The sequence below is a fragment of the Capricornis sumatraensis genome, chromosome 12 (assembly GCF_032405125.1).
Source record: "Capricornis sumatraensis isolate serow.1 chromosome 12, serow.2, whole genome shotgun sequence".
NCBI lineage: Eukaryota > Metazoa > Chordata > Mammalia > Artiodactyla > Bovidae > Capricornis > Capricornis sumatraensis.
In genome coordinates, this window is record NC_091080.1 from 39,916,659 (window position 1) to 39,988,747 (window position 72,089).

At 40.2% G+C, this 72,089-nt stretch overlaps 1 protein-coding gene across 1 annotated transcript; it reads right to left on the reverse strand.

Annotated features, from left to right (window-relative positions):
- Positions 1 to 594: 594 nt before the first annotated feature.
- USPL1 (ubiquitin specific peptidase like 1) lies at positions 595 to 27,817 on the reverse strand. The gene is made up of 9 exons (XM_068984471.1): positions 27,760 to 27,817; positions 24,133 to 24,298; positions 23,490 to 23,618; positions 20,470 to 21,115; positions 16,972 to 17,085; positions 12,941 to 13,070; positions 9,579 to 9,704; positions 5,318 to 5,475; positions 595 to 4,031 (listed from the first exon to the last, which is right to left on the reverse strand). Exons 2-9 carry the CDS (start codon positions 24,229 to 24,231, stop codon positions 2,149 to 2,151), a joined length of 3,285 nt encoding a protein of 1,094 aa, XP_068840572.1. The 5' UTR covers positions 24,232 to 24,298; positions 27,760 to 27,817; the 3' UTR covers positions 595 to 2,148.
- Between the last annotated feature and the right edge of the window lie 44,272 nt (positions 27,818 to 72,089).

Below are 72,089 nucleotides of genomic sequence, written 5' to 3' on the forward strand. Positions count from 1 at the left end.
CAACATCTCATGGACATTTTTCGTGCTTTTTGTTGGTTATTTTGTGGTTTAAAATAGCCCTGAAGCGTGGTGCTCAAGTCCTATCTCCTGTTCCCAAGCTGAAGGAAGATGTGATGTGTCTTATGGAAGAAAACATGTGTGTGGGACAAGCTCCATTCAGGCATGAGTTACAGCACTGTTGGCCTTGTGTTCAACGTTAGTGAAGCAATAATATCTATTACATAAGGTATCTTTAAACAGAAAGACACAAAAAACATCATTTGTTGATCAAATGATGATGTTGTAAGCAGAGGTTCACAGGAAGCTATCTGTATTCCCACCAGGAGCAGTGGTTCAGTAATTGCTAATGTAGTGTTCACAGCAACTTTACAGAACTACAAAACAACATGAGTCAACCCCATCTATTTCCTATTACCACCTAACATTATAGATTTACCTTGTTTAAAAGGCAAATGACTGAAAGGCAAGAATTTCCTTTTATTATTTTTTTATTGCCTTATATCAGCTTTACAACAATGCTTGACATTCAGCAGAAACCTAGAAATATTTGAATGAATAATTAATAACAAGTAAAGGATGGATAAGTAATGCCTCAAAGACTCAAATAGCTAAGAGAGTTATAGTAAATATTCAGCCTCACTAGTCATCATGGAAATGTAACCAAAATGAGCCAAGGTTCTCCCTCCCCCAACCAATGCTACTTCCTAGTGCTGATGAGGATTCAGCAAAATGACTCAAGACCAAAAATAAAAGTGCATATTCTTCAACCCAGCAATTCCACTCCCAGAAAATAAAACCTGGATCTGGGAAAATTTTTGTCAGTAAGTATAATTAACAATAACAAAACAGTACAAATCACTTCGAAATATAAACTGATGAAGCAGTGGTAATACAATGTAACATTACACAGCTATCCGAAAGGTGTCAAAAAACGAAAGATGGAAAAAATGCTCATGAAACATGAACACAGATCATTAACAAACAGGTACAAGAGAAGCTTTTATTTCTTCAAAGTCTAAATGCATAAAAACATGAAAATGTCTGCAGTAGTTATTATCACTAAACGTTAAGATGAATACTCTGAAATCTTGGTGTTTTCTTGTATTTTCCCAGTTTTTCCTTATAATAAACGTGTCACTTTTGTAATCAGAAAAAAGGGAAGGGAGGGAGGTTTGGAAGTAAATCTAACGAATTAATTCTGAAGTTGAGTCCCTAGCAAAGTATTCTTTCCCCAAGATGGCCACCCTTAAACCTTAGTAACTCTGCTGCTAATTCAAATTAATACAGCAGGAGGTGCTGTTTGGGCACCTGAAGTTTAAATGAAGCTACAGGTTCATATAAGGAAACTATTTCTGCCAAAACATCACTGTTAGATGGTGTGTTCCACTTTGGCTACAGAAATAAGTGTCTTAGGGGAGAAAGATGATACTTACAATCTCTTAGCACATCAACACAAAAATGCATTACTTTTTCCTTTTATAGATCATTTTTTGATCACAACATTATGCAACATTCTACTTATGAGTTTCCTGCCATCTTTTTTAAGGAGAGAAAGAGGAGACAAATTACATTGGGGGGGAAGTTTACATTCTATACCACTCTACTGGTACAAGACACATGCTTAGGCTCTTATCTAAGACCACAGCACCACTAGTAAAAGCAGTCACATGCTCACATACCATATACAGTCACTTAAGTTTGTATCAACTAGTGTTTCTCCTGAACCAACAAAACTAAAATTTGAAATGTAGAAATTGAGTGTACCCAACTGTACAAATTGCTAGAAACTATACACTACTTTTCATTTTTAACATTTTCAAATCCTCATTCATCTACCACAAAATGAAGCCAAAAAGGAGAACACATTCATCATTATTTAAACTTATGAAACAGATCACAGGCTTCATGGGCATGCTGCTGCTACTGCTAAGTTGCTTCAGTCATGTCCGACTCTCTGCAACCCCATGACTGTAGCCCGCCAGACGCCTCTGTCCATGGGATTCTCCAGGTAAGAAAACTGGAGAGGCAAAACTTTCAGTAGCTTACATTTTATTCATGACAAGGCCAGTGTGTCAAACACTACCTAGAAATACAGTAAATTTTTCCAAGAGTAGTAATAAATATTAAACTAAAAAGAGCCAAAAGCACTCAACAATTCTCAAACAGATATTCATCAAAATGAGGTAAGTCTAATGTGTCATTTGCTAAAGAATTTAATGCTGAAGCAGAAAAAAACTCATCAAAAATATCAGTCTTCATGGGACTTTCCGAGTTCAATGTTCTAATAAAAGCATTATTTGTGAGTGAATCTGGCTGAAGTTCACTCTGGTTTTTCTTGGGGCTGCAGTAATTATGCTCCTGCCTCAGATGTGTGTTGTGGGGAATACTGTTGAATTCATTGGGAACTGGTGCCGGGATGTGACTATCTCCCATTTCTAAATACCTGAAGTCAGCCTCCCGGTTTTCTGAGAGCTCTGCTGAAACCACACTGGTCGGGGACAGTAATTCTGCTAGAATTTCTTCATGCGTCTGACCACCGTACGGGGAAACACCGGGAACTGTGGCACACCCTGATTTATTATCGGCAATGTCAATTTGACGCTGCAGTTCTTGTAGCAAACCTTCTATTGACTCACCATCATTTGGAGACCCACAATGGGACACCTGTTCTGAAGGTTCACTTGGAAGTGTTCCGTTTTGGGGGGAAGACATCAGAGCGGCTAATTTCTTCTTTTTTGCCCTAAGTTTTTTAAGAAGTTTTAGACGGAGTTTATGAATCTGACCCTCAATTGTGTCTCCATGGTTTGGTGACAAAACACCATTTTCATTTCCATGAGAACTGTGGTTGAGGTGAGCTCCACAGGAGGCACTTTCACATCTCTTCCAAACTTCCGAATCACCAGTGCCATCAGCACGGGGAGGGGAAGCTGTGCTGGCTGGTGACTGATGGCTTGGAGGAGAGTTACTCACCAGAGGCAGCTTAGCTGCCCTCCTGTGAGCTTTCCTGGAGGCCTGGCTGGCCTTTTGTCTTGAACCTTTAGTTTGAAAGCCACCAAAATTACTTGCCCCCTTAACTGAAGGCTGCAAATCAGTCACAGTGTTTCTGTTATGAGCTGAAACACAAGAGGGCATAAAAGAAACACCCTTGCTTAATAAGCCTTTTACCCAACTTCCCACAAATGGTTTCTTCTCTTTCAGAGGTGGATTCTGTAACGGCTTAGCTGTTACAGTTTGAGAAAATGCTGTGGTTTCTTCTTCCTTCCAATCAGATACCTGAGATGTAACATGTTGTTCTGGATTTAACTTCTCAGTTTCTGGTACAAGAAATTGTTTCAATGAAGCATTCCTCTCTAGCGCGACTGTACCCTCAGTGTCTACTGACTTTACTTGCTGTGTAAGGTCCCCAGCACGAGTGTCATTCACAGGCTGAGTAACTACAGTATCTTCTGTAGTCACCTGTACTGACGGCATAGCTAAGAGTTGGGATGAAAAGCTTAAATCCATAGACTGGTTGTGGGTAAGCTTGTCCTCGCATGGGGCCACTAAAGCAGCTATGAGTGGCTTCTCTGACTGCAAAGTGTTTGCTTCAACAACCCCTACATTTTCTGCCACAGGTTTGTGTTCTAATAAAAAACCTTCAGAGTTGGACTGTACTTCTTCAAGTGTCAAAGGTAAGATACTGCTGTCAACTGAACCTTTCAGATCTGGAAGAGAATGATGTCCAGGAGCTATGGCTTCATCCTGTGAGAGGGTATTAGGAACCATGGACACATCTGTGGGGTGCGTTCCTGAAGATGGTTCAGCTGAGGCAGCTCTGCCTGTAGAACATGCTGCTGGAGACGCTTGCTTCTCGTTGCCAAAAGCGTACTGGTCACTAGTCTTTTTAAGTTGACGGCAGGCAGGTGCTTTATCTGTCATCTGGGATGTTTTTCTTTCCCAAATAACAATATGTATCTCCGAAGCGGGAACCTGAAATGTCTCATGCCTTTCAGAACACAGGCCTTTTAAGTCATCACATTCTAGCCAACTTCCTGGGGAATGGGGAGTGAAAGTGAGAGGTTAGATATTCAAACAGACCACTATCCTAGGTAACTTTCTTCTGGCCTTTTTAACTGCTATTATTACTGAATACCCACCAAAAGAGAACTTGAAAACATGGCCTTATCCTTATGTCACCATTTTCCTCTGCCGAATGTCAAGTCCTTGGATTTGGATAACGAAAGTTATGGACTCACATCCAGAAATGTGAAAAACTGAGGCAGTGTTTACTCTTTTCTAAAACGCTCATAAAAATCAAGACAGAAGTATCTTTAACTTATGGAACTGAGAGTACAGTATCACCTGATATATCTAACAATATCAGAAAATAGATTAGGTTTTTCATATATATGAATTTTCAAGATAAGTGAAGCTTGTTACCTCAAGGACCAACATTTAATTTGATTATTTTATTGGTGGGGGTGGTGGTTAGATGATCAATGACAGGGAAAGACATTAAATACCCCCTCTAAAACACCAAAAACTCCCAAACAAAACTATCTGCTAAATAAGTTTATGTCGATACAGTCTTATAAACAATCCGAACCCACTACTTCTTATCCTATACCCATTAAAACTTTGAGAATATTTTCTTTGCCTAGGTCAGTGGATCTCCACCACAAACATATGTTAGAACCATCTGATTACTATTTGGGCTGAAGCCTCAGAGATTGATTCACTGCTCTAGAGAAGAGCCAGAATATTGTTTATAAGCTAATCATACAATTTTTATATATTTGTCAAAGTTGGAAAATACCTAACCTCTTCTCTCTGAAGAGGATTTTTCATTCTCTAGAGTGCAATTAGACAACTATAATTTTTTTTCAAAGTTTTTTTTTAAGCTATTGAGAACTAATCCCCCCTAAATTCTGAAGTAGGATAAAACTTTAAAGTAATATCTATATTTATGAGTTTCCATTTGCAAAGTGCTTTTATAAGCATATTGTGATATATATCCAAACTATCCCCAGGAAGAACATTCGGGGAAAAATAGCAAACTATAAACCAACAGTAGTCTCTCACCTCAATCTCTTTTTAAAAAAGCAATATGCATATGCATGTGTATACTCATAAACATGCTGATATAAACAAACAAAGGCAGCCATGAGGAGTGATTCTAAAGCAGGGTGATGGGGTAGAGGAGAAGGGGTGGGGTTGTAACAGGCAAGGACAAGAAGAGAGAAAAGAATGTCAAGGCAACATTTATCTTAAAAGAACAACAAACTAGAGTTCAGTCCCCACGCCTATTATCATAAAAGAAAAATGTTTAAGCACTTACCATCAGCATCTAAAATCCATGTTACAAAATGATTATTTGCTTGGTACTGAATTACAGAAGTTACTTGATAAAGACAGCCTTCAGAATGAAATGAATAGCGCTGCAAGTCATTATGGGGTAAGCCTTCTACAAAGTGTAACATGAATACGAGAGAGACTCTGTAGGGGAGAAAGGCAAGAGAAGTCAAATGAATGTGATGCCATGTGTCTGGCTGCACAAAAGATGGTCTGAGGCAAGTGAGTCACACATAACACTCCCAAGGCCAACTGCACTGCTTTTTCTTGAGAACCTCCAGATGTGTGCCTTAATTAGAAACGGAGAACTCATTTGAAGACGTGTGTAACAGTACACCCTTCTCAGAATGGTGTCACTGACAGTTGGAGGCCGTCATGCAGTAAAGCTCTAACACAGGCCATTAAACAAAACTTGCTCTGTAAGCTGCAACACTGCTTTGGCTTACAGAAGATCTCTTGAAAACTACTTCACAGAATCAAAAGAAAAAAATCTAGACCTTTGAGAATTTTCTTTGGCACCAAGTGCCCAAATTTAACTGCTTTTTTGTTAGATGGGACAGGTAATATGTGAAACAAAATAACAAACCTAAGATATTCAAATAAACATTTAAAAAAATCAAATAAGCTAATAATTTGGCCTATTTCTCTGTTTTCTCAGGAAGTAGACAGACCCATCAAGTTAAAATTCTACTTACAAAAAGTTTATTTCTAAGGAAGTAGAAAAGAAAACATACTGGTTATTATAAATTTCAAAACATCTGCAATTTCAAAAATATGTTATTACAGTAACATGCCAAACCAGAGAACAGAATCCGGAATAGGCCTCAGATAACTAAATTTAACAGAACTTTCAGGATTTACAAAAAAATGTTGAATATCTCTTTTCCCAATATTTAAACAGATGTCAAAACTTACTTAGCTTATCAACATTTATTCAGCTGAAATAAACTTGAATCAGTGTCCAAAAATGTAGATTATCCAAACTGACAAGGGACAATTTGTAAATTATTCCTTGTCAATCTATTAGAGAATAATCCAGTCTTTATGTAACTATAAATAAAAAGTCCTGCAAAACTGTCTATATCAATAAATTCTGTTTTTTTGCCACATATTGATCCACGATGCCAAAAGCGGGAATTTAAAAACTGTGAAGCATTTAAGTGTTTAGAAAATTAATGGGCATTTGAAGAATTTGGAGAAAATTCACAATGCATATATCACAAAGCAAATGAAAACATAATCAATAACTCTAGGAAAAATAAAGAGCTATGAAAGAGATGAAACGTAACCACTTATACTCCTTGGCAGGAGAAGGGATGTATGTATACTCATAATAAACAATGAAGTACTGATTTAACCAAAAAACGTAGTCATATTGGAAGGACAGGGAGAGGTTAAACACAGGTGGGGCCCAGGTGACGGTGTGAGAGTCCCAGTCCTCAATATTCTAAAAGGTGCAAAGGTACACTGCACTGAAATGTCAAAGTGAATGCTACCTTAAAGGTTTAAAGCAGGCGCCTGGAAATGGACTAGGAGGGACGCTGTTCTTCTCTCCTTTTAGGTCTTGGCACCAGTAGATTAACTGAGATTTTGTTACTTGGGTGAAAATAAAACCTTCAGGAAAGGTTCTGAGGGATTTCTTGGCACATCCAAGGCCATCGGGAAACAGGAAGAGAAGGTTAATGTCACTGGTTCTTTACTACATCAAATGAAACCTCAAAACATGTCCTTTAGGTGGGGACAAAGTTACAGAGGAGGTACGTGTGTGAGTGCATTAACAAAAAAGAGAGAGAAACTGCCTAACGTGGAACTGCTGCTGCCGCCGCCAAGTCCCTTCAGTCGTGTCCGACTCTGTGCGGACCCAGAGGTGGTAGCCTACCAGGCTCCCCTGTCCCTGGAATTCTCCAGGCAAGAACACTGGAGCAGGTTGCCATTTCCTTCTCCAATGCATCAGACTCAAAAGTGAAAGTGAAGTCGCTCAGTTGAGTCTGACTCTTCGCGATCCCATGGACTGTAGTCCACCAGGCTCCTCTGTCCATGGATTTTCCAGGCAAGAGTACTGGAGTGGGGTGCCACTGCCTTTTCCAAACATGGAACTGACCTGTGAACTTTTACAGAGATGGGGCTTCTGATAACACTAAAAAAAAAAATTCTGATCAGTCTGTCCACTGAGGAAAAACAGAAGGCTTGCTGATATATAATGAAGATGTATCTGCTCAAGGGCAGCAGAAAGCTTACAGAAGGATGAAGAATTAGCATGCTTAAGTCCGGGAGAAGATGGATACGCAGACAGATGAACCTATGGCTCATTTTGAATCATCTTAGTTCTTGAAACCAGGTTAAGGAAATCCCAGAATTCTAATGACTCTAGGCACTTGATAATTATGATGGTGTGATCACTCATCTAGAGCCAGACATCCTGGAATGTGAAGTCAAGTGGGCCTTGGAAAGCATCACTACGAACAAAGCTAGTGGAGGTGATGGAATTCCAGTTGAGCTATTTCAAATCCTGAAAGATGATGCTGTGAAAGTGCTGCACTCAATATGCCAGCAAATTTGGAAAACTCAGCAGTGGCCACAGGACTGGAAAAGCTCAGTTTTCATTCCAATTCCAAAGAAAGGCAATGCCAAAGAATGCTCAAACTACCGCACAATTGCACTCATCTCACCTGCTAGTAAAGTAATGCTCAAAATTCTCCAAGCCAGGCTTCAGCAATACGTGAACCGTGAACTTCCAGATGTTCAAGCTAGTTTTAGAAAAGGCAGAGGAACCAGAGATCAAATTGCCAACATCCGCTGGATCACTGAAAAAGCCAGAGAGTTCCAGAAAAACATCTATTTCTGCTTTATTGACTATGCCAAAGCCTTTGACTGTGTGGATCACAATAAACTGTGGAAAATTCTTCAGGAGATGGGAATACCAGACCACCTAACCTGCCTCTTGAAAAATCTGTATGCAGGTCAGGAAGCAACAGTTAGAACTGGACATGGAACAACAGACTGGTTCCAAATAGGAAAAGGAGTACGTCAAGGCTGTATATTGTCACCCTGCTTATTTAACTTCTATGCAGAGTACATCATGAGAAACGCTGGGCTGGAAGAAACACAAGCTGGAATCAAGATTGCCGGGAAAAATATCAATAACCTCAGATATGCAGATGACACCACCCTTATGGCAGAAAGTGGAGAGGAACTAAAAAGCCTCTTGATGAAAGTGAAAGTGGAGAGTGAAAAAGTTGGCCTAAAGCTAAACATTCAGAAAACGATGATCATGGCATCTGGTCCCATCACTTAATGGGAAATAGATGGGGAAACAGTGGAAACAGTGTCAGACTTTATTTTGGGGGGGCTCCAAAATCACTGCAGATGGTGACTGCAGCCGTGAAATTAAAAGACGCTTACTCCTTGGAAGAAAAGTTATGACCAACCTAGATAGCATATTCAAAAGCAGAGACATTACTTTGCCAACTAAGGTCCGTCTAGTCAAGGCTATGGTTTTTCCAGTGGTCATGTATGGATGTGAGAGTTGGACTGTGAAGAAGGCTGAGCACCGAAGAGTTGATGCTTTTGAACTGTGGTGTTGGAGAAGACTCTTGAGAGTCCCTTGGACTGCAAGGAGATCCAACCAGTCCATTCTGAAGGAGATCAGCCCTGGGATTTCTTTGGAAGGAATGATGCTGAAGCTGAAACTCCAGTACTTTGGCCACCTCATGCGAAGAGTTGACTCATTGGAAAAGACTCTGATGCTGGGAGGGATTGGGGGCAGGAGGAGAAGGGGACGACAGAGGATGAGATGGCTGGATGGCATCACTGACTCAATGGACTCGAGTCTGAGTGAACTCTGGGAGTTGGTGATGGACAGGGAGGCCTGGCGTTCTGTGACTCATGGGGTCGCAAAGAGTCAGACACGACTGAGTGGCTGAACTGAACTGAACTGAGGCACTTGGGAGAGGTGAGGAAAATGGAAGTTTAATAAGCTTAAAAGAGAGAAGACAAAGAAAAAAAGGAAAGAGAGTAGGTGTGGGGTCAGACAATTACCCTAAGTCAGCTCTGCAGTGGTGTGTCACTTGAACAGCTTACCAGAGCTCCTGACAGAGAGAAGCACTTTGGCAATTCATAAACCTATGCTAACTCAAACTTCTAAAAAGCAAGTTGCAGTCATCACTTTCAATACTACACACTGGGGGAAAAAAAAAGTAAATCCACATTCACTTTGTTCTAAAAATAGTAAGGCAATTTAAACTCACTTTTCTAATACCATTTTTCTTATTTGTGACTTATTGTTGCAATTGTTACATGGACCAAAATGGGCAGCCTTAAGTGGGTGCCACTCAGGGATGACATTTGTAAAGGTGACCAGATTCTTCACACATCTATTAAAAAAAAGAGAGACATAATTTTGATTAAGTTAAATTCATTCATGTTACCTTAAATCAATGACTATAACAGAAGGCACTTTCCTTTATTTATTCATACTTTCCTATTCCCACAAAAGTGTGTCCATGTTCCTTCCTAACCCTACCCTAGTAAAGTTTTCTGTAAGGACTCTCCACGTTAATTATCTATAGTTTCTCAGCTATGAGATGAAAATGTTAAAGGCAGGGTTTCTCAAGGGCAATCCCACTGCTATATATTTTACACTGGGTTATTCTTCGCTGGAGGGCATTTACCTGTGCACTGGAGGATGTTGGGCCTCATTCCTGGCCTCTCTACACATGAGAGGCCGTAACAGCCTCCAGCTGCAGCAACTAGCTATCTCCAGACACTGCCAAATATCCCATGGGGCATGAAAGGGCCCTGAGTGAAGGACCACTGCTTTAAGGCTTTCAAATGTATTAAGAGTTCATCCTTAATCAAAAAATGCACCATCTGGCTATCCATTACTAACAACCAAAAATGAAAAGGGGCACTTACAAAAACATATATTCGGGAATAGCAACAACTTAATTATTTTGATTCTTAAAGTATAAAAATATCAGTTGTGAAAAAATACGGTTTTCACAGTTTACATGAGTTCTAAATTTTGTACTTTAAGTCTGAATATTTGATACCAACAGTATCTGCAAACATGATCTTTACAGATGCACACTATAATTCAACTCGATTAACAGTGTTATTAAAAGAGCAATTACTTATTATCTAAGAGACACCACCTTCTTTTATAAATAACAACAAATACCAGTAACTTATATGTGAGGTAAGCACAGGCTGTTACAAATAGGTCAATTCACAGGGAAGCTAACATTTTAAAGGCAAAGCCACATAAAGGTATCAACAAATGCACTGACTGTTATTTCTGCTACATTCTCAGTTTCCAAAGATAAATATTAAGTAAAAGCTCCTATTTTTCATTAATAAAAGGGAGTTTGTCTCAGCAAATAAGCATTAATGCCCCACATGACATCTCACATTCCTGAGCAGGTATTACATATAAGGCACTAAGCCAAACTCATCTACCAAAACATCCTGTGGCAGGCACTCTTTTCATCCCCATTTTACAGATGAGGAAAATGAGACACATCAGATGATAAACCCGACAGACATGAAATGAGTTCAGGGAGCCCAACTCCAAGGTCTTTAACTGCCTGCAGAAACTATCTTCCAAATCATGTCAAAAGCTCTCAAACTAGCACTAAAAACAGCAGCACACAAATGAACAAGTTTGCGGATATTCTTCCACCAGATTAAATGAAACTAATTTTCAATGAAATGCCACTTCATTTTAAGCTTTTCCCCTCTAACTACTTTTACTTTTAGAGCAAAAAACTCTAACAAAAAAAGAAAAAAAGGGAGGGGGGCAAGTGGTTGGTGGATTCTTTCCCTTGAGCTCTCATAGTTTTTTTATACGGCTCCAAAATGCACTTTTCACTTTGTATTCAAAGCCAACAGATCAAAATAACGGCTAAGTCACTGGCCCTCTGTTATGTTTCCATGTTACTTCCCTAACTGTCTGAATTTGGCCCGAATAAAGATGATTTCTGCTGAGTTCCTGGCACAGAGAACATGCTCAGTGAAAAGCTGTCAAACAACTGAGACACAGATTCCGGAAAAGCTATCATCAAGCTGACTGTTGTCTTCAGGCTTGTTTCTGGTATTTATATTATTTGAGACCCAGGTGGAGATTAGGCAGCATACCTCAGTGAGCAGGCAAGTCTGAGGAGACAGGAAGCCTAAGCCTGAGTTCTTCCACTTACTAGTCTGTCACCTCAGGCGTCAATTTAACCCCTTTCAAGTTTCAGTTTCCACATATGTCGAACGAGGAGAAAGTCAGATAATTTATAGAACTCAATGCCAGAAGACCTAGAAGCAGATGTTTGTTCTAATACTCATACAAAGTTACTTAAGTCCTAGGTATGAGTGAAATGCTAAGTCTTACTCTGTTCCCTGATGGACAGGGAAGCCTGGTGTGCTGCAGTCCACAGGGTCACAGAGTCAGATATGACTGAGCGACTGAACTGAACTCTGTTCTAGTCCTTTTGACTTAACTGATTTGAAAAAAAAACAACAACAAATGCTTCCTGGTTCTACAGCCTGGAATTCCTAGAGCATTCTCTCACACTCAGCTCTCCTTGACTAATCCTTAAATACCTGAAAATAGTCTCAATTAAGATAATGAATATCTGAAGTAGTATTTTTTCATATATATTTATTCAATAATGTGGAGACTCCAAATTTTCTAGGTTATTAACAGGTGAATTCAATAAAAGAGGAAAGGATTTACCTCTATTGTAACAGTTTGAATAAATGACCAACAGAACCAGCGTGGTCATGTTTTAATTGACAGCCAGCCAGTGACTTTCTCATATAAGGACACAGCAAAGGCATCGTGTCTGATAAATTTTCTCTCCCTGACTCCTCTTCCAAAACCTAATTTCTCTATTTTTTAAATATGGCAGGTGTATGGAAGCAAAACAGCTTTGCAGCTTCTTTCTTCTCCATGTTTCGTCCTGAGTACCAATCTCAGGGTCATGTATAACAATCGTGATCTCTCTAATCCTCACCTAGAGGCAGCAGGGAAGTAGAAAGCTGAGACAGTTCACGTGTAGAAGGATTCTGGTGGTGGCTCTTTCATAGGACTAAGGGAAGGAATGGGAGAGCGTAAGTTACCTCTGAGATCTGCTGCCAAGACTCTGGGAGCCTAAAATCAAGTTTCCACAATGTTGAAAACAAGCAAACAAAAGCCCTAGTCTCTAATATAGGAGTAAACAAAACACATATGGCTTTGCAAAGAATTCTAAGAGGTATACTTACTCAGCGGGGAATCCAGCAGAAGCAGGGGAGGCAGGGGACTGTGCTACTTCACCATTAGTCCCCACTTCCCACTAAAGAACTCCTTAACAAAATTCCTTCTAGGAATCTATCGAACCATTTATGTTTATTTATTATTATTATTTTTGGTACTCTTTTAGTATGAAAAAGCAAGTAAATAATACAGCTTCTGGGGCTCAATTTTTTCCTTTTAGCGGTGGAGAAACTTCAATACACAAAAGGAAATTTTATCAAGGGTAAAGACAGCGATGCTACAAGTGGAAGCAAGTTTTCTTCATATTTCATTACTTGGAGACATTTTCAACAGAATGAAGCCACTAAAGAAAATAGAAACACTAACCTGTTTTGATACTTGTGTCCACAGTGTGAACATTCAAAATTCCAAGAAAAAGAGTATGTGAAGAGCTGTTCAATGTGGGGTTCTATTTTTAAGAGCAGGGGAAATGCAAACACAGGGCTTTCCATATCACCTTGAAGAAGAAAAAGAAAAATTATTGCTCATAATAAACTGAAAAAAAAATTACAAATTGTCTTTTCTCACTATATTCACAGTATGAATATATGGGAATACATATGTATGATAGAGTAAGTTATTCACAGTTGGGCAAGAGAAGTTTTCGAAGCACTTTCTAAAAATGCCCATCATTTTAATTAACACTCACTATCTTTCATTTGTCTTGGTGACACTTACGAAAACACCTAAGACAAAGATACAAAAGACTCACACTGTCTCCTCAGATAAGCTTTTCTCTGGGAAAAAAGAAATCCTCATAACTGTGACAGTTCTAAAGCATCATGAAAACAAAGCAAAAATATGTAGATTTGTTTGGTACAGATGCTAAGAATAATATAACTGGAGAAACACTGTAGGATAATAATTTCCAAGTTGGACAAAACCATGAAAAAAAGCTCTCTCTACTCTGACTCTCTTGTTTTACAAAGTGGTGTAGGCGCCAGGCTCACAGAACCAGACTCCTCAGCCACTACTCTTCTTAATCTTTTAACAAATTAAACTTCAACAACTTTAAAACTAAAGAATATCTGAATTTTGTTTTCATTAAAACAAAAGCTGCACTGTGGATTCTATCTTCCAATTTGGAGAGCAGCATGTTAGGAGGATTTAGATTCTCCTCACATTCATCTTCCAATTGCTTTCCCTCCTTTCTATCCTCCGGGGAGCTTAGATGCTGCTTTACTGATTTGGCCCAAGGACTAATCCAAGCCCTGCCATCGTCTACCTCCCCTGGGACAGCCTCACTTCTGACGGTCGCTTTTCTCCAACCCTGGAACTACAGCTGTCTGGAACACAGTTGAGAGAAGTCATTTCGGTCAGCTGTACTGAAAGGCAGAATAGTGGATCTTCCTGCCTAAGCATCAGTGGTCTTAGGCACCACTCTATCAGTATCAGTTGTCACAAAGGTTATTTTATAGTCCCACTGCTATTTTTGTAAAAAAAAAAAACAGAAATCCGAAACAAAATATCTTCATAAACAGAAATAACAAATTAATCTCCTAAAAATGAACATCATATGCATAAAGAGTGTGTAGTATAGCATGAGTTTGTAATTAGCTATCAGCCTTTAATTACTTACTCTGTTGAAACTAATATCAAGTGAAAAAGGAAATAATCTATATTGCATTATGACAACATAATCTTTAGCTCTAAAAAATATATAGTTCTCAACAAATTAAACTATCACAAAAGAGCTCAAAACACAATTGAATAAGTTATATGATTACAGACCATTTTAGGTAATGTACATAGCTCCTAAATTGATCTTAATTATTTTTCCTTTGATTATCAGTTTTAGGTGTCTAAAGCGTCCTATTAGAGAAACATACAATACCAAAGCTTATTTCTAATTTTGTTAACCTCCTATCTAAATTAAGTGGTTTCTCTGTCTCTACTGCCTTAACCCAAACTCCTGCTCAACTATAGATCTTCCTCAACTCAACAGGGTTATGTTCCAATAAACCTATACAGTGTGGAAAATATCATTAAGTTGAAAAGGCATTTAATCCTCCTAACCTACCAAATATCAAAGCTTAGCCGAACTTACCTTCAACATGCTCAAAACACTTAACATTAGCCTACTGTTGGGCAAAATCACTGAATACAATACAATGTCTATTTTATAATAAAGTACTGGATATCTCATGTACTTTACTAAACACTATACTGAAAGTGAAAAGCAGGATGCTAGACTGGATCCAGAATGGTTTTAAGCATATCGGTCGTTTACCCTTGTGATTGCATGGCTGGCTGGGAGCTGCAGCTCACTCCCACTGCCCAGCATCACAAGTGAGTATCATAGGGCTTATCACTAGTCTAGGCAAAGATCACAATTCAAAACTCGGAGCAGTTTCTACTGATTGCATGTATCTCTTCAACACCACTGTAAACTGGAAAAAAATCAAAAGTTGGACCACTGAAAGATGGAGACCATCTGTACCTAGGTTGCATGTTTCCCTGAAGTATCTTGTTCATCAGGATGCAAACTTTTCAGTGACTCCTTGCTGTCTAGCTATTCAGGTTTCCTCTTCTGTTACTGGCTCATTAATGTGTCTGGCCACTTCTCTATCAGGTTTTTTCTTTTTTAAACTGATGTACAAGAATTCTTCATAAGATATCCTAGATATTATTTCTTTGTTCTGTCTTTACACAGAGGTTTTAAACTTTGATGTAACTGCAGTCACCAATTTCTAGTAAAATAGTGACCTATATTTTCTCCCAAAGTTTTACAATTCTGCTTTTCATGTTTGCTACTGCTAAGTCTCTTCAGTTGTGTCCAACTCTGTGCGACCCCATAGATGGCAGCCCACCAGGCTCCCCCGTCCCTGGGATTCTCCAGGCAAGAACACTGGAGTGGGTTGCCATTTCCTTCTCCAATGCATGAAAGTGAAAAGTGAAAAGTGAAAGTGAAGTGTCTCAGTTGTGTCCAACCCTCAGCAACCCCATGGACTGCAGTCTTCCAGGCTCCTCCGTCCATGGGATTTTCCAGGCAAGAGTACTGGAGTGGGGTGCCATTATGTGAATACTGGAAGTTTCTTTCTAATTATGCTGTGAAGAAGGGCTCTAATCCCACCCACACCCCCTCCCCTGCCAATCAGGAACCAACCATCACCATTAGGAAGAAACCAAGTGGGGGTGGGGCAGGGGGAGGTGGGCAGGTTTGGATCTGGACTTTCTATTCTGTTCTATTGGTCTGTCTATCCTGGTACACAACAGTCAAAGACTAAATTACTCTCTACACTGACATAAATAAGTAGATACCATAAAATACTGGCTTTTTTCTTAAAAAAAAAAAAACATATATACAATGAAGCAAAGGAAATATCAAATTGAAGATAGCAGTTATCCTTGTGGTGAGGTAAGGAATAATTGGGAACAGAGTATTAAAAGGGTATTAGCTGTAATATTTCTTAAACTGTGAGTAGGGAGAGCAGAGAGGATAGCTTACAATGTGTTTTTTTAAAAAAACAGTAATGAAAATGATTAAGGGTCTGGCTGATCTTAAAACTGTAACCAATATTCCAAGCCAGTACAGATTCTACTTCTCTTTCTTTAGTGGTTTAGAATACATGTTAATATTCAGAATGAGGACACACACATTGTAAGATTCCAACGTGTTCCCAGAAGCAAATGTTAGGTTTCATTAGTAAGACCTTAAGCACTAACGTAGCCCCTCTCACTGCTGACTGAGTAGTGCAGACACACTGAGAGGATGCTACTGTACAGGAAGAGCTACATGCCTGCCCAATTGCTATGAGTGCACAATTTTCAGACATCCTTTCTCTGTTATACAGAAATCCACATCCAAGGCAGCAGTAGAGCAAGACACAATCTTCCAAACATTTATAATGAGCAGGGATAAGCAGGGTGGTGATTCAGACTGGGGAAGAAACCACTCTTTAAAATTCAACTGGGAACTGAAGTAGGGAACCTGAATAAACATCTCAGGTCACTCTAGGAGGGAACTGATAGCCGCAAAATGCAACATGGGAGCCCCTCAGTTTACACTCTGGCGATCTTACGGACAAGGCTCCTCTGGGATGACTCTCTCACCCAACAGATGAGGCTGGGGTAGTCTACTGGGGGAAAGGACAGGGAAAGAAGCCAATCGTGTAACCCCTGAGTGCTGACGTGGCTCTGAGAACTGCATCCACTCTGAAGTGAAGAAGCACATGCATGCATATTTATATAAAACAACTCCATCCTTGAATGACTTAACCAGTGATACGTTTCTACCCAGATTCTCCCTTCCAAGAATCTGATCATCCCAAGTAATAAAACAGTATTGAATTCCCTTATGATGTCAGTATGTCTTTACAGTAGATGAGTAACACAGTTAAATTCCACAAATTACTTACCTAATGTACATCTAAGCTGAGGTTGAAGTCTAATAAAAATTTCATCTCTTACTTCATTCAGACAGGTCTCTATCTTTGCAAATATTTCTGAAGGAAGCTTTTTACAATCTCCATCTAATAATAAAATATAGAACATTATTGATTTCTCATCAACCTATATCTTTCTATAGACAATTAACACATTATCAAAAATGAAAGTTTCTCAGCCAACAAGTTATCCAGAAACAAAATGGAAAACTACAAAATTCTTAATTCTTCTTCTCTTTGTAGTATATCATGTGTGTATGTGCTTAGTCAACTCACCTGTGTCTGATTCTTTGTGAACCCATGGACTGCAGCCCATCATGGGGTATCCATGGCATTCTCTAGGCAAGAATACTGGAGTGGGTAGCCAATTCCTTCTCCAGGGCATCTTCCCGACTAAGGAATCAAACCCAGGGTCTCCTGCATTGCAGGCAGAGGTTTTAACCATCTGAGCTACCAGGGAAGTCCCGTAGTATACCATAGATTCTCTCAGTCTTTTTTAACAGCACAATATCGTTAGTACTGACTGCCTGGCTCAACATCATTCTGCCGGAGTAAAATCTTAGGGAAAGTTTTTCTCACCCAAATAATCACAGGCCTAGCTAAAGAGCTACATGTTAATATTCTGGCCATCTCTGAAACATCTGAGGCGGTTTCTTTCAATGCAATTGTTCCTTATGCTAAGACAACTTCTAATCAGTTAATCTTATCTTTAAAACTTTTACTGAACTTAACTATATCTCAGGAACAGATAAATTTATAAGGAGTCTTAATATTATGATTACTTCCCAAACAAACATTTGGTATGTTTCCCTCCTTCTACTCTCTTTTTTGGGGGAGGGGGAGGAAGGAGGGCATGAAGGGATCTTCACTGACATCATCGCATTTTGTACAACTCCACATTCTGCTTTTTTTACACAAATGTGCTTCATTAAAAACTTTGCAGGCTAGTTATTACACTCCAAGTGAACCGTAGTTTTATTGGCCATTCCCTATCGCTGGACATTTAAGATTTTTCTCTTTATTTTACTGTTATAAATACTATTATCATGAACATCTTGGGGCACATACCTGATCATGTGTTTGACATTCTTTAGGGCCAAAGTCTTCAAAATTACTGACAGAAAACTAAGATTAGCAAAATTAAGAAACTAAGATTAACTAAAATTATTTTGAGTAAAAGCCTCCATATGCACTTGACTCTGGCTACTAGATCTTTTCACTCAAATCTCTTACAAGTAAATAATTCATATAGCCTGATCACACACTGCTTGTGCGTTTCACTATGAGAACATCTGGAGTCTCCTGTAATAAGAAGTGAGCACTGACCAGAATTTTTGGTATCTGATCACACTGGAAAAAAAGAGAAAACTTACAATCAACAGTAATGCAGCTGGAACAAATGTAATTACAACTATATTATAAAAATGACAATTATCTTGTAAAAGATGAATAAAATACTGAATAACTAAGGTCAAACTGCATAAAAGTAAGGAGTCTCCCCTTCCAGACCGAAAAGGCCATAATAATTTAAACAGCCTGGCACTGGTGCAGCGACAGGAAAATATTCAAAGATGGGGAAACAATGTATAAGATTTATATAAAAGATTGCAAGATCAAAGTCAGGTTGAGTAAAGATGAGGACAGCAAGACCTAGAAAGCCCTAATAATTAATATAGTGTGGTACTGGTGCAGAGACAAAGTGACTAAGAGAACAAAACTGAGCGCTAAGGAACTGCTTACACAGACTGGAATATGACAAAGGGGGCATGGCAGATCACTTGAGGAAAAAGGTGGAGCTAGAAAAACTGGCTATGCAACGGGAAAAAAAATGAACTCTCACCACACACCATACCCAATTACTTCCCATTGAAAGAAGAATTTCAATGTAAAAAGCAAAGCTCTGTGACTTCTCAGTGAAAACACAGGTGAATGACTTTCTCATCTTGGATAAAGGAAACATTTCTGTTTAAAGCCACAAACATTACTAGCTACAAAAAGAAAGATGAACAATTTCTGTACATCAAAAGGGATCTTTAAAAAAGCAAAAGCACAAGATACAAACTGGGAGATGTAGCAAGCTATCTGACATAAATAAACAGAGCAACAAGGACATATAAAAGCTCAAATCAGTAAGCACATGACAACAGAACAAACAGGTATAAGACACAGACAGGCTTCACAGAGGGAACAGACGGTCAATCTATACAGGAAGAGCAGTTCAACCTTTCTAAAATTGGGGAAAAGCAAATCAGGACCATTTTATATCATCCAAATAGCAAAAATCTCCACCTGTGAAAATAGCCAAGGGAGGAAATATGGATGAGGAAGATCTCATCTATATTGCTAATGGGAGTACACACCGATACAACCACTCTGGAAAACCATCAGCCTTTATCCAGTCTGTGTGAACTCAGAGTCTGTCCTAAGGTAGATCCAAGGGAAATTCTTGGGCCCTGAAAGATTGGCCTAAAAACAGTCATGGCAGCAGTATTTATGATGGCAAAAATCAACCCAATGATAGATGAATAAATGCACTGCTATTAAAGCGTCTGCCTTCAATGTGGGAGACCCGGGTTCGATCCCTGGGTCGGGAAGATCTCCTGGAGAAGGAAATGGCAATCCACTCCAGTATTCTTGCCTGGAGAATCCCATGGATTGAGGAGCCTGGTAAGCTGCAGTCCACGGGGTCACAAAGAGTCGGACATGACTGAGTGACTTTACTTTACTTACTTACTTACAAACTGGTATTTTGACAAACTGGAAATATTACACAGCAATTAAAATAGGTGAGCCACAGACACAAGCAGCTTTACAGATAAATCTTGATAGAAAATAAAAAAAGTCCCAGAAAAAATACACTGTTTATCTTTATAAAGTTCAAAACATTAAATTAGGCAATATATTACTTAGCCATATATATGTAGGAAGAACTATTTAAAAAGAAAAAATGATAAAACACATTTTAGGATGATGATTACCTTCGGGGGGAGTAGAGGATGGCATGGGGAGGAACATATAGGTACATGTAAATCACTGCAAATATTTTATCTTGGGTTGGAGGTGGTTCCTGGGTATCCTATTTCATGAAAAAATATATATCCCTCACTGTGAAGTGATTTTTGGAGAATTGTGGGATTATGGGTGATCGACTTACTTCTTTATTGCACTTTACAGCAACTCAAAAACTTACAAAGTTTTACTTTGATGGACTCTATGTTGACCACCATTGACCAACAGATAAGATATAACCACAGACCCCTTACTCTTAGTTTTTGAAAAAGACTGCCTTTTGGGCAGTCATGATAACACAACTAGTATTATCTCAAGCTTCACGATATGGTCCCTTTGGGCTCTGCTCCCAGGTCTCGACACAGAACAATGGGTACGAACAGCATCTTTTTCATGCGCTATGAGACAAGTTCAATATTAGTCTCTCTTAAAATTAAAGAGAAATAACACATTATTACTAACCTTTAACTCCATCCAGCTGACTGGTGTGCAGAAGCTTATTGGCTTCATTATACCTGGTAAACAATCGCCCGAACACGGACTCCTCTTTAGAGCACAGGTCAGTCACAGTGCTTTTCAGCCCTTCCAAGTGCACCAGTGCTGACAGGATACAGTCTAACCAACACAGGGCATGTGCGTTCTTCCACTGGACACATGAAGTCTGGCAAAATGAGGTATGTTTGCTCTCCAGTGGCTTTTCCAGTTCAGATGTGCATCTTTCATTTTGAGGGCGAGTTCCTTCAGTTCCAGAAACATCAACCATGGTAGCATCTTCCTCAGGAGCCATGTCAACAGTATCAGCTTCCAAAGCCTCATTCTGCTCCCAGGAATCAGCTGTCCTAACTGGATTCTGCTGTCCACTGTACAGTGAACCAGGTAAGCCTGGTGAGGTTCCATCATTTTCTCCTCCATTATGGTTACTGTTCAAAACTTGTTCACTGTCAATGCCTCGATGATTTTTAGTCTTTTTGGAATCTGCTAAAAGAGGTAAATCTTCACAGTTGGTTTCCAAGATCTTTCTCTTTTGAGGCTTATTTGGAGTGTGATAATCTTCCAAACCCGGAGAAATTAAGTTATGAAGTGATTTAGAGCCTAAAGGATAGATGCACTAGAAAGAAAAAATAAAAATTCAAATAAGCTCAAGCTTTACTTCACCATTTCTATATCATGAAAAATATGTATAAAATGCTAGCATTAATTTGATATGAAAGGATATATAATATTATCAATCTAAATTTGAAGGAACAAGGATAAACAGTTAATCAAAACTTTAGTCCTCAAAAGATTAGTTTTTTCCTAGTTAATTTGAATAGTCAAGGGTTTAATCTAAGCTACACCAGGGTAAGTTAACAAGGAAAACATACATATTTTTGCTTTAACAAAGAATCCAATGTTGAATGAACTAAAAATTCTAAAATTTTATGATGAGTGTACTATTCTTTTGGGGATAGGTATACTGTGTGGCATTAAAAACTAGAAAAGTAGTTTCAACGTAAAAAGCTCCAAAGAGTAATGTCTGTGTTACACAGTTTTGAAACTGAGTATTAACCCAAGAGCACATCAGTGGACCAATTTCACAACCACACTGGGTCTCAGAATCAAACTGGCTGAATTTTAATGACTTCACCATACATGAACACAATTTCAGCCAAATAGCAAAAGTGTAAACAAGTCACTAAAATAACCAACGAATTTTCCCTAAGCTTGAACACCAGCAAAACATTTTATAAGACAGATGCAAGAAATCCACATCCTGTGTGCCTTCATGTAAAACATGCCTTCTTCTATACAGGTATGGTAGACAGCCAGATCAGTGACCTCTAGTGAACTAAAGAACTGTATCTCCAAGTAGTCAGGCCCTAGAGTCAGCACCCTGCCACAGCCTTGGGCTTGGCCATGTGACTAGCTGTGATGGGACATGAACAACCAGGATGCACACGGAGGCCTGAAGCACTGGCTGACTGGACTTGCCCTCTCGCCGCCCTCTTTCTGGAAGATACTTTCTTAGTTTCAGCTATTGCACTGTAAGGATCCTAATTAGCCTTATGGAGAGACCCTTGTGGAGAAGAAGTGAGATTCTTGCTGACTACCTGAGTTGAGTTCCCAGTTGGGAGCTGGCATTCACAGCCTGCCACGCAGACTAAATTTAGCTGTACCAGCCAACAAAATGGGAAGTGTAAGAACGGCCTTGACAACCCACAGAATCATGAGTGAAGCCATTAAGTCACTTTGTCACTAAGTTTTGAGATAGTTCATTTTACAGCAACAACTGAAATGCACTAAGAAAGAAAGAAAGAAAGATGTCCGACTCTTATGATCCCATGATCCTCCGTTCATGGGATACTCCAGGCAAGAATACTGGAGTGGATTGCCATTTCCCTCTCCAGGGGAACTTCCTGACCCAAGAATTGAACCCAGGTCTCCTGCACTGCAGGCAGATGCTTTACTGACTGAGCTACGAGGGAAACCTGAAATGCACTAAATCCTCCATTTTAAAATATAGCATTTTCTATATAAGTGAACACTATATTCCTAATATTGCACTTGTTTAGAAATTCTTTAGTTTAACAGGACAAGTTCTTCATTTTTCCATTACTAACTAGTTGTGCAGTCACCATTAACAACTTAATCCTCGACTTTTATACCCTGAGATTACTTCCTTAACCCTACCACATGTCAGATGATATAGAACACTTTAAAATCAATAGCGGTGATTGTGTATTCAAAAAGTTGTCCAAAGAAATTGAAAGCAAGACCTTGAAGAGATATTTGCACACCCATACTCACTACAACATTATTCACAATAGCCAAGAAGTAGAAGCAAACCAAATGTCCATGTACAAACAAGTGGATAAAGAAAACGTGGTATACACATATTAACACAATAGAACGTTATGCAGCCTTAAAAAAGGGAACTCCTGTCATATGGTACAATATAGATAAACTTTGAGGTCATTACATTAAGCAAAATTACAAAAAGGCAAATACTGTATGATTCCACTTATATGAGGTACCTAGAGATTAGTCACATTCATAGACAAATTAGAATGGTAGTTGCCAGGGCTACAGGGAGAAGTTGTTATTCAATGGGTACAGAATTTCAGTTTTGTAAGATGAAGAAGTTCTAGAGTTCTTAAGTACATAATATTTAGAGGTTAATAACTTTCTCAGTGAGTCCCAAAGTTAATAAACCAACAGACAAGAGTGACAAAATCTAAAGGACCCCTATAAGGTTAAAAAAAAATCTTGAAATATATTTCCTCCTCTAACAAGTCTTAACATCTTCATGTAATAATTCAGGAAACTGAGTGGAAAAATAACAGAGAATATTTAAAATTGCATACCAGACAGATCTAGAGACTTTGATTATCTACATATTAAAAAACATACAATCTAAAAACTACAAAATGAGCACAAATTTAAACAGTGAAGAAAAAAGCAAAAGGCTAAAACTTTGATACCATCTAAGATTAATACTTTACCTGCAGATCCTCACACAAAAAGACAGATTCTTGAAAACTAATTCGGTAAGTCTTTAAGGCTTTTAACTTTCCCTTCGCCCTACAAGAAGGGCAATATCCATCTGATAAAACTTTAGCTGAATCATAATTCTAAAAGAGAAAAAAAGTAAATTAAAATAGAGACACTCAGAGATTTTATCAAATTACAAAAAGTTAAATGTAAAAGTAACCAGAAAATTTTTTTATAATTTTCACCTAGAAGCATCCTGGCAAGATATCTTAAAAGACAGCAAATAAAAGAAATGCATACAGGCTTTAATACAGCTATTATTCCAAAAAGAATATATTCTAGTTTTAAATATTAAAGCAGGTGTTAAGAATAGCATTAGTTTTATTTGCAAGAAAAAAAGTAACATCAGTTACTACTGAAAATATGTTCGACATTTTCAAACAGTAAACCGTAAGGTCTGTGTTTTCTTTCTACTTTCACGTATCAGTGAAACAGAGAGGTAAACAGAAACAGTCTTTCGCCATTACTGTAAGATTTCCGTGGAAGATACAATTTTTTAGAAATTAATTGGTAAAATTAAAACCAAATTTAAGTCTCAAAAACAGGAGGGAAAAACACCAACTTTGCACTGAGGCAAAAAATAAGTGCACTAACTTTTCCCAAGTACCCCACCATGTGGAGTGAAGATTTCCCTATATCAGCCCCTGGTCCAACCACTGGCAAACCATTTCCACTCTTCGGGGAATCCGTCATTCCGAGTCATTGGCTAATTTATGTCCCTTGAAACATGTCAATAGCACTAAGGATTTCTCAATGAACCCTGGAAAAAAAAAAGTCAATAGACAATTAAACAAAAATCCTATTTACTTTGAAAAAGAGCTATGCTATTTTAGAAGATGGATATACATTAAGTATATTTTGAGAACTATATATCCTACGTTAAACAGATTCTAAAATTGTTATTTTGAAGTGAAAGCAAAATATCTAAATTTATTTATAAATCTAGCAAATTTGTGGGAAGAGGGCACAGACCAGCAATAGGACCAGTCTTCATAGTAGACTCTTTAAAAGCAAACATCAAAACTTGTAATAGAGTTAGCTATTAGTTAACTGTATCGACCAGAGTTTGAAAACCTAAGTTTTTAGTCTATATACAACTTAAAACAAATATATAAACATTATATTAAGAAAGTACTTTACAAAACCCAGATCCATTGTGCTATTACCTGACAAGGAAAAAAGAACCCCCTACGTTCCTATTGCTTTCAATTACCAAGAATACATCACCAGCTGAGAACAGTGTCACTTCTTAAAAGCTGACAATAATGTACTTCATTTAACATTAAATAATTTGTAACAGAACAAAAATATAAACACTGTCATAGTACAAATTACACATGTAACAAGTGTTTTTTGAGTGTAGTCCCCTGGAGTAGAATCACATTCAGTCAAGTCAAAATTATGAGACTGGAGTTCAGTGTAAGGGAAAGTAATTGTTAACAGTAGTTCAGATTTAAAATACAAGGAAAACTAGATAAAGGAGAACTCTGGGCAGAGTGAATCACCACTTCACAGGGATGCTGTAGAATACTTGCAAGAAAAACGTTTTTCCAATATCTAAGAATCCATGATTCTATGACAACCACCTCTTGGAAAACTGGGGCTCACAGATTCACTTTAGTAACTAGTTATGCTCTTCTGTTTCACAGGAATATACTTTACACAGCTTTCAAGCCAAGGAATAATTCCAAAAATAAAAATTCTCTTCAGAAAAGCATCAGTGAATCTCAAGTTGCTATTCCTCAAGAAACATTCATAAGCAGGGTTTCTCAACCACAAGATTACAGACATCATAGACCAGATCAGTTTGTTGTGGAGGCTGTCCTGGGGGTTAAGGGGATGTTCAGCAGCATCACTGACCTCTAACTGCTAGAGGCCAACAACACCCACCCCTCAGTTGTGACTGTATCTCCAGATGTTGCCAAATGTCTGTCAAATGTTGCCAACCTGAGGGGTGGGGTGGGGGTAGGGGGCCAAATTCAGCCCATTGAGTATCACTGCCAAAAGGATAAAAAAACAAGTTTAGTGCTTCCCCTTTTAAGCTCCTCAGGGAGGACACCAATTTGTTAACTCTGGCTGGTTCTGTTTATAACCTACTCACAGAAGGGAACTATACAGGAAGAGTCAAACTTTTAGGATTCAACAGTGGCTAAAAGCACGGGCTTTAGGTTCAAAACTGTATTTGGAAAATTAGATGATTCTAAGAATTAAATCATGTATGGATGTGAGATTTGGACTGTGAAGAAAGCTGAGCGCCGAAGAATGGATGCTTTTGAACTGTGGTGTTGGAGAAGGCTCTTGAGAGTCCCTTGGACTGCAAGGAGATCCAACCAGTTCATTCTGAAGGAGATCAGCCCTGGGATATCTTTGGAAGGAATGATGCTGAAGCTGAAACTCCAGTACTTTGGCCACCTCATGCGAAGAGTTGACTCACTGGAAAAGACTGATGCTGGGAGGGATTGGGGGCAGGAGTAGGGGACAACAGAGGATGAGATGGCTGGATGGCATCACTGACTCAATGGACGTGAGTCTGAGTGAACTCCAGGAGTTGGTAATGGACAGGGAGGCCTGGCGTGCTGTGATTCATGGGGTCACAAAGAGTCGGACTCGACTGAGCGACTGAACTGAACTGAAGAATTAAATGCAATGTGTGTAAAATGTTTAGCACCTGACACATAGCAAATTTTAAGTACTATTTAGTGCTATTTTATACATTATGCAGAAAATAGGCAGCATAGCTTGGATCATTCTGCAGTATTCTCCAAAAAAAAAAAAAAAAAGGGCTGGTAAGCCATGTATCTGGAAAAAATCTTCCTTGTTGAAAATTTCCATCTGCCTGAGGGATTAAGCAAACTTTTCCACTGGTTCTCTCTCTACTAAAGTAGAACATGATAAGAATTCAAATTTGCTCTCCTGATCCTATCACCCAACAATTTCAGTGGAAAAACAGGTAAGCTGGTGGTTGAAATCCTGAATATGCAGAAGCCCCAAAAGAAAATTCATCAAAAAAAAAAAAAGAGGTAGGCTATTCAAGTCTTTCAAATACCACTTACTTGGTCCTAGATAGAAAACCCTGGGGTAGTTCTTACAACTTAATTTATCCCTGAATGACTGCCCTCATTGTCCTCTCTTCAAAAAACCACCTGCTCCTGCTCCTTTTGCTTGCATTTCTCCTAGACTTTGGCACCTCTATGCTTACAAACACACATACTAGAAAATTTGAGTGGTTCTCTAGTCAAAGTCGTCAAATTCTGTGGACAGTTCTTTGGAAGCATCTCAAACCCCCACTTCTGTCTTCATCTCCATCTCCACTCCTTATCACTGCCAAAGTGATGCTTTTATGAAAGAAAAACAAGTCTGAGTCTGTCGCTGCCCAGCTTAAAATCAAGTAATGACTCCAGTCTGATTACAGTAAAGTCCAAACGCTCCATGCGTTTGTGTTCAGTCGTTCAGGGTTACCTGACGGCAATGCTAAGACCTAAATACCATCGCACTGTGAGACCACTGCCTTTCCAGTCTTACCGTCTGCTCCACTTCACCCTCCCCGTTTTTTGTTTTTTTGAGCCGCTCCCCACCCCCACCCTTTTCATTACTTTTGTGAACCACTGACGCTCCAGAAGCCCAAATGTCAAGTACTAACCCAGCACGGACCCAGTAACAGCAACAAAGCGTCAAGTTGGTCCTGGGGCTAGCGAAAGCAGCAATTAAGCTGAAGTCACAGCCCAGAGCAAAATGGGGAAACCCAGAGAACCAACTGCTCGAATAAGGCCTTACACCCGTTTAAGCTTTCCCTCCAAGGAAGGGGGCTCGGCACGCGAGCTGTCAAAGGTGAGGCCACAACAGACTTGAAGCCGAGGGCTAAGTCTGGCTTTCGGCGCCCAGCCCTGTATGGTACCCAAGCCAGCCGTCCTGAATCACAGACCAGGAGACATGAGTTTCAAAACCCAACCTTGGAAACCAGAGGAGACGCAGGGTTCCGTTAATTCACGGTCCTTATGAAGGGGGGGGGGGGGTTAAGGGGACCTCTGGTTTCTCTTCAGCATTTACCTCTCTGAGTCCAAGCGAATGAATCTGTGACTCTAACACCTTATTCACCAAGCCTTTCTCCCAACCAGCCTAGCCCCTCCTTTCAACCAGCGTAGTACCCCCACAGATCACCCCAGCTCCATCCGCTTTTCCTATTTCAGAAGCTGAAGGAAGCTACTCCGTCTTTTCTCTTACCTGCCGCCGGCTCGGCCCTTCCTCGCGTCCGGGTCGCTCGGAACTCCCGTTCCAACTGGAGCTCCCACGCCAGTGCGCGACGTTCAACCCACGTTCTCTTCGGCCCGCTCCTCCCCCCGAGCCCCTCCGCTAGGAAAGCAGCTTCCGGTTTGAGTCCTCGGCGAAACACTTCCCCTTCCGGCTCTGCGTGGGGGCCCTGAAAGGGCGTGAGCCGGGCAGGGAAGGCGAAGACGGGAGCACTTCCGGTGGGCCTCCGCAGAGAGGCGTGGCTTTCCGCTTGGCCGCCGCAGCCGCAGTTGTAGCTGCGGCGACGACTAGGGGCGGGGCCGGTGGCTGCAAGAGCCCGCCATATGTGAGTGGCTGGGTTTGGGGAGGCGACGTTTCTGGAAGCTGCTGGAAAGCGCCCGGGTGGCGGAGGTGACGCCGGCGGCCAGGCGGGGGAAGGCGGGGGAGAGTGGGGCGTGATTAAAACTAGTGCGCGGCCGGCAGCGGAGGGATTACGCTAAGGAAAGAGCCCGGCGCGCGTCTCGTTGCGCCTTGGCCGGGCGAGCCCGGGTCGAAAGCCGACGCGCCCTGAGTGACTTGGGTGGGCCGGCGGGCGGGCGAGGAGCGAAGCCTCCCAACAGCTGGCGGAGGGTACGATGGAGGGGCTCTTGGCAGGCGCCCGCCCGCAGCGCCGAGGTTTCCGCGTCGGGGCGGGCGGCGCAGGGCCCCGTTGTCCGCTCTCATGAAAGCCTCGGTGAGAGCCGAGCTGCCACAGAGCCTGTTCACAAAGGGTCACCACACACGGAGCTGCCCCTCCCTGTCTCCCTAAACCCCCGTCTGCGAGGCCAGGGCCTTTTTCACCAGGATTCTGGGTGTTTCTCCTCCTTTCCTCTCTCCCAGATCTTCTCACGGTAAGGGGAGTAGCCGCAGCACGGGGACCCCATTCTTAGCTAGTCAGGGGCCCAGATGTCCCTAGCGCGCTCCTGTCAGCTGCCCTGCCTTGTTGTAACTTCAGAGAAAGGGAGAGTTCTCCATGAGCCGATGAGTTTTCAGGCTCTGCTTTCGTAGGAAGGTCCTGTGGCTTCACGGACATCGTGACCGCGCGTGCTTTTTTGAGTCTTGCATCCTGAATCTTGGGGGCAGCATATTCCAGAAGTCCTTGGCTCGGTTGATCTGCTTCCTAGAATAACAACATGTTTCTGACCCATTTCCTTACAGAATAGTCACCACTGGCATTTTGGACTGTGGGGCTTTTTTTTTTTTTTAAGTGGTCTCAAGCTAAGTAATTTAAATATTTAATGCTGATCGTTTTCATAAGATAGTATAGAGGAAGTCAGTCCCCTGTACCAAGAAATCCAGTGAGAAGGATTTTAGTTTTCGTTACTACTGAATGTAAACAGCTAAGAAATGGAACAGGGAGTTTGTTTTTCTCCAGACTGAAAAATAGTCTGGTTAGTTTTTGTTCACCTTTTTTGTTGTACTAGGTAAGTAACGTGCTGGTATATTTGTTGTTAAGATCTAGCTTATTAGGTTTTCTTTTTCTTATTTTAACGAATTAGGAAAATATGAGAAGGTAGTATTTCGTTCTGAAATAGTAGCTAAAACTCAAGAAGACTTATTTCATTTTCAGTCTTGGTATTTCCATTTTTAGAATGGAATACACTTTTCTGTGATAAACACTTGCTGAATGTTAATGTCATATATTGAACAAAGTAACTGGCTCAGTTAAAATGTCCATACAATTTTAAGACTGAAAATCAACGTCCCCAGACTGAATCATATCAAACATTGTTGTCTGCAGAGCTGATTTGTAGTCTTTGAGTGCAAATTGGGTATTTTGCTGAGGCAAAAAATCTAATAGTAACAGAAGCAAAGTGGAGGTGGGGCTTGAGTTATGGAAAGAAAAGAATGGATTTTAGTCTGCTCGGTTTTGATTGCAGAGCTTTTTCCATTTGTAAAAAGTAGAAAAAAACATGTAAGACTTTATATGATTGCTAATATAAAAGTTAGGAGAGATTGACTAGAAAATTTCCCTTGGTTTATATTATAGTAATTACAATTAGAGAAAAATGTGTACATTTCTGCTTATTTCTCACCATTATATTTGGAATCCCTCTTTCTATGAACATTGGTCCCCAAAGAGTGCAGTTATCTTCCCATAGAATTCAAAGCTGATTGCCTCCATAGCCTGTTAGCCGTATGGGACAAGAGTTTTATTTACCCATTTTCATTAAAAAAAATAACTAACATGATCTAATCAAATGGAGGTTCCTTATTAAATAATAATTAATGAGCAGCTCCGATAAGAATACAGTATTGTACAATTAGGATTCCTGCCCCCCTCCCCCCCTCCCTGTCAGCTTTTGATCCCCTCTGCTAGGTTGGATTCCTTAGTGATAAAACACCTCTCTTCAAACATGGGATATAAAAGCTGCCTGGTATAACTGCTTGTTCTGGTCTCATCAAAAAGATGAGAGTTGAAGTGATTAATCGCATCTTGTAGCAGCACTGTTGTGAATACAGTCCATAATATTTCTAATACCAACATTCAAAAGGCTTTGAAAAGCAAAAGCATTTTAAGCTTGGAGATAGAATTCATTTGGGAGCAAAATGCAACCTGAACTAATGAAAAGGTATATATAGTCTTCATTTATCCATTATGTTCTGCTGAAGAAATATTAATATGCTTGATTATGAGGTGCTGCTCTTGGCCACTGGTATGTAAGGTGTTTTGAAATGGTTTATGTGCCTTGTGACATTTTTTAATTCACAGAAATTCTTGTTTCTAAAACGCACCCCCCTGGGTTTTGGTTAAGCTATATGAATGTATATTAATATTTTTGGCATTACACTTGGGCTGGTATTTGCATATTTAAAAATAAAAGAAATTTTAGTTCTTGCACTCAGTGAATTCAATTCAGTTAGGAGGATAGTTAGCATACTGTAATATGTGCAGTGAAAGAGATGTACACAACCTATTTGTGAATACAGCCATATAGTAACCACACAAGAAAATAGTATGAGAGTTTGATGTTATTTTGTACTTATAGACTATAATTTAGACAGAAGGTGACAGCCCATTATGTAACCTAAACTTAACTTGGCTCTGATTTTCACTCACAAAATGAGAAGACAGAAGATAAGGAAGACACCTAGAGCAGATGCTGAAATTTTGGATTTCTAATCTTAATTCTTCTGCTGTGTGACCTTATATTCCAGAGCAACATACGGTTCCAAAAGCCAGCAGTGCATTTTTCCTGATGACAGAATAACATTCTATAAGTAATTGTTGAAGTAATCATACAACACGTTGATTAGCAATCAGGAGGGCTTCAAATCAAAAAATGAAAGCTGATATAGAAGAAACACTCTTTCCTAATTGGGAAAAAGGTGTCACTTTGAGATTAATTTAATAGTCATAAAGACTAAAAGGAAATTGGTATTATATGGAAGGAATCTTGCATTCCCCAGAGTTAGTGCTGTCATTTAATTTAGGCAAGAGAATCTGCCTAAATTTAATTTAGGCAGCAAAAGAATTGAAAAACGGAAGGTTGGGGAATGTGCTGTAATAACTTTTCGAAGCTGGCATTGCAGCACATGACCCACACACACCTTTAGGCCCTTCAATTCAGTTCAGTTCAGTCGCTCAGTCGTGTCTCACTCTGTGACCCCATGGACTGCAGCATGCCCAGCTTCCCTGTCCATCACCAATTCCAGGAGGTTACTCAAACTCACGTCCATTGAGTCAGTGATGCTGTCCAACCATCTCATCCTCTATCGTCCCCTTCTCCTCCCACCTTCAGTCTTTCCTGGCATCAGGATCTTTCCCAAGTGAGTCAGTTCTTCACATCAGGTAGCTAAAGTATTGGGAGTGTCAGCTTCAGCATCAAGTCTTTCCAGTGAATATTGAGGACTGATTTTCCTTAGGATTGACTGGCTCTCCTTGCAGTCCAAGGGACTCTCATGAGTCCTCCGACACCACAGTTCAAAAGCATCAATTCTTCGGCGCTCAGCTTTCTTTATAGTTCAACTCTCACAACTATACATGACCACTGGAAAAACCATAGCTTTGACTAGATGGACCTTTGTTGGCAAAGTAATGTCTCTGCATTTTAATATGCTGTCTAGGTTGGTCACAGCTTTTCTTCCAAGGAGCAAGCATCTTTTAGTTTCATGGCTGCAGTCACCATCTACAGTGATTTTGGAGCCCTCAAAAATAAAGTCTCACTGTTTCCATTGTTTTCTCATCTATTTGCCATGAAGTCTTGGGACCGGATGCCGTGATCTTAGTTTTCCGAATGTTGTATTTTAAGCCAACTTTTTCACTCCTCTTTCACTTTAATCAAGAGACTCTTTAGTTCTTTCTTTCTGCCATAAGGGTGGTGTCATCTGTGTATCTGAGGTTATTGACATTTGTCCTGGCAATCTTGATTCCAGCTTGTGCCATGTCCAGCCCGGCATGTCTCATGATGTACTCTGCATGTAAGTTAAATAAGCAGAGTGACAATATACAGCCTTGACGTACTCCTTTCCCGATTTGGAACCAATCTGTTATTCCATGTCCGATGCTAATTGTTGCTTCTTGACCTGCATACAGATTTCTCAGGGGGCAGGTAAGCTGGTCTGATATTCCCATCTCTTTAAGAATTTTCCACAGTTTGTTGTGATCCACACAGTCAAAAGCTTTGGCGTAGTCAAAAGCAGAAGTAGATGTTTTCCTGGAATTCTCTCGCTTTTTTGATGATCCAACAGATGTTGGCAATCTGATCTCTGGTTCCTCTGCCTTTTCTAAATCCAGCTTGAACATCTGGAAGTTCACGGTTCACGTACTGTTGGAGCCTGGCTTGGAGAATTCTGAGCATTACTTTGCTAGTGTGTGAAACTGCTGACTGTTCTCCTCTTTGCATAACTGGCTCTCACCCTTCAATTTCAGCTTAAATTTTAGTTGTCAGGTTGTGCACCTATGTAAGCTGCCCTTACCCTCCACCCTTACTCTAATTCCTCATTTCACCTACTGTTTGTTTTCTTCATAACATATGTTTATATGCTGTTGTCTGTCTTACTACTAGGTGTAAGGTTTGTGAGGGCAAAACTACATCTGTTTTTTTTTCCCCCATTGTTGTATATACATTGCATGGTACATACTGCATATTTGTTGATAAAAATGATTTTGGTGGTTCCCAGTTCTCAAATTACATGGCTGACCAAACCTGCTTAAAAATGGAAATGTTTTCAACAGTGTATTTTCCCATGTTCTTATATTTGTTAGTTCAAGGTTGATATAGGAAATGTGTTGATATATGTAATTTATGTGCTGATCTTGAGCTTTTATTGAATGTGCAAGGCACTGTGCTAAATGCTAGGTGAATACAAAGGTGAATGATGCATAGTCTTCCCTAAAGAAGTACAAATGTTTTTAAACAGTTTTAATGCAAGGCAAAATGAAATAAAGCTAAATTTGTACAAGCAATGATGTATAGCAGCAATGAAGGAAAAAATGATTAATTACAGGAAGGGCCTTACAGAGTTGAATTTTTATTTTGGTCTTGAGATAGAAAAGAGGAACTGAAGTCCCTATAGAGACAAATATTTTAAGGACTTATCTTCACTATCTTTCACTTTAAAAGTCCTTAAAATTGTAACATGGACCACAAAGCAGTCTTATAAAACATTGTCATAAAGCAATCTTTGAACTGCAAGGAGATCAAACCAGTCAGTCCTAAAGTAAATCAACCCTGAATATTCATTGAAAGGACGGATGCTAAAGCTCTAATACTTTGGCCACCTGATGCAAAGAGCTGACTCATTGGAAAAGACTCTGATGCTGGGAAAGATTGAAGGCAAGAAGAGAAGGGGGTGACTGAGGATGAGATGGTTGGATGGCATCACTGACTCAGTGGACATAAGTTTGAGCAAGCTCCAGGAGATAGTGAAGGACAGGGAAGCCTGGCATGCTGCAGTCCATGGGGGTCACAAAGAGCTGGACATAGTGACTGAACAACAACAAAGCAATTTTTAATAAAATTATTCTGGCCTTAATGTCATACTTCTAAAATTAAGGTTAGCTATACAATTAGTTTGACTGTTTTGACTAGTTTGGTGCTTTCCAACTAGTTGATAAGCCATCAGTCTTAACAGTTGGTTCTTTGCTGACTGCGAATGCAGTTAGTAATTATTTAGTAAACTAAACAATTGAGACAAAACCATAATGATTAAACAGTTATTTTTTGAGTGCTTTTTAAGCCATTGGTGGCCTTTAATGTATGATTCTCTGGTTGTATCACAAGTTAAAATATAGTCTGTTTTGCAGTGGTCTAATGTTTTTTTTAAGTCTGCTTTTGCTTTCCTTCTTTTGTGTGTTTTCCTAAGCGAGACAGACCTCCTTCCCCAGTTACTAAAAAAAAAGAAGCAGCAACAGCAGAGCCTTTAGATTCACAGACTTGATTTCAGCTTGGCCACTTCACTTCTTAATCACAGTTCTGTCCCTTTCCAGTTTTGTTACTTCTGACATATTCTACCCCCTTGAGGCTCAATTTCATCTTTAAAATGAAAATTTCTGCTAATCTCATTCTGTCATTTAACTAGTTTCATGAGTTCAGGCAAATTATTTAATCTGTCTGGGCCTCAGTTTTTCCATATAAGAAATGAAATTGTCTTAAACAAGTAATACATAGGAGAGTGTCTGCAGTTAAGAAGCCCTCAGCAGATGTTTTCCCCTCATCCTCTTCCACCTCTTCCACTCCTGTATATCTTTCAAAGTTTGCTTCAAGTTTTGTTTGGTATCATCTTCCCTTTGCTAGCTCATAGCAGGCTCCTTTTTTCCAAAGTCATTGCACCTGCCATGTATATCTTGGATTGGGGCTTCCCTGGTGGCTCAAACAGTAAAAAATCTACCTGCAACTCAGGAGACCCAGGTTCAATCCTTGGGTCGAGAAGATCCCCTGGAGAACGGAATGGCAACCCACTCCAGTATTCTTGCCTGGACAAACCCACGGACAAAGGAGCCTGGAGGGTTACTAGTCCATGGGGTCGCAAAGAGTCGGACACGACTGAGCAACTGACTTTCACTTTGACTAGATTCGTATGGATCAGCATTGTTTTGAGAACTTACTAAAAGTGCAATTATTTGGGTCCCATTTCTGAGTTTATAGGTTTGGCATGGGGTAGGTCTATGTTTTTACCCTTCTCTTTCAGATGTTCTGATTCTCACAGATGATCATAATTTCTCACTTTTGGTAATAATTATGTGCTTCTTAAAATTTATATTTGTTAGGTAATTCTTACATAATGTAACCTTTCAGGTTACATAATTCTAGTTTATATGCCAAATAGACTATAAACTGCACAAGGGCACAAAATACCCCTAATAGTTTGTATTTAGAAGTTGATAAGTTGCTCCTCCCCTTTTTTTCCCTTACTGAAGTTTGGATCCAGTTTAGAAACAGGACACAGAAGTCAGATAGATAAAGATTCAGATATAAGTTAATTACTGAAATAGTTGTTGGGAAAATGTGACTGAGGTTTGCAGAAACAATGAACTCCCTAATGTGGCACTCCAGAATTACACAGATTTCAACCTCATGTTTCTCTGTCTACAAGAGTAGAGCTCGTCCCACTATATTTACTGTGTGACAGAGGGCAGGCCAGAATAAACAGCTCTTTTCAGTCAGACAAGTCCCAAGTGGAAAGGAGACAAGTAGGTGAGATTAGACAAGTAGGCGTCCCTAATAGCTCGATTGGTAAAGAATCCGCCTGCAATGCAGGAGACCCCGGTTCGATTCCTGAGTCAGGAAGATCTGCTGGAGAAGGGATAGATTACCCACTTCAGTATTCTTGGGCTTCCCTTGTGGCTCAGCTGGTAGAGAATCTGCTGGTAAAGACCTAGGTTTGATCCCTGGGTTGGAAAGATCCCCTGGAGAAGGGAAAGGCTACCTCCTCCAGTATTCTGGCCTAGAGAATTCCATGGACTATACAGTTCATGGGGTCATAAAGAGTCGGACACGACTGAGTGACTTTCACTTCACTTTTAGTTGAGCCTCAGAATTCCTTCTCTCAAACTTGTTATCAGACCAGTTACTCCCTCCTACCTGGGGAGGAATTAGCGAGAAGTTAGAGGTCAGCATGAATATTACCCTAATGAAGTTTCATGTGGGGTATGAGAGAGTTTTTTTGCCCTCAGTGGTACTCAGTAGGTATTTGTTAGTGAGTTTTGTTTTTTGTTTTTAACTACCTTACATTGCATCAGCATAATTTGATTTTTAATACCTAAATGAGAAGTTAAGAGACTTAGAACTTCAACCAGTTTAATTAATACATGTTATTATATTATCCCTGGCTCTGTAAGAAATTTTCCCAAAACTGCCTAAAAGACAGCATTTATTATTTCATGCAGTTTTTGATGATCAGGAAATTGGGAGTGGTTTAGCTGAGTGGTTCTAATTCAGGGTCTCATGTGGTTGCTTGAGTGTCCTCCCAACATGGCAGCTGGCTTTCCTCCAGAGCAGGTGTCTGAGAAAAAGGCAGAAACCACAATATCTTTGATAATACAGCCTTAGGAGTGACATCCCATCATTCTGTTGCACAGACCCACCTTGATGTAATGGGGGCGATGAACACAGTGTAAACAGCAGGAGACCGGGCCCACTGGAGCCCACCGCATACTGGCTACTGCAAATATGTAACATGTTTGATTTTGTTGCCTCACATTGCTTCATATGAGAGCAAGTAATTCAGTAATGTTTAATATCCCATTAAAATTATTAAAGTACTAAGAGAGTTGTGTGGAAGAGTTGTATTTTTGTATATATTACTGTATAATATCCTAGCTGGAGAATTGAGAGGAGGATTTTCTACTGGTTGGTCCTGCCCTGCTGTCTAGTTCTGTGTCTAAAGTTTACTTAGTATGATCATGGTCTTCCTGCTAGTCTGTGAAAGTTCCATTGAGTTACAGACTGACTTAATATAAGGTAATAATAGCTACAGTTTTTATCTTTATATGAATCAATAGTTCTGGTCTTAGGGAAAGTGCTTCTTAAGATCTGATTCCCAACTTCTGATTTATTCAAGTGAAGGTTTTTTGCAGTGGTAATCTGGGTGAGGTGGACTAGATGACTAGTGAAGGTCATTTACCTCACTGAAATAGTCTGTAGACCCAAAGGAATTGAAAACCACTCTCAATAAGTGTCAATGGTTTGATTCATATTCCAGTGTCAAAGCACTAAAGTCCAAGTAAATGAAATAGAACAGTTAAAAATCATTAACCGTTTTGTTTTACTCATTTCACCATAATTTAAATATCATATAACATGCTAAATAGTTTCAGTTTTGTAAGCTTAACAGAATTGCAATGCAAGGTAGAGGGAATTTATGTTCATTGCATTAAAGAGTATAAAATTAATTTGTATAAAAATTCTACTTTTAATGCTTTCCAACACTGTGAAAAACATGATAATTTGAAGATTATGGCAGAAAATGTTTTAAGATGAATTGATGCCTTCAAACTGTGGTGCTGGAGAAGACTCCTGAAAGTTCCTTGGACAGCAAGGAGATCAAACCAGCCAATCTTAAAAGAGATCAACCCTGAATATTCACTGCCAGGACTAATGCTGAAGCTGAAGCCTCCAGTATTTTGGTCATCTGATGTGAACAGACGACTCACTGGAAAAGTCCCTGATGCTGGGAAAGATAGAGGGTAGAAGAAGAGGGGGTCAGAGGATGAGTTGGCTGGATGGCATCACTGATGCAATGGACATGAACTTGGACAAACTCCAGAAGATGGTAAGGAACAGGGAGGCCTGACATGCCGCAGTCCATGGGGTCACAAAGAGTCAGACAGAACTGGGTGACTGAACAACAGCAACAACAAATGTTCCTTGAAATTCTAGCTGTAAACGTGTCAATTTGCATTTTAAGTTGCTTAAAGAACATTAATTAAGTTGTTGAAAGAATTTGTACATAAATGACCAGGTAAAGAAGCCAAATATTAATATAATCAAATTTTTCATCTGTGTTTAACCTGTTTACTACATTGACAGAGGAATGTACAGAACATACCAGCACCAACCCAGTAAACGCATCTGGCTATTACAGTTTCCAGTCATGTAGGCATTATTTGACAGCAGCTTTCACCCTCAAGTATAAGGAGGTGTATTTTGCTAATCAGCAAAGAAATTTCAGAGACTTCATTTTACTTTCCAAATGTAATTTGTCATGATTAATCAATAAAATGATATTTGGTTTGGGTACTGATTAGCTTTAAGAAGAGATCTCCCATGAATTCTTACAGTAAATGGAGATGATAGTATATTTTTTTCTGAATATGGAGTATATAGGCCCTGAAATTTGCTCAGTTGAGTATGAAAAAAATCTTGGAATAAATTGAGAATTTTCTGAAACTAAAAGACTTTGCAGAGATCAGAAAATTGGGAAATGTTAATTTTAGGATATTGTGCCAAAAATAATAAATACACTTACTACCCTCAAAATCTTCCCTTCCAGGACAGAACAAATTAAATGTCATAACGGAATCATCCAATCCATTCTGTAAAACAGATCTTTTCAAAAAGTCTTTGAGAGAGACCAAAGAAACCTGATAACCAATTGCAGTGCATGGACTTGGATTAAATCTTGGTTTGGGGTAGGGGGGGTGGGGGGTGGGGTAGATGGGGTGGGAACCTGCTATAAAACAGTGGAAAATTCAAGTATGCCTAGCTGTAGAATATATTTGGGAATATATTTTTCTGAGTGTGTTTATGGTTATTAAAAGAGCCTTTCGATGGAAGAGGAGAGTGAAAAAGTTGGCTTAAAGCTCAACATTCAGAAAACTAAGATAATGGCATCTGGTCCCATCATTTCACGGCAAATAGATGGGGAAACAGTGGCTGACTTTTATTTTGGGGGGCTCCAAAATCACTGCAGATGGTGATTGCAGCCATGAAATTAAAAGACGCTTACTCCTTGGAAGGAAAGTTATGATCAATCTAGACAGCATGTTAAAAAGCAGAGACATTACTTTGTCAACAAAGGTCTGTCTAGTCAAGGCTATGGTTTTTCCAGCAGTCATGTATGGATGTGAGAGTTGGACTATAAAGAAAGCTGAGTGCCAAAGAATTAATGCTTTTGAACTGTGGTGTTGGAGAAGACTCTTGAGAGTCCCTTGAACTGCAAGGAGATCCAACGAGTCCATCCTAAAGGAGATCAGTCCTGGGTGTTCATTGGAAGGACTGATATTGAAGCTGAAATTCCAATACTTTGGCCACCTGATGCGAAGAGCTGACTCATTGGAAAAGACCCTGATGCTGGGAAAGATTGAGGGCAGGAGGAGAAGGGGATGACAGAGGATGAGATGGTTGGATGGCATCACTGACTCAATGGATATGGATTTGGGTGGACTCCGGCAGTTGGCTATGGACAGGGAGGCCTGGTATGCTGCAGTTCATAAGGTTGCAAAGAGTCAGACACGACTGAGCGATTGAACTGAACTTATGGTTATTACTTTTGCAGGAGAAAGGCCTTTTGTAAGGAGGTGTGTCAGAAGGATATTTAGAGGTGAAGTTATCTTCAATATTCTGATATATGTATTTGTGTGTATATGTGTGTAGGAAAAACTTATGTGAAAGTGTTAAAATTTGAATCTCTGTGGTAGATATAAGGGAATTGTCACACTATAAACTTTTCTATACATGTGTGTATATAAAATAAGTTGGTAGCCAAGAAAATCCCCTCCAGATATTATTGTTTCTTGACTCAGCTTTGCAAAGCCTTCAAAAGAGTGGATCATTGTTTATAGCTAGTATCGAGGTCCAGGCCACTCAGGTTTTCATTCCTACAGCCTCCAGTGTTGGCTTCCTTGTGACTGGATTTGATAGTTTCTTAGCCCTCATTTTCTTTTTGACATCTGAGCAGCATTTGACACTGTTGATCACTCTTTTCTCTCCTCCTCCTACTTCAAGTTGTCTTCATCTTCCTAGTATCTTTTAGATACTGGTTTCTCCTCTTGACATTGGAATGCCTCAGAGCTCAGATCTTGTCTCAGTTTACATTTGCTCTCTAAATAATATTAGCCTGTCCCATGGTTGTGAATACTGTACAGATACTAAGAGTTCCAGGTTTATTTCTCCAACCCCAGCCTTGCCCCTGAACTTCAGACTCATATCCATTTGCCTGCTTGATAAATTTATTCACTTGATGGCAAGTGGATACATATTTCAATTTAGTATGTCCAAAACTTGATGCTTGAATTTCCATGTGTTACTTCTCACTCCCAAATGAAAACCAAACTCTTGTTCCCCTACTTGCTGCTCCCACCACCCTTCTCATCTTAGTACAAGCCACTTCATCCTTCTAATAGCTCAGGTGAGAAACTTTGGTGTCATCATTGATGCCTCTTTTTCCTTCATATTGTCCATTTAATCCCTCACCAAATATGGTCAGCTCTACTTTAAAAATATTTAAAAATACATCCAGAATCTCAGCACTTGTCCACCTCTCACCGCTACCATCTTAATCCTAGGCACCATTCCATTACAGGTAACTTGAGTTTCTCAACCTCAGCTATTGACATTTGGGACCTGAATTCTTTGGGGAGGAGTGGGCCTTCCTGTGCATGGTAGGATGCTTAAGTGTAGCCTCTGCTGTACTCTGTGGATTTCCAGAATGCTTTATCGTTTGTGCTGATTCTGTAGTTGCCTGAAGTTCTCTTGGGTCCACTGGAAGTTCAAGTTTCACCTGGGTCCACTCGTGCAGGGTCCACTGTGAGTGGGGTGAAGGATCTAAGGCCAAGGTGCTGTGTGTCAGCTGGGCCTTTGTCTCTGTCTCCAGGCTGTCTCTCATCATTTGTAGTCTCCCTTGGACTTTTTAACAAGTGGAAGTGTTCCAGGGGGACGGAGCAGAAGGTGACAAGGTCTAGTCTCAGAAGCCGCACCTCAGTTCTGCTGCCTTCCACCACACTGTTTTATGTGCACATCAACTGACATAAACCTCACAACAGTGCTGTGGAAAGGAGGGTTGTCTGCTGGTATCAGCTTTATTTTTAAAAGGAGGAAACTAGAGCTCAGCACTAGTAGTTTGACCATGTGTACCCACCAGACATGCCACAGAACCAGACGTGGGTTTTAATCTCTTCTTACCTATCCTCAAACTCTGATGTTACTTTATCTGAGCTCATTTCCTCATCTGTAAATGCAGTTGATACTACTATATAGAATTATTTTTAACAGTGAATAATTTGCTTTCTAAAATGTTTAACAGTACATGATACAGAGCAGGTACTCAAAAAAGTTAATTTCATCACCTTCCTCTTACTCTTCTCAGGTTTCTTTATTAGGTGAGGGGATGTTTTTATACATATTTGTCTCACAGACTTTTTTTTTAAAAAAAAAGCATAAATGGCCTAGACTAGAATTACCATTAAAGAAGACTGTTGTTAACATTCCAGTAGCAGAGCAGTAATAAAATTCCATTTGATGGAATTCATAATATTTTAAGACTGCAGTCTCAGTTGTTCTACCCTAAGATGTTAGTGGCTAACGATCAGTTAATATATTACTTTTCCAGAGATTATTTACATTTTCAGAGGAAACAAAATGCCAGTGAAGGAATAGAAGGATTTTAGGATTTGTGGCAAGCCAGTGAGGAAGCTTTGATTAGGAAAGAGATCTTTGGTGCTCCTTGTGGTCCACCCACCACCTTGGGCCGGCCAGCCCTGGCAAGTTATCAGGTAAATCACCACACTTTGTGTGCAGTTTATAGATTTGGGTTTCTACAGAAAAGAGATGCTTTTGAATAAATTCAGATCATCATGCTGTATTACTTCATTTGCATATGTGACATGTAAATAAATAGAGATGCTGTTATTGCACTGTAAATGCAAACAAGAGTGCTGACAATGTGTGGGCCTGTTACGACCTGAATTGAGCTCCCCACTTCTGCCAAGATCCATATGTTGACACTTTTCACCCCCAGTACTCCAGAATCTGCCTGTATGTGAAGATAAGTTCTTTAAAGGCATGATTAGGTTAAAATGAAATCTTTAGGGTGGATCCTAATCCATTATGACTGATATTCTTATAAGAGGAGGAGATTAGGACACAGATGTGCAACAGATGTACAGAGATGTACAGAGAGGAGGCCATGTGAGGACCCAGTGAGAAACAACTCTGTAAACCAAGGAGAAAGGCCTCAGAAGAAACCAGCCTGCTGATACCTTCGTTTTGGACTTCTAGCTGTGAAGAAATAAATCACTGATGTGGTATTTTGTTACTGCAGCCCATGTAAACTGATAACAGGGCCCTTTCCCCACCTTTATAGATTCTGTTTTTATCATTTCAGAACCAAAAATTTTTGTTATGGGAGGAGTCAGGAATGGGTTATAGGAATCTTTTCTTAATAAGATTTTCCTTCCACTTCTCAATCCTTTTCACCCAACCCTACATTACTCCATGCCATTCCAGTACTCACGCATACCAGATAACTGGCTGCTTTCATGTATTTGTAGGTGTATTCTCTAAACAAGCTTTAGTTGTTTTTCCTAAGCAACAGGAAAATCTTCCATCTTGTTTTCTCTCTCTTTGCAAAACACAGAAGTCCAGTTGAAAAAGAAGAGAGGGCCTTAGCGTTTATGGAGCACCTGTTTTATGGTAGCTACTACTGTGTTCACTTTGCAGAAGGCAGCTCCTTTAGTGAGGAAACAGCAGTGGCCCAATTTAGAAAAAGAGAAGGAAACGCAATAGCCCGTGACATCATTTTGGAACTTTGCATCTCTTGCTTTTGCCCTGCTGTGTATAGACTTAGCCCAGCTATCAGATCTGCAGTGCCTGTGATGCCTGGTGATTATGAAAAGTACCTTAACTATTTAACACTGGATGTTAATCATTTTGTGAAAAGCAGCATATCCTTGGGGGTATTCATGGGGAATGTCCCAGGAAATAACATGGGAGGCACTAGTGCTTCTGAGAGTGCTTAATTGCCAGTCATAGATAATTCGCATGTGCATGCCGCCTCCTAGAAAGTGAAAGTCACTCAGTTGTGTCTGACTCTTTTCAACCCCCTGGACTATACAATCCATGGAATTCTCCAGGCCAGAATACTGGAGTGGGTAGCCATTCCCTTCTCTAGGAGATCTTCTCAACCTAGGAATTGAATCCATGTCTGCCACATTGCAGGCGGATTCTTTACCATCTGAGCCACCAAGGAAGCCCCCTCCTCCTTAATGGAGAGTAACTGAAGGAAAAATGGGGAAAGATGGCTTTAACCCAAGTACTAGATATGAACCTCATTACTCTATAATCAGTTGTGTATTATGATGTAATGGGGTTCATATCAAGTATAGTACTTGCTTATGCCAGCTGTGTTATTCCAGTCATCTTTTATGTGCCTTCTACTGATCACAGAACAATAAATTATAGGTGGGTCAGACTTAATCCAACATTTCCATTAGAAAAACAAGCACATGATGCATTATTTTGGGTTGAAGCCTGTGTACATTTGGTGGAGAAAGAGTTTGCCAAAGGTCAGTGGTTACTAGAGAGAATGGAAGCATATGTGTTCAGTATACCCTCGTGGTTGGAACCTCATGGGGATATGCCTTGGTCTGGATCTCTGTTGCCTATTTCAGTAGCATTTATGGTCAGGTGATGCATCCTGCGGTTCTCATTACAACTCTTTCTACAAGTCTCACGCCCTCTTTACCATTGACAATCCACTTTTTAAAGTTTTCGTCCCCGTTTCTTTAAAAGAAGAGATGGAATTTTCTAAAATCCATAGTGAAACTTCCCACAGTGATCCAGTAGTCCAAGACTCCATGCTTCAAATGCAGGAGACCCAGGTTTGATCCCTGGTCAGGGAACTAGATCCCACCCATGCCGCAACAGAGAGTTCACATGCTGCAACTAATGATTCCACACAAAGTGCTCCAGCAAAGATCAGAGGGTCCTGTGTGCTGCACCTGAGACCTGGTGCAGGTGAATGAATAAATACACAACTTTTAAACAGTAAAATCCCCTGTAATTCAAGGATTCTGAGCTGCTGATTCTGTGAATGGGATAAAGATTCTCTTGATTTGAGGTATCCGTTGGTTGGGGGCAGTGCTGCATTTAACTTCATACTAAGGATTATGTAGCAAACAATTATATAGGCTGAGACCAAGATGTGCCAGTCTGGAGTGGAATAACATGTGAGTGGTGGGTTCCCAGTATCCGGGTATAACAACCCTGAAGCTTTCTTTGGATACATTCTGCTACGTGCTCAGTTAAAAGAGGGAGGAATATTGCCAGACTGACACATTCTCTGTCACAGTTATGGCATACTCTGAGTGAAGAACTAAAATACCCCAGAGATAATCACCTAATAGTTTTTTGTCATTGGCAGCCAAGGGAATGGAGTTATTTGCACCTTCTCTGTCCTCCCTTGGTATCTTCTATCTTTTATGGCAGTTAGCTTCCAAGACAGCCCCCAGTGATCCTTGCCCCTTGTTGTTCATGCCTTGGTGAAGTCCCCTTCTGTGCTAAATATGGTTGACCTGTGTAACCAGTAGGAGACTGTGGAAATGTCAGTGTGTGACTTCTGAGGCTAGGTCCTAAGAGACGTTGCGGCTGCCGTTGTGCTCTCTTGAATTGCTCACTCCCAGGGAGGCCAGCTGCCACGTTCTGCATGCACTGGAGCAGCACTGTGGAGAAGTCTGTGAGATGTAGAACTCGGGCTTCCTCCCCACGGACTGGTCTGCGTGTGTGTGAGCCACCCAGGCAGTAGACCGTGCAGCCCTAGTCAAGCCCTGGGAGGACTGGAGGCCCCACCTACATCTTGTCTGCCACTGAGTCCTCTTGGGTTCTTGGCCACAGAAGCTCTATGAAGCAATAAATGTTTATTGTTTTAGGCTACCAAGTTTGGGGAAATATGTTATGCAACAGTAGAAATACCATCTTCATTGTTTCTCACTCTTTTTTCGATCATAGTTTATATCTTTATCTCCCTTTAGACTTTTATCTACCAAATGACAGAGTTCAGGTCTTAATCTACTTTTGTAGGCCTTACAGAGGTGATTACGGTTTTCTGAAAATATTTTTAATTATATATGATGAACTTAAAACCTAGAACACCTGGGTTTTACCTGTTGTTTCTGTTCAGAAAGGTTGTAAATTACCTTTGCTATTTTATTTTGGAGAAATGCAGTATTTTCAATAGGTTTCCCTAAAAAGGAAGTTAGATTGTTTAAACAATGAAAATAAACAAAAACACAATTATTTATAAGAGAATTGACATCTTAACAAGTGTCTAAACAAAGAGGAGAAGAGACGGCAGAACCAGAAAAGACCGACCGTTGGAGTTGGCTATCTTGAAAGAATATACTGAGAAAAAGAGAATGCCCTTTTCTGATTACCTGTTCTTACTCATTTGAAAGTAATTTCAAACTTACAAGTTGATATGTTGGAAAAACATAACACCTGTATACTTTTTAACCTCAACTTGGCTATTTTGTCTCATTAGGTTTATCTTTGATGCTTCCGTGTGTTCACTCAGTGCACGTGTATGGGTCTTTACGCACAATGTTGTTTCTAAATCATTCAAGGGTATACATCATAGCCCTCTATCCCTAAATTCTTAAGTGTGTAATTGCTGAGAATTACAGTTAAGTCAATTTAACCTTGATATTTCACTGTTTTTATTCCAGTTTTATCAGTTGATCCAATAACATCTTTTATGCCGTTTTGCCCCTTCCCAATGGCACCCCACTCCAGTACTCTTGCCTGGAAAATCCCATGGACGGAGGAGCCTGGTAGGCTGCATTCCATGGGGTCGCTAAGAGTCAGACATGACTGAGCGACTTCATTTTCACTTTTCCCTTTCATACATTGGAGAAGGAAATGGCAACCCACTCCAGTGTTCTTGCCTGGAGCATCCCAGGGATGGCGGAGCCTGGTGGGCTGCCGTCTATGGGGTCGCACAGAGTCGGACGCGACTGAAGCGACTTAGCAGCAGCAGCCCCTTCCCCATATGGGATTGAGTATAGGCTTATGCAGTTAGTTGTGTACCTTTAGTCTCATTTGTAACATTTTCATAGTCTTTGTCTTTTATGACATTGAAATTTTGGAAGAACACAGGCCTTCCCTTTTTTAGAAGAATGATCCTTGTTTGGGATTTGTCTGGTGTTTTCTCGTGATTAGATTCAGTATCCTTTTACATTTTCTGAAGTGAGAAAACAGTATTCCACTCAAGGGATCAGCTCAAAGCAAAATTTAGGTTAAACTTAGTTCAAAGGAATTATTAGAAGCCAAAATGGGAAAGCAAAACATGTTGTAGAATCTTAGAAAATGTTTACAATAAGAGAGTTTTCTATCTTCCATGTTACTGTAAATAGTATTGACTCAACAACTGGATTCTAAAAGTAAAGAAATGTCTTGGCCTCGGGATGACCTTAGGTGGTTTTATTTAGCTTCATCATGAACTTGTCTCCCCAGAAAAGCCAGTGGTATCTTTCCCTAGAAACAAAGGATTTTCTTCCACCTATTGCTAAATTTATTTAACAAACACTATTAAATTCGTATTATCTGCCAGACACTGGAGTGAGTCCTGGGAATACAAAGAAGAATATAACAGACTTTGTATGCCCTGTTGTATATTAAAAGACAATCACAGAGGCTGGCATGCCATAGAGGTCAGGAGGAGCCTCTGCCTGGGGATAGTTGTAACCACACCAGAGTGGAAAGCCTAAATGCCCTTTTCTGTTCAAAAGGAAATTGCTGTTGCTCCTGTAAGAGTCACATCCACCTGCTAGAAAAACTTATCTTGCTGTTGTGTGACATTTTTACCTATTCTGGTGTATTAAAAATGACTAGATCATGTTGAATAATTTAGTGCAAGTAATCCCTTTAAGAGACTGGGGGATAACCTAGATTATTTCTTCTAATGCTTAAAATATTGAATTGTTGCACTTTGTTTTATACTATATAAAATGCCTGGGAATTCACTTTTTAAAAAAATAATAGCACTAAATTTTTTATTGTAAATCTATTTTTGCATGTGTTATTCCCAACAGTATCACAAGTGTAAAGGCTTAAACCATTACTCTGAGATGATAAATGTTTTTAAAACCTGAAGATAAAACAACGTTTAACCTTCTGATGCTGTGATCATAGTTATGGTTTTGTTCCTGACTCTTCCCACGTGGCAGTATCCTAGGCAATTCATTTCATCTGAAGACTAACGCATTCTCAGCCACTCAACTTTGTGATTCTGGTGTAGGGAAATGTCATTATACATGGCAGCCTAAAATACTGTAAAGTAAACTTGGAAATAAAGTGCTAATATGCTGAAACTGTAATAACTTCTAATAAGAGTACCACTAAAGATAATTCCTTACCTCAAATATAACGTAGGATAATGGATATGGCTGTACTATTGTAGAAGATGTTCTTTATCTTTAAATTATATTACCTGAAAGGTTGATATTTTCATGTAATTCTTTAATATAAAAAATATTCTAAATTCTGTATTATATTTTGCTAGGACGGTAACTAAATACCAGGCTAAAACAAAGGAGCTATGGTTTTATTTTGTCAGAAATGAGGTTTTTAAAAGGCACCTGTAGATCAGAAAGGAATTCACGAAGATCAGAAAGTCTAATAAAAGATGGAGAAAGATTTTTTTTTAAGTCATTGTATATATGTCCTGGCATCTGTATGGGTGAATATTGACCAAAGAGAAATATTTTATTGATAAACATGTATTTTAATCAGAATAATTCTCTGATATGACATTCAAATAAGCTAACCAATTTTGACAATTTTTCTTCTCTTAAAATTGAGAGGAGGGAATTCTCTGGCCATCCAGTGGTGAGAACTCTGTACCTTCACTGCCAAGGGTCCAGGTTCAATCCCTGGTCAGGGAACTAAGAGCTCACAAGCTTTGAGCAGAAAAATAAAGAGCTCACAGGTGTGGCAAAAATAATAAAATTTTTAAAATGGAGAGGAAAAGAACACAGATGCTTTTCACTGATGCAGTTGAAATACAGTTAACATTCAGTTCAGTTCAGTCGCTCAGTCGTGTCCAACTCTTTGCGACCCCATGAATCACAGCACGTCAGGTCTCCTGTCTATCACCAACTCCCGGAGTTCACTCAAACTCATGTCCATTGAGTCAGTGATGCCATCCAGCCATCTCAGCCTCTGTTGTCCCCTTCTCCTGCCCCCAATGCCTCCCAGCATCAGAGTCTTTTCCAGTGAGTCAACTCTTCTCATGAAGAGGCCAAAGTATTGGAGTTTCAGCTTCAGGATCAGTCCTTCCAATGAACACCCAGGGCTGATCTCCTTTAGGATGGACTGGTTGGATCTCCATGCAGTCCAAGGGACTCTCAAGAGTCTTCTCCAACACTACAGTTCAAAAGCATCAATTCTTCGGCACTTAACTTTCTTCACAGTCCAACTCTCACATCCATACATGACCACTAGAAAAACCATAGCCTTGACTACATGGACCTTTGTTGGCAAAGTAACGTCTCTGTTTTTCAATATGCTATCTAGGTTGGTCATAACTTTTCTTCCAAGGAGTAAGCATCTTTTAATTTCATGGCTGCAGTCACCATCTGCAGTGATTTTAGAGCACCCCAAAATAAAGTCTGACACTGTTTCCACTGTTTCCCCATCTATTTCCTATGAAGTGATGGGACCAGATGCCATGATCTTCATTTTCTGAATGTTGAGCTTTAAGCCAACTTTTTCACTCCTCTTTCACTTTCATCAAGAGGCTTTTTAGTTCCTCTTCACTTTCTGCCATAAGGGTGGTATCATCTGCATATCTGTTAACATTAATATATAAACATAATTGATCTTTCAAACTACGTTAGTTATTAGGCTGCCCACAGTAGAACCATATTGTGAAGCATAAGGTAAGCTCTGAATCTAATTATAAATGGAATATAGATTACCTCAAGGTTACTTGTTTATATTTTTAGTATCAGTCAGGAATTGACTAGATTGTCTTAAATTTGAAAATCTCTGTTGCTTTTTATAGAGTTTAGAAAGCGTTTTAGATTCTGTAACACATTATAGTATATAAAATTGAAAATCAAAACTGGTCAAATATTGGAAATTTTATATGATTCTGCCTTAAAATGGATTTCTTTTTTAATACAGCTTCTGCCTCCCTCTCTAACCTCCTGTTGTGCCTCAGTTCACCTTGAACTTCATCTTCTTTCTAAAAGCTTTTAGCAGTCTATCATTTGCTTGCTCACATCTAACTTTCACAGAGTTGAGTTGTCCTGCCTGATAGCCAGTACTTGAATGTAGCCATTTAAATTTGACTTCAGATTCACTGAAATGAAATTAAAAATCCAACTCTTGCTTCACTGGTCACATATCGAGTCCTCAGTAATCTACCTTACTGGACACTGCATGTATCTGGTGTTCCCATCGTTGCAAACTGTGTTAATGTTAGCATTTTTAGAGGCTATCTAGTTGCTAAAAATGAAACACTTTCTAATGCAATGCCTCTGATTGACCAAAATAGTAACTATTTTATATGAATAATTGGAAAATACTTAACCAAATAGCAGTGTTTGATTAATTACATTTCAAAGCATATGTGCTTTGCTGAGAAAGTGAAATGATCTGTCGAATGTTTTGTAGCTAGTCAGTAAAATTGCATTAAGCACTTGTATGTTCCAGACACTGTTCCCTGTGCTTATACAGAACTGAAACGATGTCTGCCCTCAAGAAATGCTTACATTTTAGAAGGTGAGGGGAAGACAGCAAGCACATAGTACTATTAGAGTCGTATGTGCTGATAGTACTACTTAGTACTTCCCATGGTGTGAGCAAATACTGTGAGGAAAATACAGCAGAGGGTGACTGAGACAACTGCTTTTGCTGAGTAGTCAAGGAGGACAGGTAACTGGAATTAAGACTGAATAACAGGGAAGGAGATTAGAGTCAGAAAAGAGCAAGTTATAAATGTCTTGAGAAGATTCTGTTTGGCCGGCAACAGGAAGGTAAGGTTCCTATGACGGGAATGTGAACTCATTTCGGAATAGAATGGTAGGAGATGTTCAGAGAGTTAGTAGTTCAAATTGTTTAAGTCTTGTTAACTAGGAGGTAAGGAACTTGGATTTGGGGTTTTTCCATAATAGGAATCCATCGAGGGGCTTCCCTGGTGGTCCAGTGGGCTAAGACTGCGTTCCCAAAGCAGGGGCCTGGGTTCTAGTTCTCTGGTCAGCGAACTAGATTCCCACGTGCCACAACTAAGGGTTTGCATGCCACAATGAAGATTAAAGACGCCACATGCCACAACAAAGACTTGGTGCAACCAAGTAATTTTTTTTTTTTTTTTGGTAAGGAACCCATTGAAAAGTTTTAACCCTGGAAAGAACATGATCAGATTTGTGCTTAGGAAGGTCAGTCTGAATGCTGTGTGGAACAGAGGCAGGGACGCTCAGGTTGAGGCATCTGCCATCCAAGGGAGACACTGGTAGTTCAGACTTATTTCAGCCAGAGATGGTAGGAAATGGCTAGAGTCAGAGTGTACTGGTGGATTGGATATGGGGTGTAAGGGAAAGAGAATCAGAATATTCAACAGTGCCATGTTACACAATGAACAATCATTTAAGCAGTTACGTCCCTTCTCGGATAGTATTTCTTCATCGCTTCTTCCCGTTTTGGTTTATGTGTTTTTTTCACTAAATGATATCATAAAATTAATTTCCTTCCTACTTTAAAAACAGTGTATTTTTCAAACATTTTTCAAGAGTTTTGATTCAGAATGAAAGAAAGATAAGTTACATTAATTCCAACAGAGGCCATTGTGTTACTGACATTCATGTATGTCTTCTTACATGTCCAGCCCCTCATGTATTGAAACATACATCAGAGTTCCATTGTTCTAAATAAACACCTCACTTCTCTTGCTCATGTCTTGTTTTACTCTACCTTCTTGCTTTGTTGGCTCCAGCTGTGATGCCCATTTGTTCTGGCGTGATATGGTGGTTCTGTTGCAAATCATAAAATGCTCCCTTCGGGAAGTCCTGAGACATTATTTCTCCCAGAAGGTCTCAGGGCTTACTGAAAAAAGCAGTCTTTGCCAGAGAGAACCATCTGTAGAAGCGTGGTTAACAGATTAAATACATAACTGAGCACTTGTTCACATGTTGAACTCAAAACTTTTTCCTGCAGAAAATTCTGACTTTGCCTGCAGGTGTCTCCCTCCTCGTTGAGTTAGGATGGTCTTCTCCTCTGGAGAAGGAAATGGCAACCCACTCCAGTACTCTTGCCTGGAAAAATCTCATGGATGGAGGAGTGTTGTAGGCTACAGTCCATGGGGTCGCCAAGAGTCGGACACGACTGAGCGACTTCACTTTCACTTTTCTTTCTATCAAAGCAGGAGTCCTGATTAGGAACCTCAGTTCCCATTATAGTTTAGTAACATATCACTTGCTTGTTTGCTTCTAATACATGTAGCTATGCTCTTAGCAACATACAGTACTAGTACTTTCTGCTAGTACTAGTACTCAGTCATTTCCGACTCTTTGTGACCCCATGGACTGTAGCCCACCAGGCTCCTATGTCCATCGGATTTTCCAGGCAAGAGTACTGGAGTGGGTTGCCATTTCCTTCTCTAGGAGATCTTCCTGACCCAGGGATTGAACCCAGGTCTCCCACACTGTAGGCAGATGCTTTACCATCTGAGCCACCGAGGAAGTCTAGTACTCTCTAAGGATTGGCAAAGCATCTGTAAAGGATCTGTTGTGGACTGGATATTTGTGTCCTCCAAACCCATATGTTGAAACCCCTACCCTGCACATGATGGAATTAGGAGGTAGGGCCTTTAGAAAGTAATTAGGATTAGTTGAGGTTATTAAAATCTAGCTCTTGTGAATGGGATTAGTGCTCTTGTAAGGGTCAAAGTAGCCTTTCTTGGTGACTCAGTGGTAGAGAATCTGCCTGCCAATGCAGTAGACATGGGTTCAGTCCCTGGGTTGGGAAGATCCCCTAGAGAATGACTTGGCAACCTACTCCAGTATCCTTACCTGGAGAATCCCTGTGGACAGAGGAGCCTGGCAGGCTACAGTCCATGGAGTTGCAAAGACTGGGACATGACTGAGCAACTAAACAACAACAAAGGGTCCAAGAGCCTTCTCCCTCTCTCTGCTCTCTACCATGTGAGGTTACAGCCAGAAGTCAGCTGTCTGCCCCCAGGGACAAGGGCTCTCCCCAGAGCTGGCACCCGGAGCTCAGACTTCCAGCCTCCAGAACCATGAAAAATAAGTTCCAGTTGTTTATAAGCCATCCACTCTATGGTAGTATTTTGTTATAGCGGTCTGAGCTGACTAATAACAGGGCTAGTTGATAAATATTTTAGTCTTTGTAGGCCATGCAGTCTCTGCCATTAACTATCCAGCTCTGCTGTTGTAGTGTCCAAGCAGTCACTGACAATAGAAGAATGAGTGGGAATGGCTGTGTGCTAATAAAACTTTATGAGAACCAGCAGCAGGCAAGATTACGCCCATGGGCCTTTGCTGAACTTTTCTCTAGGCCTTTGTAAGACCAAGACCAACTTGTTACACTAGAGAGCTGAGCTATGCTATTTATGGAATATGATCAGAAGGAGCCACCATATATCCACTCCTCTAAGTAAATTATAAGATTGATTTGATTCTCTCTTGTGTTTGTTTAAAAATTTTTTTTGTTGTTAGGCAGGTAGACATCCTGCTTTAAGTGCATCATCTGCCACAGAAAAGCTGAGGAGGAAGAGTGTCTTTAGGTAGTCTGTAGTTTTGGGGGAAAGGATGTCTCAATTATGATGACCAGTGGTGATTAGCCACATGGGAAAAATGGGAAATAGATAAAAACCTATCATTGTCTCTCCAGCTTAACCCTTTCTTGCCTCTGGGTGTCATTCTAGTCTCTAATGTTATTCAGCTAAGAGATGTCAAGTGTCGCTGCTAGGTGCCAGGCGTAGTGCTAGGCAATGTCTTCTGGGAATGTCCTTCTACTAAGAAAGGATACCTAATATAAACCACTGGCATCCATTTTCCTGCGTATATATCTCGCTACCTGTCGTGAATGAGATACTTCATAAATCTTTATGGTGGAATTAGTATCTCCTACAAATCAATAAACTGGTATTATTTATAAATTTACTGTCTTATGGATTCAGTTAACTTGAATCAGTGGATAAATTGATAAATAAAACAAGCCAAAGTTAATGTCCAAACATGAACCCAAGGTGATTCTAAATATCCTGTGATATCTAAAAAGATCAAACCAGTCAATCCTCTAGAAAATCAACCGTGAATGTGCATTGAAAGGACTGATGCTAAAGCTCCAGTACTTTGGCCACCTGATGGGAAAAGCCAACTCATTGAAAAAGACCCTGATGCTGGGAAAGATGGAAGGCAAAAGAAGGGAGCAGCAGAAGATGAGATGGCTAGATAGCATCACCAACTCAGTGGATATGAATCTGAGCAAACTCCAGGAGATAGTGGAGGACAGGGGAGCCTGGCATGCTATAGTCCATAGGGTTGCAGAGTTGGACAGGAGTTAGCAACTGAACAACAGTGGCAGTCTAAGGATTTTAACAAGGTTACTGAACTGTCTTTTCCTACACTGCCACATAAAACACTGAAATACGTAAAAGGAAGTAATTGAATTAAATACAGTATATTTTTTTAGGAAAAGTTTTATAAAGTATCACTATGAGCTGTGCTATGAACCCACTCTGCCTAACATTTTCATATCTTATTGAATGTTCCCTAAACTTCATCATGGGCATTATATTAGAGTTGGGGTCATCACAAAAAATAAATCATACTAAAATAAGGCATGGTCATATGCAGTTTTCCAAGCTGATTTTTAAAACCACACTCCACAGTGGCAAAAGCATTTTACATTTCAACCCAGTATACATACACACATGTAACTAAAACAAAGTGAGAATGAGTAACCAGCCCTGCTGCATGTAATGCCTTCTGTTTTCAGTTATTTGAACTCTTCTCATAATAGATCATGACCTACAGTTTGAAAAATAGTGATTTTACTCAGTATGTATTCTTGGTGTGACAGTATGATACTCTATAAGCCATCTCATTTTTCTAGCCATTTTGTTCATTTATTTTTAAAGAGCTCAGTTTGTACATACTGAGCTCTTGAGTGAGTGAATGAAAGTTACTCAGTCATGTCTGACTCTTTGCAACCCCATGGACTAAACAGCCTATGGAATTCTCCAGGCCAGGATACTGGAGTGGGTAGCTTTTCCCTTCACCAGGGGATCTTCCCAACCCAGGTCTCCCACATTGCAGGCAGATTCTTTACCAGCTGAGCTACAAGGGAAGCCCAAGAATATTGGAGTGGGTTGTCTATTGCTTCTACAGGGGATCTTCCCGACCCAGGAATCAAACTGGGGTCTCCTGCACTGCAGGCGGGTTCTTTACCAACTGAGCTATCAGGGAAGCCCATGGCGTTCTTACTGTAGGTCAGAGGCAGTTCTAGGTCCTAGGATATTCAGACATGAGTATGACTCAGTCCTGCCCTTGAGCTCAGAGGGTAAGACAAAGTTACAACTTTTACTAAGTATTCTATCAGAAGGAAAAATATACTATGGGAACAGAGAGAAGCATCCAACTAATTCTTCCAGCAGAAATCCAAAACAGACTGGGTACAAGAAGTGACATAAGAAATTAGGTTATGTTAGATGAATTTGAGTTTTCCAGGTGTAAGGGAAGGTCACTTCTGGCAAGCGGACCTGTGTATGCACACGCAGGATGTTTGAAAAGGTGGAACTTCTAGCAACAGTAAGAGGTTCAGTGTAGCAAGAGTTCAGAAGCATAAGGAGATGAGACAGAGAAGTATTGATCGATTGAAGGATCTGTGTGCCTTGTTAAGGAAAAGACTTTCTTCTTTTGTTGTGAGAAGCCCAGAGGTTTTGAATCTAGAATCTATAGGATAAGATACTTGTGTTTTGGTAAGTTCTGTCAGCTGCTTAAAGGATGGTAAAGAGAAAAGAGATTAAAGACAGGAAATTCTTTGCATTGCTTCAAATGGGAAATAAAACTTGAACTAGATAGCAATGGTAAGTATGAGAAAGATGGTCTAAATTCCAGTGTTCAGTTCCATTCATTAATTGAATGTTAACTGTGTGTCAGGTTATTAATAAATACTTTGATACAAAAAAGAATAAAATCTTCTGTCTAGTGGAAAACAAAAACAAGTTGGTCAGCTTGGTATTATAATGGTGAAGTGTTGTGACAAAGCCTTGTATAAAGTATGAAAAAAACAAGAGTTTCAAAACTCAGACTGAGGAGCTCATGAAGGCTTTCTGTAGTGAGGGGGGAACATCCAAGTGGAATCCAGGAGAATGAGTAGGAGTTGCCCAGGTGAAGTGAAGGCCAAGGGGCATTACAGGCAGAGGAAATTAGTCCTGAGAATTAAGGAACTAAGGGGAACTGTGTGGAATTCAGTACTGCTGGAGTACGCATGGGTGAGGAACGATATGAGTGAGCCCAGAGTAGGAGTGGAAGGTTCACCCTGGTTGCTGTGGTGGAGCTTGCAAGTTTGTATGGAGCCCCTGAGTTGTGCTATGGTGTCTAGACTTAGTCCTGTCACTGGTGGGGAGCCCGTGGACTGACATGGGCCGCTTGGTTGAGCTGGCTTATTCTGGTAATGTAGAGGATGGTAACAGCTAACTTTCACTGAGTGCATTTAATGTGCCAAGCACTGTTGTAAGCATTTTACATGTATCACAACATGTTGAAACCATCCTGCTTTTAATAGTCTCATGTTAATGACACATCGATTAAGTAGCTTGCTCAAGTTTACACAGTCAAGTGGCAGAGCCAGGACTCAATCCCAGTAATCTGACTCTAACCCACAGTGAGATGCTGCTGAGTAGGTGAGAGCATGGCCCAACTATAGGGAAGATTTGAGCTGCCCTGGGTACAGGTAGCCGATGGAGGGAAGTCTGTTTAGGCTGCCATAACCCAGTACCACAGACTGAGTTGCCTCACAACAGAAATTTATCTTCTCACAGCCCTGGAGACTAGAAGACCTTCATGCTGTCAGATTTGGGTTCTGGGTTCTTGCTTGTAATTGACAGAGGGCTGCCATTTTGCTTTGCTTTCACTTAGCCTTTCCTCTGTGTGTTCGTGTGGAGAGAGCCAGCTTTTTGGGGTCTCTTAGGAGGACACTAACCCTATCAAACAGGGCCCCACCCTTGTGACCTCATTTAACCTTAACTACTTCCCTAAAGGCACCCTGTCTCCAAAGACAGTCTCCCTGAGAGTTAGGGCTTCACCATGGTGGGCTGGGGGGAGTGCCGGGGTCGGGACACAAAACACTCCAGCCTTAACAATTTCAGAAAACATTCAGGAGATAAAATCAGCACAGGAAGTTGGTGATGGAGTTGATGTGGAAAGCAAAGGAGAAGGGGGGATTTAGAATGACTCAGGTTTCAAACAGAGGACACAGAAAAAGCACATTTGGGGGAATGGCGGTTCGGTTGGGATTCTAGTAAACTAGAAGCACCTAGGAAGCATCCAATAGGTGTCGGCAGTACTGATGTGAAGAGGGGCATCAGCATCTGAGGGGAGTTGAAGCCACGGTTTGGGTCAAACCACCTAGAAAAATGTAGAGTGAAAAGAGGTAGTTTTAAAAAAAAAGGGAAAATACTTAAGGGTAAACAGACAAAGAGTGAGGGGAGAGGCAAAAAATAGATATCCAACCCTGAAGCCAGAGGAGGAGAGAATTTCAAGCAACAAGGAGTCCTTAACACTCAAATTCTTTAGCCTCCTGTGCATCAGATTTTATTCTTCAGTGAGAAAAGGAAATAATGGTAGAATCATTGTGTTTTATTGCCTACTAGGACCAGAGAGAATATTTTCCAGTTGCCTCATTCTGAAACAAGGAAGCTGAAGCCTCACAAAGCCTAGAGTTTGTCTCTTTCATGGTGCAGGTGGAGCTAGAATTTAGGTCTCCCAAGCCTCTTGACTTCAATCCAGTGCTTTCACGATGTATCAAGTTGAATTCAACTTGTGGGGTTTGAAAAGTGGCTTTAAGTTGTTAAAAAAAAAAAAAAGAAAAGAAAAAAATTACACTAAATGGAGAAAGAAGCATCAGGATTTTATTATTGTTTGCATTTGGGCAAAGGAAGACATTTAAAATGGAAGGAAGGAAGACATTTTAAAATGTCTGAAACTTTATTTTTTTGGCCATGCTGAGTGGCACATGGGAATCGTAGTTCACCAACCAGGGGTTGAACCTGCACTCCCTGCATTGGACGCACAGAGTTTTAACCACTGGACCACCAAGGGAATTCCCCAAAATGCCAGCTTCTTTACCAACTGAGCCACAAGGAAAGCCCAGGAAAACTAGAGTGGGTAGCCTATCCCTTCTCCAAGGGATCTTCCTGACCCAGGAATTGAATCAGGGTCTACCTGCATTGCAGGTGGAGTCTTTACCAACTGAGCTATCAGGGAAGCCCCTTAAAATTTGAAAAAGAGAGACCAATCGTGTTGGCCTTGAATCCTGATAAGGAAATTGACTGGGGCCTGGGGGCAGGGATTCTGTTTCTACTCTATTTAGAGTGGAAATGGTACATTACCAGGGTTATGTGTTAGGCCCTGGGCACACATTTATGAATTTGACTCCTTTTTATGTTTTTCCTATCATTGACTAACCCCATATTAGGAATTTAGCAACATGGTATTATTAGAAAATTGGTATTAAGTTAGTATCTTATTACAGGCTTCAAACTGTCAGACTTTATTACTTTTGGAAAGAAATAGCTCACTCCTTTACAGTATTTCAAAGTTGCCTTCAGCCTAATGGACTCCCCTAAGTGAAAATTTCTGTTGGTAACAGACAGACCATGCATCCTATAATTCAGTTAATGAAATTTATGTTGAGTATTAATTATAAATAAAGCACTATGCTAAGTACTTCAGTTTTGTAGGTTGATCTGTAAGATACGTTGCATCTGTTGTAGGTACAAATGATGTCATGTAAACCTTTAGATTCACAAATACTTCAGTGGGGTCAGTGGGGTCAATAGTGCCGGTGTGTCCTCAGCAGGACTTATTATTGAAAATGCGATTTGCCTTTGGTTTGTACTTAGCACTTTCAAAATTTTAAAAACAAAACTAAAGCAGGTTTAGTCACTGTTTTGGTTTTTTTTTTTTTAATCATCAACTAAGCAAGCATGAATTTGACTAGTAACACAATGTATACTCAGTTGTGTCTGACTCTTAGCAAGTCCATGGACTGTAGACCTCCAGGCTCCTCTGTCCATGGGATTCTCCAGGCCAGAATACTGAAGTGGGTTGCCCATTTCCTACTCTAGGGGAGCCTTCTGACCCAGGTATCAAGTCTGCGTCTCCTGCATTGGCCAGAGGATTCTTAAGCACTGAGCCACCTTCATATGAAGAGTTAGATGCAAATTCTAAATTCTAACTGAGTAACACAATAGAAAGACTATTTTTCCCACTTTATAACTCTATAGTTTGAAATCGTGTAAGCCAACATTCAAAATAATATATACATACCATAAAGATACTGTTGTTCTATGTTTATATTTTTGGTAGGTTTTAGCATATCAATTAAGGTAGAATTGTACAGAAAATAAGTGATTGACCAGCAGAGACAACTTTGGTACTTGGCCATTAGCAGGACTTTTATATGGTATATGCATATTACAGAGAGAACACTTTGTGGAAAATAAACCAATCTAGGTATATGTAAGCATTACGTAAAAGGACTGGGTAACCTGCAGTTTGCATCATAAAAATAATGTGCTATAGTAGGGTAAGGTCCTCCATAGGACAGCCCTCAGGCAAATTGTAAACTAGGCAGAGCGTAGCTTCAGAGGAATCAGAGTCCTGGCACAACCAACCATGGTATGTTATTCCAGATATGAAATCTCACTACTGAAGGCATCTAATGAAAAGTTTATAACGCTGCATTATTCAAGACTTTCAGTAGAATGAGGAGCTTATCGTATTCATCTTAATAGTCTGATCCTAGCATGGTTCTTGGGAATTAATATTCAGTAAATGTTTATTAAATAATTGCATTCTGTTCATTAAGTGACACATTAAGAAATTTTGACTAGGGGTTATATTAACATTGTGCTATCATCAGAAGAGGATGCATTTAACAGTTGTTTATTGTGCATCATCTGTAATGCCAACACAGTGTTGACTCTCACTGTGTTGGCATTAGGAATACAAAAACAAATAAAATGGGCCTTCAAGCAGTGAGATTGGGGAAGAACTTGTAAAGAGCTCTGATAAAAGGTGCCCCAGGAGAAACATGAAGACAAATAACTATAAAATAGTACAATCCTAAAAATATCTATAAACAGAATATAATTATATTATCAAAATACAAAGTGCTGTGTGATCCCAGAAGAGAAATTAATTCCATTTGGAGGCGGGAGTATTCAGCAAGGTTTCATAGGGAAAGTGACCTGTGAGTGGAACTTTGAAGACTATCCCACTGGCCTCTTGGATATCTCAGATCCATTGTGTCTGTTGCTATATTCATTATTTTCCCATTCCACACATCTCATCTGTCCCAGACCCACATATTTGACAGTCTTGAACATAATAACTGATTTTACCATTCATCCTTGAGTCCTTCCCTATGGAAAATGCTGGAATCACTTGACTCCCTTTCTTTCCCCTTCAATATTAAATTTAGTCACTGTGGTTGCTTGAAGTTTTGAATAGTTGAGTTTTTAAATATAAGTATCATACTTTGTTCATAATCAAAATTTTTATCTTAGCATATCAGTCTGCTAATTGCATATTTTAATTTTGTTGAAGTATATCCAAAGATGTCGTATTTTGAAACAATGCACTTTTTTCCACATTGAAAAATACAATTGTACTATCTAAGTAATATACTGAAAATCCTAAAGAACTTAAATGTTCTAAAGAGGTTACCCTGGTAAGCATTCATAACAGCATTTTTATTTTAAATAATAATATTATTCTAAGAGTATCTTTCTTTAATTTGTCCTTATCTCTACAGAACCATAAAACGTTAGCACCATTCTAGAATTTCTAGACAGTAATACATTTCTGCTGCCATTTGGAGGAGCCTGCACCACAGAGTCAGGAGGAGGAGTTGAGTCTGACGTGCCTTCATTTGAAATTCACACCTCCCCCCAGAAGAATTCTTAGTCAAATTTCATAGTGAATTGTGTCTTCCAGATTTCTCTAGTACTAAATTTAACGGAAGGCATAGTTATAACTAATTATTTTGTAGAGGTTCTAATGATGTTCTTACACCACTAAAAGAATAGATATTCTGAAAACTGAAAGTGAAACTGTCAGACCTTGGCATCTGTAGTGAACAAGTACTTAGAGATCTGTTGATGGATATCTAGGTAATTGTGAGATTAGACCACGAGTGTAGGAGGCCTCTGTGCTTTTCTAATGAAACTGTTCTAAGTTTTGATAAAATCCATGACGCAAGTCCTGGTCTCTTTCAATCCAATTTTTTAAAAAAAATATCCATAAGTACTTGTTCTCTAGAGTGGTCTTAGGAGTGAGGGAAAGCAGAAGTTTCTGAAAATGTCATTGTCTTTCTCTTAAATCTTATGCCAGAGTTACTAAGAATTAGCAGAGTTCTTTGATACAAGATATATCCTTCTGATAACTTGCTCTGGTGAAATACTAGAAAAATGTTTTGAGAAATAAAAGACAGATGTGAGAGTTAAAGGAAATTTTAGTTAATTAACAGAGTTGCATTAAAATAATCTTACCATGATTGTGAAGTCTTAAATTCTAAATTTGCCTGTGCTAGTATAAAAGCTAATTATATATTTTACTTAATTTTTAAAAATTTATAGTAAATAGCCAATTTCTATCAATATATAAGATGGAAAATTTGCATTTAGAATTGCCTTCAGAATTAAATTCTTAATGCCTTTGCAAAATGTAATTGAAAGATCTCTAAAGGCCAAGATGAACACTTTATTTCTGATATGTCCTTGCAGTCTGTTGCTGATGTGTATGAGGAAAGAAAGGTATTCAGTACTTCCTAACTGGAGTATTTATCAACATCACCTACCCCTGATACTCATGAACAGTCCTGGAATCGTTTCATACCTGGTGACATCACATTCATCCTTTAAGTTTTAACTCAGGGTCAGTTCTTGAAGTCATGCTTACTCTCACATCGTAAGACTGCAGAACTAGACCTGAAGCTATTTTCTTTCCTCCAAAGAGGCATCTGCTATCCAGGAACATGTGACTACAGAAATAGCTTCAGGTGTAGTCTCTTGGTCCATATTGCTAGACTTCTGTTACACCAAATTTAATGAGAGCCAATAGAAGCCATTTTCCATTAATTTTTAAATATTATATATTTATAAGCTCACTAAAATGGGTGAATGTAAATATTAACTGCTATTACTATAATATAAAAAATACATAAAGTAATACTTGTAAAATACTCAAATTTATTAATTTTTCTTAACTAATCTTAAGCCATTTTTATTCTCTGCTTTGACAATCCTGTTTTTCTCCAAACTTGATTAGGTTTATGTTTTCCATTAATCTGCTGTGGCTTCATAACCACAAGACTGTACCATCTATTAAAAGTTGAATTTCATTCTTGTGCTTGTTATCTTTAAAAAGAACTCAGTCATTTTTACTAATCCTGTAAGAGTGCTTCCCTACCGTAATCAAAAGTAAAACAATGCAGAATAAAATGTCTATATATGCCAAAAATTACCTTATGACTGTGCATTTCTAGTAAGAATAGAATTTTTCCACCACTTTCCAGCTATTCTTGCTCTTTTACATTTGACTTTATGAAAATATAATTTATATTGAATCCATACATTCATGAGGCTGACTTTTGAACAAGACTTGAACTAAAGGATCCATGATACTGTTTAATGAGAATTAATTTATTTGAAAGATGTTATGAGGATATGAAAATGAAAATTTGCCTTTTAGAAGAGAATTATATGAGATCAGAACTCAAGAAAACATGAACTATCTCTTTGGAGAATGGGCCTTTGCTCTTTGATATGTCTTGGTAGAATACCTAACACAGTTGCACAGAAAGATGGGCATTTAACGAAAAGTTTTTAATAATCAGGGAATGAATTTCCTTAGATAAGAAGTAACCAAAACTGCTTTTATTCTCATTGTCCCTAAACGTGTAGGAAGCAGAGCATTTTAATACTGAGCTTGGACAAGAAAGCCGCACACAAAATCAGAAGTATACCATGTAGAAGGATCAAGATTTACGGAGGCCCAGTTATCTGAAGGACATGTTAGTAGAGCCACGTGTGTCATTGCGTAGCTGTAAACTGATTAAGTTAAGCACTTACTGAAATTGCTTTCTGAAAACTTAAGTGATCATAAAATAAGATGCAGAAGTTCAAAGTGGGAAAGTTGCCTTAGACTAAGAGTAAAATGAGAACCCGATTATGTACCCAAGCAGTTTTGCAGTACCTAAAAGTTTTCACTAACAGAAATTCACAGGTGATTTTTTCTTTTTTTTAAAGAATGAGAATTGAATCATCTGTTGCTTGTATTATTAGTGTACTTGTTTAAGCAGAAGTCTTGTTTCTATGGAGTGCTTGAGACTTCTTTTTCACTCCTACTCTCTCTGCTTGTGAGTCATCAAGACCAAAGTGCTTTTTTCCTCCACACACAAAGAAAATGCCATTGACCCATTGTCTTGGTCTGCTCAGGCTGCTGTAATAAGTTACCACCGGCTTAAACAGCAAACACTGATTTTTCATGGTTCCAGCGGCTGCTGGTGGCTGGAAGTCTGAGATCAGGGTGTCAGCATGGTCAGGTTCTAGCGAAGACCTTCCTGGTTTACAGACCACCGTCTTGCTATTCCCTCATCCGGCAGTGAGAGAGAGACCATCTCTTGTGTCTTTCTGGTAAGAGCACTAATTTCATCCACGAAGGCTCCAGCCTCATGACCCAGTTACCTCCCAAAGATATGTCCATGGGTTCTCAGTCAGGTCCGACTATTTGCAACCCCATGGACTGTAGCCCACCAGGCTTCTCCATCCATGGGGTTCTCCAGGCAAGAATACTGGAGTGGGTTGCCATTTCCTACTTCAGGGGATCTCCAAATCTCATGTTGGACATTAGGTTCAACATATGAATTCGGAAGAGGGGAACACTTAACGCCCATCATCAGGGAGCATCTGTAATCATCCATGTTCTGCCCTATTCATATTCCCCCTATTGAAGTCCATGCATTTGTGAACCCTTGGCGGCTTGTTAGAGAGCCATGGATGGCTACAGACTCTGCTTAGACAAACTAAGCTTTCTCTGGACTTGAGCAAGGATAAAACATGAAGAGGTGAAAGGCATGACCTTTGGCCTTATTAACATAAGAACTAATTCAAGTTCTAAAGTATCAGTACAGAGATTTGGTTTTGGTGTCTTAGAACCTTTCTTCTATTTCTCATCTTTCCCTCTCCACTCCGCATTCCTTCCCTGTCTTGTGACCTGTGCTTTTTCTGCTGTTTATCCATCAAGCCACATTCTGAAGGCAATATAGGAAAGGCATTATAGTAATTAATGACAGAGGCTTGGGGAACCAGACTCAGAAGCTCATAGCCCGGCTCTGCCACTTAATAAATACACCATTTCAGATAAGTGAGACCCTGAACAACATTGTTTTCTCGGTTTCCTCATCTGTAAAATAGGAATAGCACCTTCTTCACAGAATACTGTTGAGGTTTAACAAGGTAATGCATTTAAGGTGCTTAGTACACTGCCAAGCACATAGAAATGCATACTAAATAGCTAAAAATGAAAAAGAAACTAGACTTGTTTACAGTGAGCTTGATGGATTTAACATAAGATAATGTGTGACTTCTCTCAGAAAAATTAGCTTTGTCAACAGGAAGTAAGGAAATAATCTCTAAATATGAAATTAGGAATACAACACAGCTGGTGGGAAAGGCTTTATTTTAAAAGAGCTAATCCCAGTGCTCCTATAACCATATGTACATGCTTGTTGTGCTGAATACAGGAATACAGACCTTTATCCACCTGTTTTTGCTACTTTAAGCTTGGGTGTGTCCCAGGATGAACCATTTTTGCTTTTTTATGCATGAATTAGTTTCCTAATGTTGCCATAACAAATTACCCACAAAATCAGTGTCTTAACATAAGTTTATTCTCCACAGCCTGGAGGCCACAAATCCAAAACCAAGGTGTCAGCAGGTTGGTCCCTCTGGTCGCTTGAGGGAAGAACATCCCATGCCTCTCTCCTAGCTTCCAGGGTTGCCAGGATTTCTTGACTTGGAGCTGCCTGACTCCTGTCTCTGCCTGTCTTTCACATGCCCTTCCCCATGTCTATCTCAAATCTCCCTCTGCCTCTCTTAGAAGGACACCTGCCATTGGATTTAGGGCCCACTCTAAATTGAGGACTTATCTCATTGGTAAGAATCTTATCTCATTGAATCTTATCTCATTCAAGATTTTTAATTATATCGTCAAAGACCATTTTGCCAAATAAGGTCACATTCGCAAATTCTAGGGTTAGGACATGGACGGCCTTTTTGGAGAAGGAAATGGCAACCCACTCAGTACTCTTGCCTGGGAAATCCCATGGACAGAGGAGCCTAGCGGGCTACACAGTCCATGGGGTCGCAAGAGTTGGACACAACTTAGCAACTGAACCACCACCACCATACATTTTTGGAGAACCACCATGCAACCACTGTGTGCTGTGTAAGAGAACCAGACTCAGGGGAATGGGAGAATGAACTGGGAAGGGAAAAGCATACTTCCTGAAGATTCCACAGAGTGGAAATACTGGAGCCTCCCTGCCAGTGTGGGCATGGGACTGCAGATTAGTTTTCTAGGTAAAGAAAACCTCTGCCCACCTGGCAGGTCTTCATATTCAGCTGCAGTGAACTGCTAAATAGGTGTGCCCAGTTTCCCTTTCTTTTCCAAGTATGTCAGTGCTGTCTTAATTTCCGAAGCCTGTTAACTCTGGGTAAAGAACAAGCAGGGGTGCTAGAAGTGCATGCCTGTGATTTGGGCTTGAGAGCCATGGTGGAATGTTCTAAGAGCACCAGCTGAAGAAGACATCCACAGGTCTCAGTACATATTAGCCCCTTCAGTCACTTCACTACCATCAACCCATTTGTAGCAGGAATATACCAGACCCCGTGTATGCTAAGTCATTTCAGTCGTGTCAGACTTGGCAACCCTATGAACTGTAGCCCGCTGGGCTCCTCTGTCCATAGAATTTCCCAAGAAAGATTACTGGAGTGAGTTGCCATTTCCTTCTCCAGGGGATCTTCCCAACTCAGGAATCGAACCTGTGTCTCTTATGTCTCCTGCACTGGCAAGCAGGTCCTTTGCTACTAGTGCCACCTACCCTGTATCAGGTGTGTGGAACTGGAAATTTGGTTAACAAGTAAGTAAGTGGAAAAGATTAGTATTCTTGACATTTTTGGTTTTGGTCTGAATGCAGCACTGGAAATTGGCTGCAAGGGCTGAGTAGGGAAAGATAAGGAAGTCACCTAATTTTGTGCACCACAGGAGTGTGACTTGTGACTTTTAAAAGGACATTGTTAAAACTCTTTACCTGAGACTTAGAATTTGAGCCTAGTAGTTCCACCTAAAATTATGGTTAGTTCAAGCAAACCCCAGGCTGGTAGAGGGTCACAGCTGTATGTGATAAAAATTTCCCACCAATATGCATAGCAAGCTGCCCAGAAAAGGGGCATTGCATGTCTGTGGTTCCTGTTCCAGGGCCCCTTTAGGAGATGTTTAATCAGCCAACTACTCAGTCTATCACTGCTCGCCCTTTAAGTTGCTATTACTGATTTCCATAAAGATCAAAATATTGAGAAAGTAAGCAATATCACCTAAATGCTGGATTGTGTAGATACTATCTTCCTGTTTTATTGGTAAAAATAAATCCACTGTTTGAAGGAGAAAAAATTTGTTGGTGTAAATTGAATCAAGTTACTACTGCTTCAAAACATTGGAAATCGAACTGCAGCCTGTGGACCAAACCTGTTTTCGTGTGGCCTGCAGGCTAAAAATGGTGGTTACCTTTTTAAATGATTGGACAAAAATCAAGAGAAAAATAATATTTCACAACACATGAATAGTATATGAAATTCCCACAAATAAAGTTTTATTGGCACATAGCTCACTTGTTTATCTATTGTCCATGGCTATTTATGCCCTCCAATGGCAGAGCTGAGTAGTTGCAGTAGGGTCCATTTATGGCCAAGAAAGCCTGAAACGTTTACTCCCAGTCTCTTTCCAGAAAAAGTATGTTGACTCCTGCTATACTGCAGTGTTTATCAAAATGCTGAGTTTTGGAATTCAGAATATCGATAACTTGAGCTTGTCCCCCTGGTCTGTATTGTGACCCGAGGAAAGCAGGAATATCTTATGTAGCTGCCCAGCTTCCCTCCTATGGGCTGAAGGCAATGTCCGAGCACATGTAACTGGCAGACACTCCACAGTGTTCAGGAAATGACCACAGAGTGAGGCAGGCAAGCCAAGAAGCAGTCTGCATAGGACACTGCCCCTGACACCATGGACACTGAACTCAATGTCACTCTTGCTGAGAATTGTCTCTAAACTGTCTAAACTGCATCTTTGCAGTGTGGCCTCAATGAGGATCATGAACCTGGAAAGAAGTTTCTTGTTGTCTGGACCCAAGCCACATGCCCACATCTAATAGGGTACAGGAGAGTGAGGTCCTCCTTCTAATTTGCTAATTTCCAACTCATCCCTCCCACTATTATGTACAAAGCGGAGGTTTAGGCCAAATGAGACACCATGGCAGGCGTCCAGAGAATGTAAATCAAACATCTACATCAGGGGTCCCCTGACCTCCAGGATCTAATGCCTGATGATCTGAGGTGAAGCTGATGGAATAATAATAGAAATAAAGTGCATAAATAAATGTAATGCCCTTGAATCGTCTCAAAACGATGCCCCCTCTCACAGTCTGTTGGAAAACTGTCTTCCACAAAACTGGTCCCTGGTGCCAAAAAGGTTGGGAACCTCTGTTCTACATTTTTGCTATTCTAAGTGTGTTCCTAAGCCCAGCAACACAAACATAAACCTGGGAGCTTGTTTGAAACACAATCTCTTCGGCTCATCTCCTGACCTACTGAATCAGATTCTGAATTTTAACAAGATCCCCAGGTGTTTTGGGCTTCCCATGTGGCGCTAATGGTAAAGAATCCATCTGCCAATGCAGGGGATGCAAGAGACACGGGGTTCGATCCCTGGGTCGGGAGATCCCCTGGCAAAGGGCATGGCAACCCACTCCAGTATTCTTGCCTGGAGAATCCCATGAACAGAGGAGCCTGGCAGGCTACAGCCAATGGGATCGCAGAGTCGGACTTGACTGAGCAACTAAGCACACACGCACACCAGCTGATTTTTGCATGTACATTAGAAATTGAGATGATATCCAAATAAAGTCCTAATTTGGCAGAATTCCATGCAGTATTATGAAGTGAAAGGAAATATTCTGGCAGTTTAAGGGACATGTATTTTGGGCCCTGGGAGGTTACCTGGGAACCTGCTCCCCTAGGCTCTGCCAGCTTTTCAGTTTCTTGCTTTCTCAAGCCCTCAGATTTAAAACCTCTAAGTGTATAGCATTTCCCATGGCCACATTCTAGAAGCCTCAACAGTAACAGTGGGCAGTGGGGGAGCAGGTGTTTAAACATGGTAGTTTTGTGAACCTTGCCCGTGTAGGTCACAGGGCCAAGTAATATTTTAAAGGGCCAAAGGTGAGTTTATTGACCTAATGTGTATGGATGTGAGAGTTGGACTATGAAGAAAGCAGAGCGCCGAAGAATTGATGCTTTTGAACTGTGGTGCTCGAGAAGACTCTTGAGAGTCCATTGGACTGCAAGGAGATCCAACCAGTCCATTCTGAAGGAGATCAACCCTGGGATTTCTTTGGAAGGAATGATGCTAAAGCTGAAACTCCAGTACTTTGGCCACCTTGTGCGAAGAGTTGACTCATTGGAAAAGACTGATGCTGGGAGGGATTGGGGGCAGGAGGAGAAGGGGATGACCGAGGATGAGATGGTTGGATGGCATCACGGACTCGATGGACGTGAGTCTGAGTGAACTCCGGGAGATGGTGATGAACAGGGAGGCCTGGCGTGCTGCGATTCATGGGGTCACAAAGAGTTGGACACAACTGAGCCACTGAACTGAACTGAAACTCAGAAATGGAAGCTTAGTATGCACCCATTCATATTTGGATTCAGGTTCCAGACTCTATCACATATTTTTTGTGATTTTTTGTATAATTTAGATAACCATCCTGAGCCACAATTTTCTCATCTCTAAGGTGAGGTTAATAATGTGACTACGAGATAATCTTTGTAAAGGGATGCCACAGTGCCCAGCAAGAACTGTGTACTGCTTTTATTACAGCTATCATTATTCATTTTAAATTTGCTTCATTCAGAGACTTTATACTTTAGTTAAGCAGGGTTTTAGAGCTTACTGACTCATTTTGCAGTAGAATTGCTACAACTACTGACACTGAGTGATGTATGCTGAGTTTTAGGAGTATAGATTTAGGCATTCAGCTTCTATTTCTGCCTCCAGTTTCTGTCACCAAGAGGCATCATAGAGTAGAGTTGTTTATATCATCAGGACAACTTGATAAATTGCTATCGTGAATTTTAGAGGGATGAAAGTACTTATTTGAAAAACTGCTGAGTGTACTAAGGATATTTTTTAAATATGACTTCTGGAATATTGCCTCTACTGACCACAGTTGAAAAATCTCAGCAGAACCTTTCTGTAGGGCAAAAATGGTTACTCTTAGTTATCATAAACCTGCTGAAATTTACTACCAGCCGTCTTTGGAATGGAAGAAAAACATTTTCATAAGCACAGGGAAGTGGTTAGCATCTTAAGCACGTGCTGTCCCTGATCACTTGTCTACATTTCCTTTGAGAAGCTATCACTTCAGTAAAATTGATTCTTTAAAAAAAAAAAAAGTGAATTGAATTTATTTCCACAGCTAAAACATTTTGGGCACAATGCCCCTGAAGTTATTAAAATAAACTCTTTATTGAAAACCAAGATAGGTTTTCCAGTTACTATTTTAACTTTTACTGGCTTGTAAATTAAGGAAGAGTGCAGTATAGAGTCAAAAACTAGCTAATAAAGCATGAAGAAGTTGTTAATAAATGAACTAGATACATAAAATTCTTAAACCATATCTCAGGCTTTATCCTCAATTGATTAATATATTTCTCCCATGTACACTTGTTAAAGACACCTCTAACATAGAAGGTCCCAGGTTACTTTTGACTAGAATCTAAATGTAAGTTTGCAGAAAAATAGCCCCTGGGCTTTGAAGCACATGGCTAAAAGGTACCAAATGAAAGAAAATGTTGTGTTATTTAATATCCAGGCAATATTATTAATATTGGCCAGGCAGTGTAGGGAGAAGGCAACGGCAACCCACTGCAGTACTCTTGTCTGGACAATCCCATGGATGGAGGAGCCTGGTAGGCTGCGGTCCATGGGGTCGCTACGAGTCAGACACGACTGAGCGACTTCACTTTCACTTTCCACTTTCATGCATTGGAGAAGGAAATGGCAACCCACTCCAGTGTTCTTGCCTGGAAAATCCCAGGGACAGGGGAGCCTGGTGGGCTGCCGTCTATGGGGTCGCACAGAGTTGGACACGACTGAAGCGACTTAGCAGCAGCAGCAGCAGGCAGTGTAGGGGACACTCTCTCAGAATGAAGTGTGTGGGAGTTTCCCCCTATTCTTTAAACGAGAACTTCTAGATGCTTCTGTAAATGTGGGAGTCAGTTTGACTTTGCATCAAATCTTCCTTGTTCTAGTGAAATGTGCTTGAGTAGTTGCCCTCAGAATGCAGGGCCAGGAGACTTCCTGCTCCCACTGCTACGTGGAGCCCAAAGCATTGGGCGCTGAGCTGACTCCAGATTGGAACGTCCACCCCAGTTCTGGCTCAGATGCAGGACATCATCGACGCCTAATTGACTTCCTTTTCTCTTCTGGAGCTCATCTCATGGTCTTAAGCCTTCTATAAATCTTCCTAACCATAACCCTATTGAAATCCCGTAATTTAGGTGCTAACAGAAGAACACAAATTCTCGATTTGCTCCCTGTCATCAGGGCTAAGCCCCTCTTGCAATAGCAGCACCTCCTCTGACCAATCCCATGAGCAGATCTATCCTCTTTAAACGTATTGGTCATATCCTGGCCCCACTGTCACCAAGAATGAGGTCTCCCTTCAGATCTATAAATCCATCCCACCAACATTTCAATGTGCTTAAGTATCTTCTGCCTGATAAAATCTGCCTCAGCCACATGTTCCTTTCCAGCCACTCCCCTTTCTTCTTTCTAACTGCGTTCTTAAAGGTCTTAGAAGAGAGTCTGCTCTGTACACACGCACACACACACTTCTCACTCTTCTCCATCTTCATCCAAAGTAATCTGTCTTCTTTCCTACAACTTAACTGACTTCACTTTCAGCGGGGTCCTCAGAGATTTCCTTGTCACCAGTGTTTGGCAGCAGTCTCACTGTCATTGATTCATTCTTCCTTCTGGAAAACTCTTCTATTAGCTTCCCTGAGTCCGGTGCCACCTTTCTGGTGACAGTTGCCCAGTCTCCTTTGAAGCTTTTCTTGTATTCCCACTGTTGCCCCATATGATGTCCAGAGCGTTAAGGAGCCCCTCCTGGTCCCTTTCTCATTCAACACACACAGGCTGTATAATTTCAGCCACCTCTAGGATTTAATACCACCAGATTACTGTGGCCTCCTCATTCTGAGCTCCAGACGAGGAAGTCGTTGGCCATTTCCACCTTCATGAAATGCTCTCTTCTCTTGGCTCCCCTGGTTCCAGAATGCCTTGGTTTTCTTTCTTTTTTTTTTGGCAAATATTTCTCAGTCTTCTTAAATCTGTCACTTCCCTACTTAAAGCACTTGAGTTCTTTGAATTCAGTGTGAACTAATAAACCCAGTCATTCCTCCTCCCTCCTTGTCTAGATGCATCCCTCCTCACACCAGCTCCAGCTATCCTCAACTTAAGAAGCTTTCATTTCTTTGAATGCCTTGCTGTCCTGTCTCTTGTTCCACATGTATAACTGGGACCTGAAGCCAGTTCCAATTTATGGATTCCAACCTCTGCTGGTCTAAGTAGTTACTCCAAATTTTTAGCACTTTTTCTAGTCCTTTTATATTTATAGTCCTCTCTCCTAGCTATTGACTTTGCAACCTGTTCTGCATTAATAAAGAGGGGTGGGGGAATTCCCTGGTAGTCCAGTGTTAGGATTCCGAGCTCTCGCTGCGGAGGGCCAGGGTTCAATTCCTGGTCGAGGACCTAAGATCCTGCAAGTGCAAGGCTCGACCAAAATTGAGAAAAAAAAAATTTTTTTGGAAGGAGGATAGAGATTGGGGAATGAGGGCATCACGCTAGAACTTTCTCAGCCTCCTCCTCAACACTTAAAATTCTACCCAAATGAGAACCCACCCAATCTTGCGTATTTTCTGTTTTAGGGGAAGAAATGTGCCTTCATCTCTTTAAGCCCAATCCAGTTCCTTCGGAGCTTTTCAGGAATGTGTTGTAACTAACTACTTGGTTGATACTGGCTTTCACCTCAACTGGTTTCACCCAGTGTTACACTCTCACACAGAAAAGACAGTGCCTGACTCCGCCTCTTGTTATAGCCATGGACTCAGCTCTGCTTCCCTTCAGGTTCAAGTTTCTTGAAAGAGTGGCCAATAATTGACTATCCCCACTTCCTGTCCTCAGTCCCTTACCATTAACTTCTCTTCCCAAAACTGTTTAAATAGTTCTTGTTGACTTGCCAACAAGCCTCATGTTTGCCGAAACCAGTCAACGGTTTGTCGTCTTTATCTTTCAGTGAGCCTTTGTGACATTAGACACTGCTGATCACACTCCTTAGATTTTTCTCATCTTTGATCTACCTGATTCGAATTTGCCCCAAGTACTTCTCCCACCTTTCTAGGTTTTTCCTTTGCAGCTTCTTTGCCCTCCCCTCTTTCTTCATTTATTCATTCAACAAACATTTCTTGAGCTATATACACCCTGGAGCTGCAGTGATGACTAGAATATAATCCCTGCCCTCCTGGGGTTTCCAGGGTTCAAGGAAAAGAGAGACAATCAAATAATCACACAAATAGCTAAGTGCTTCAGAATTCTGGTGAATGCTGTGAGAGCCTGTGTTAGGGGCCCGCTGTCAGGGCACCTGAGATCTTAACGTGTAAACTGGAGTCATCCATCACACTGCACTGCCCGCCTTTGTGAATGTGAGACTTTGGTGAACGAATGCACACACATCTTAGTCATGCCCTTAATATTTAAT

Bases quoted from the DNA above. Each gene is read 5' to 3' on its own strand.
- USPL1 (XM_068984471.1), bottom strand. From the start codon at position 24,231: ATGACGGATTCCCCGAAGAGTGGAAATGGTTTGCCAGTGGTTGGACCA. The intron at 5,476-9,578 runs GTGAGTTTAAAT...TCTCCCCTACAG, and splicing joins AGAAAAATGGTATTAGAAAA to AGTCTCTCTCGTATTCATGT. The intron at 4,032-5,317 runs GTAAGTGCTTAA...CCCATTCCCCAG, and splicing joins ATGGATTTTAGATGCTGATG to GAAGTTGGCTAGAATGTGAT.